The sequence below is a fragment of the Notamacropus eugenii genome, chromosome 2 (assembly GCF_028372415.1).
Source record: "Notamacropus eugenii isolate mMacEug1 chromosome 2, mMacEug1.pri_v2, whole genome shotgun sequence".
NCBI classification, from domain to species: domain Eukaryota; kingdom Metazoa; phylum Chordata; class Mammalia; order Diprotodontia; family Macropodidae; genus Notamacropus; species Notamacropus eugenii.
This window is the reverse complement of record NC_092873.1, coordinates 169410148-169482236: the sequence shown is the minus strand read 5'-3', so window position 1 is coordinate 169482236 and position 72089 is coordinate 169410148. Positions and strand designations below refer to the sequence as shown.

At 35.2% G+C, this 72089-nt stretch overlaps 1 long non-coding RNA gene across 6 annotated transcripts; it reads left to right on the top strand.

Annotated features, from left to right (window-relative positions):
- The first annotated feature begins 17049 nt into the window (after nucleotides 1-17049).
- Nucleotides 17050-69617, top strand: LOC140526550 (uncharacterized). Of its 6 annotated transcripts, none has more exons than XR_011974421.1 (9): nucleotides 17050-17125; nucleotides 19167-19203; nucleotides 41685-41824; nucleotides 42407-42511; nucleotides 50839-50997; nucleotides 64132-64181; nucleotides 65967-66043; nucleotides 68675-68886; nucleotides 69521-69617. It is a non-coding gene; the product is annotated as an uncharacterized lncRNA (long non-coding RNA). The 6 variants fall into 6 exon arrangements; XR_011974418.1 differs by having other exon boundaries at nucleotides 17088-17213; XR_011974422.1 differs by lacking the exon at nucleotides 41685-41824.
- Nucleotides 69618-72089: the final 2472 nt, after the last annotated feature.

The window sequence follows — 72089 nt, the reverse complement described above, 5'->3', positions numbered from 1 at the left end:
TAGTGAATGAGGAGAGAGGACAGGGTGATATGATCTGACCTGCTCACTTGATGACTGGCTGGACATTGAATTGGAATGAAGAGAAATGAGACAGGGAGATAAACTAGTGGGCTAATGCAAGAGTCCAGGAGAGAGTTGATCAGGACCTGTGACAGGGTAGTTTCCATGTAGCATGAGAGAATAGTGTGTGTACAGAGTTATGATGATGACAAAGTAGAAAATTCCTAACAACAAATTTCTGATAAGGGAGTGAGACTGTTTTGTAAAACACGTTACAAAAACAAAGGAAGCATTTAATGATTGAAGAACCATTCATTGTGGTTGCATTGTGCCAATATAACAAAAGGGATAACTTTAGAGTACCTTAATTAATTTACAGATTTGGTAGGATACCAATCAAATTAACCAGATTTTGCAGATCTACAAAATATATATACATATATATATATATATATGTATATATATATATATATATATATATATATACAAGGAGGAACAAAAAGTCAATAATCTTAAGAGAAAAAAATGACAAAAAGTGGAAATGAAGAGGGAATGAATGACAGCATCTGATTTCAAGTAGTATGATAAAGAAGCAATCATTAAAACAGGTTGCTACTAATTAAAAATAGAAATGTTGGGCAATGGAAAAAATTGGGGAAATAAGACCCAACTGTAATATAATAACCTTAACATAAAAGGATCTTATCATTTTAAAAAAAATTGCAGCCCAAGAAAGCAGATATGTCACAACTAGGGAAAGCAGGAGAATGCTTACCTGAACAAGTGATAGTAATCATAGTAAGGGATTTAAAAAGTATATATTGACCAGATAATATTAAAAAGCTTCTGAAAAAGTGAAAAGCAGTGAGAATCAGAGGTGACATTATTTTACAGTTGAAGAAACTGAGACAAACAATGGCCAGGGTCACACAACTAGTAAATATGTGAGCCTAGAGTTCAACTCAATTCTTCCTGATTTTAAAAAAGAAAAAAATAATAAATGCCAAGAATGAGTAAAGTGGGGTTTATTTACATCTATATGTTTCAAGAGCAGGAATATATTTATGGTGGGGGGACAGTGGTACCTATAGCCAGTATATTCTCAAAAAGACAATGGCTAAACATTAGTAAACAAACCTGTGTATGCATATATATATGTATATATATATATATATATATATATATATATATATATATATATATATACACACACACATGCATATATACATATATATGTGTATGCCTCTATGTGTGTATATATATCATATGTACACATATATAAATATAAACATGCATACATACATGTGTGTGTGCTTTGTATGTGTACATACATACATGTGTATATGATATTCTTTTTTAAATAAAGAAGTTATAAAATGCAGCAAAAAAAATTATAGTTAATTTTATTCCTTTTCTCTTGTCAAAGACATGGGAGAAAATCATATACTTATAACATCTGCTTTTCAAGAGTTTGCATTTCTATTCATTTTAAAAGTAAAACTAGCTCATTATGATCATTGGTGTATTCCTACTTGACAACTTGAAAAGAAGGACGGTGTCTCAACTTTGCACTGCATCCAGCAGGTAGCCAACGTTCATCTCATAGAAGCTGCTGATTTCACAGGCTAGTTCAAATACCTGCAAAGTTGTTCACGCTAGGTTGTTAATGATTATTTCCTTTGTGTTGTAACAAATACATAAATAATCATACTAGATCAGGCTGCATATGAGAAAATTTCTATTGCTCACTCTATTTCTTTTTCTTCATTTGCTTTTTGGAAAGATTCCTTATATTTACTAACGGTTGATAGCCAATATCTCAATGCCCAGTTTTCATTCCAAATCATGCCTCTCCCCGCCACGCTGACAATATTTCTCATAAAGTCTGAATAACCTCATGTCTACAAGTAAAACGTACGAGACTTAATTTGCCTCCATCATGCAAAAAGTGATTATTGTCCCTGAATTCTCTGTTGCCTGTCTCCTGGATATGGGTTAATCCCAACCTTGTATCTCATTGATCAGTGTTCACCTGTCTTCATAGTTCCATGAGGTCTGATAGCTCAGTGCTTACTCCATGGAGAATTTCACTTGAATCTGATTGAGCAGAGCAAAACTTGACTTGGAGATTCTGAAGGTTGTGCTCTTGGAAGCATAGAATTTTATATATGATCTTAAAGTTATCTCTCCTGACTTCATATCATTTGTCACCTACCAATAAATTTAATACTGAGATAGTAATCTTTCCATTATCAAAGGTATTACCCTAGGCCTACTTGGCACCTCCAGATTAAACACTTTACAAAACACTCAACTCATTTGTCTCTCATGTTCTACATATTTATAGGTACTTTTTGAGAGTTAGCTTTAGAAATGACATGAACAAGATGTGTTGGACAGTTGTTGCTTTGTAGATCACATGAATACTAACTTTCTAAGTGAATCAGCAAGACTTAAAGAAAAAGAATATCAAATGTCCCTTTTTGTTCCATAGACAAGACATTCCATCTCCCCTCTACATACCTTTGCACAAGCTGTCGCTCATGCCTGAAATGTAGTCCCTTCCTCACTTCCACATTGTACACTTCCCAGATTCATTTAGGTCTCAACTCAAATGGGTGAGACTCTTCTGATCTCTTAATTGCTGGTGCTGTCAGCCAGCATTTATATGTTGCTCAAGTCTACTCTAAGAAGTCATCAACTCCTTGATATCAGAGACTGTTATTTTCTTTGTTATTTGTATAGCGTTAGGTCTGGCACATAGTAGGAACTTAAAGAATTTCTACTGATTAATTATTGATTAAAATTCCATGCTAGTAGGATTATTCCAGGCATTTCAAAACAAGAAATTTTGCCTTGGATTTTGTTTTCAAACAATTTATAGAGTTTCTCACAAAACCCAGTTTTTAATTGTGACATTTTATAGGTACATTTTCTACAAATAAGTGGATTATGTTTTATCCGTTCCTCCATATGATTTATAGTGATGCTAAATGAAGTTCTCATAGTATCAAAAGAAAAAAGATATAGGATTTAGCACACTAGTAACAAAAATGTCACCTAGGGGGCAGGGTATTGCCAGAAATTTGAAGGAGGTGGGCAGTGTTTGGTAGAAATGGTAAAGGAAAACAGATAGATGGATCAGATCACAAACCTAAGGTAGCAATTGCAACATGCAATCAGAAAATAAAATGTTAAAATGCAAAGCTTTCCCTAAAACTCAAGCACAGATAATGGCAAATGAAATGCAGCAAGTTGGTTATATTGTATATCTAGGTATTAATTCATTTAAATCTTCTGCATTTCAAAGGAATTTATAAGTATTTAGAAATTCTTTAACAACATCTCTTGCCTCCTTGGGGCTCATAAAGAACCATGTAGTTGCAATAAAAAGCTCTTTACCACAGGGATTCCTACAATTAAGAAAAGCAGAGATTGTACAAGTTTGCTAGATTTGAAATATTAGCTTGCCTCCTACTTGAAGCTAAACAAAAGCACACTATGGCTCTTGGGTCAGCCCAATACAGACCAAACCTGAGCTCTGATTTGCCCCATGCAAGGAAATATAATGGAGTGGAAGCAGCAGCTACTTAATATAGTAGTTAAAATTACCCGTGACTGAAGCAAGCACATCAATCAAAAGTTTTGGCATGTAATGAGTGAGACAAACCAGCGTGGTGAGCTCTGGGGCTGGAAAAGCCTGCCTTTTGCATTCAACAGTTTTCAAATTGCCATGACATCCCTTTGCACAAAGCCACCCGACTTCCAGCAGGTGGATTTTCAGGCTCATTGTGCTTGTAGCACAAAGATGGATCAACTGAGAAAGTTTGAGATTGTTTCTTATTTTTCTTTTCTGAAAATCAGGGCTGCAGAAAGCCTGCTTCAAATTCCTCACATTTTTAGCTGATAGAACGTAGACTGAAGGGAAAATGCAAAGTAAACCACAACTTTAAGATTTACAGGAAATCATTGGAGTTTCTATTTCTGCCCTGGAGGAGAGGCAAATTTTTATTTTGTATAACAACAACTAAGGATTAGCGTTACTAAGTAAGTCATCCCCTAATCCTTTCATATTTTGCTCTCCTTAATTTATGGTGCTACCCCTCCAAATGCAGTCCACTTACTTAATTTCATTTTTTTTTCTGTTTCTAGGAAAGCCTGTCCTACTCTCCAAAGTAGCTGTCAGAATATAATGTTGTACAAATATGCCTGGGGAAGAGTATGCAGTGAATCCAAAATTCATCTCGTCTTGCTCATACAGTTAGTTATTCAGTTACTACTCAGAAAATATTCATCCCTCTAAATCAGTGAGAAGCAACTGTGGAAAACCAAAAAGTAACATTTGGTTCAATGGAAATGCAAATATGATAAAAAAAAAATGGTGATATTTGGAGATTCCTGACTTTTGCAGATGTGCAAAGCGATCATCTTTTAAATATACCAATCATTTATGTTACACATTAATTAATTTTTATATTACCATCATATAAGTTAATATTTGACATATCTGGAAGATACTAAAAGAGATAAAATGTTATATTCCCAGAGACATTCAACAGATTAGGTTGTACTGCATACATGACCTCAAAACATTGTTCAGTTTTATCAAGTCACTCCAACAGCTATCTGGTAAAAACAAAGTATGAGCTTTAGGGTGGGGAAGAGAAAGAAAGAAAATCACATAGTGTGTATGCTGAAGCACAGATTCAGTGAAAGAAAAGAATCAGAATTAAAAGCAAGGAGAGAGAGAGAGAGAGAGAGAGAGAGAGAGAGAGAGAGAGAGAGAGAGAGAGAGAGAGAGAGAGAGAATATATAGATAAAGATATAGATGGTACTGAATTGCCTGGGAGTACTGAGAGGTTGAAAGACTTGCCCAAGGCCACATAGGCAAAATGTACCAGAGGCAATACTTGAACTCAAGTGTTTCTAAATGCCAGGCTGTTTCTCATCCACTATAACATGGACATCTCTTTTGATATGTTATTGACAATGATTGGAGCCTGAAAAATACCTAGAAGCTAAGGGATACTGATGCAGGTCAAATTGATCTACGCATGTATACATGCAAGCGAGCACCACCACCCCCCCACCAGTTATTTTAACAATATAAAATTATATGATTTATTTGTACACTTAGGTTTATAAAACATTTTCCTTGAAACAATTCTGTGCTTTAAATTTTTCAAATATTGCTATTATTCCCATCTTACCTCTAAGGAAACTGAAGCTAATAAAGTTAACTTTAAGATCATGCATGGGGGCAATAGTGTTAGAGTCTGGACATGAACTCAGTTCATTTGACTCAAACCCACTGCTATTTCCACAAGGGCAAACTCTGCTTCTTCCTGACTAAATGTTCCAGTATCTCGCTAAGAATGCATGGGAACTCTCACATCCCTAATTGTCTTTTTGTTATTTTACTTATAATGTTGCAATATACATATACATATGTACACATACACATATACACATATGCACATACATATACATATGAAATCAAGTAGATTCATAGGTTCTTTTGGGAAGAGAATATAATCACCCAAGACTGGATCTTCCACATAACTGTTAAATTGTTTCAGTTTTGCCACCCAGAGTATGGTGGAACCAGTTAACCAACCACTACAAACACGCAAGTGATACTAGAGGTAGCTTAATACTGTGTACAATGTATTATCATAGCAGAAAGTATTTCACGAAGATGTTTCCATAATCCTTAAATATTAGGAAACGCTAGCCTTCAAAGGTCCTCACAGTTGCCCTTCCAACTGTATGGTTTGATGGCCTGGCTTTAGTATTTGCTGAGTTATAAAATAAAACACATAAAGGTAAGGACTGATTTAAAGACTGCTAAAGACTTGTTCCTAGTAGTAGTACAGATAAGTTAATTTTCTGAAGGGGAAAAAAATAAAATGCACTGTGAGAGGCCCCAAATGGGTCCTTTAATATCCAGAATTCAAATTCCAAAGTGTTGCATAAGAGAAGCAGCTTGCTAAGGCTGAAATAACTCAGAGGGGAAAAATTGAAAAGCTGAGTCAAATTTCAGTTCTGTTGTTAGTTTTATTTTATGGCCTTAGAAAAGTCAATCAGCATTCTTATGCCTCAATTTCTTCATCTTCGTATTTATCTTTACTTAGAGTAGCAGGTGTTTCATTTTCTATTCATGACCTTTAATTTGCTTAATCATTTCCCTATCAATGGGCATTTACTTTTTTAAATTGTCAGTCAATAAGCATTCATTGAGCACCTAATATGTGCCAGACTCAGCGTTAGTCACTGAGGATAAAAAGGAAAGGCAAAAAACCATCTCTGCCCTCAAGGAGTTCACTATCTACAAGGGAAACAAGCAAACAAATTTGCACAAAAAAGGTATAAGGAAATAGTTTACTAAAGGAAAGCACCAGATAAAGAGGCGTTGAGGAAGGCTTCCTTCAGAATCTGGAATTTGAAGCAGGACATGAAGAAAACCAGAGAAGCCAACAGGTGTCAATGAGGAAGGAGAACTTTCTAGGCTTTGGGGTCAGCCACAGAAAATGCCTGGAGCCAAGAAAGAAAGGTTTTTTGTCCTGGTAAGAGTAAGGTAGCCAGGGTCAACTGAATCGATGAGTATGTGTTTTCCATTATGAATACAGATATAGGTATCTATCTATCCTCTCTCTCTCTCTCTCTCTCTCTCTCTCTCTCTCTCTCTCTCTGTATATATATATATATTATATATATATAATTATAATACCTTTTTGCTGTTTTTCTCCTTCGGTTATATCAGTAGCAATGAATTCTGGGGGGGGGAAGATATGGACAATTTGGCTATTTTTATGATAATTTCAAGTTGCTTACCAGAATGTGTAAACCAGTAACTGTATATTTTTGTACCTATTTGTCTGTAGCATCTTCACCCACCAGAGCATTGACCCCACCCATCATTTGTCTTACCCAGGTTGTTGAGTGTAAGGAAAAATCTCATAATTGTATTCAATTGTACTAAATGCACTTCCATTTCCATACTGATTTGCTCATTTTTAGTGCTTTATTTGAGATTGCATTTTACAGTTACTAGGTCTATCGAAAATGTTCTGTCCCAGTGCAAGCTTTTTCCTGTTTTCATACCAATTGGGTGGAGGTAGACTTGGTCAGTCTCTCGCTTTCTGTCTGGATGTGTGTTTAAAAACCATTTTTTTTAAACCTGTAAACAAGCCATTTTGGTTTGAGTATATTTTTCTTTTGTGAGATTAGTGGTTTGTTGTTTTTCTGAACAACTGGGCAATCTTAATTGTCCCAGCAGATGCATGAGAATTGTTTTCCTGAGTCATTGTGATTTACTGGTTGGTGGAGGCTAAGTTTCTGGTACACACATCAGAAGAGTCTATATACACTCCTGAAAAATGTTATTAACTCCCTTCCATCCTCTTTCTGTGTGTATACTGCATATATGAATAGTTGTTAGGAGTATGTGTGGAGTTAATATCTCTTATGGGAAAAAAAAATCATATTTTGTTTTGTTTTTAGCATAAGATATTTGATTTCACCAACAGAGGATCTTCTAGGCAAGCAATTTACTCCAGTTTTGCAGTGGCATCTTCTCGGAAGTGTGTAGTCATGGCGTGTGTTTTTTCAGGGTATTGACAAATTAATAGACTTCCCTAATGTTGTGTAGACAGTACTTGAAGCCCAGATCTCTGACTCCCAGGCTAGCTCTTTATTTACTTGATGCTTGCCTCTTTTTTTGAGTTAAACCTCCCTCTCCCCAAGTTTACATACAAATTTTAGTTTTATCTGTTAACAATATACTACTTTTTTCAAGGATAAGTTTCTTTGTACAAGTGAGGTACTATGTTATAATGGAAAGATTACTACAATTTGACTTAGAAGGTTGAGGCTGAAATCACATCTCATTTATTTATTAACTACGTGACCTTGGGCAAGTCACTTCATCTCCATGGGTTTCATTTTCTTCATCTGTAAAATAAGGTCTAGAGAATGTCTAAGGTCCTTTGCAAATCCAACATGTTAATGTTTTAGAATTTACTGGATATAATATGACAAGATAAAATGTATCCAGGAGACAAAGATGCTGAGATTAGTTCTGCTGGATTATGTAGAGGATCCTAGATACTCCCAAGATAATGTGAACTGCCTTGATAACACAGAATTTTTATTTGTTAATTTTTATTAAAGAAAAGATAACAATAACAAAACAACAAAATTAGTTAATCATCATATTTCATATTGAGAAATATCAACATGGACTAGCCTGCTTTTTAGTACTGCAAATAAGCTTGGTAAGCCAGTTTGTAATTATATTACCATTTATTCAAATATAATCAAATCTTCTGTAATGCTTGAATAAAAATCACTACAGTTTTTGGAATCAATTCTCCTCCAATTTCTTGGAATTTGATTTTTGGTGACTATATTTACCAGTGAATTTTATAAGAAAATTAACATTTATAATGTTCTGGGACTTTTTCTTAATTAGAAAATTATTTTTCTTGCTTTCACTTTTGTTCAATTGCCATGTAAGATATCCATACATATAGCATCATCCTTGATTTCTATTACAAAAAATAATTCTTAAAGTACACACTGGATTCAAAGGGAAGTTGAGAGGTACATAGCTGTAAAAATGGATAAAGACTTATAGTTAGAATTGACCAAGTCATCTGGTTTTCTTCTTTCTTTTTCCCTTGATGACTATGTTGTTGACAGCTGGGCTGAGCAAATTAGAGTCTTTGACAGTTGATGTCAGGCACTTTTCAGGGCTAATATCCTCCATTTTTTCAATCCCCTGATACAAGACTTAGATTTACACAATCCTGTTCACACCTGCGCAACGTCGCACCCTCCCCATACCCGGCATTTAGAGTTTTGGCAAGAAGATAAATCCTCAAATCTGTGAATTTCACTGAAATTTCACTTCTGATGTTTTTCTCTGAGACAGTCCTCACTAGGAGGCCAGATTTAAGTGATTGTGGAGTTCAGTAATTAAAGTTAGAGATTTTCTTTTTCCCTCCCTTTCTGGATTTTTTTTTCCCCGACAAACCCTCACATTTGCTATATCTGTTGACATGGAATATTTAGAATATTGTTCTATGTTCAATGATTGTTCTGGGCATAGGAAGGCTTGGCATTGTAGTAGCTTCTGCTTAGTTCTACTGAGTCAGGGCCTATCAATGACTTGTCTAGTTGTACCAGCAAGAAACCTGACATACATCAAGGAGGGCTTGATGGCACAGGTTCTTAGATCTGCTTTTCTAAAAGGAAAGCAACTTTTGAGTGGTCAACAATCTACTTTAATTACATTCACCAAGAGAGAAAAATACAAGCAGAGAAATAAAGACTGACAGGACTTCTAATGGTCTGATCATAAGCAATATATAAACATCACAAAGCAACAGAAAGATCAAGTGATCTGACCATCACATACATACATAGTTCCTGGAGAGAGAAGCACAACATCTGTGTTTTCAAAGGGGTTGGGGGTTGTCACAGTTACCCAGAGTCTCACCTGGCACAGAAACCTTCTTCCATAAAAGCCCCCAAAGCAAAACATCACCTCAGAGTATATATACACTTTTCAGAGCCAGAGGGCGTGACCCTGGTGACCCAATGCTTCATTAATTAACAAAAGGTATGAGCATTCCTACTAAACAAGCCTCCTCCAATCAAGCCTCCCTTAATGGGCTCCAGGTGAAGCCTATTAATGAATGGGTGGTGGGTGGAGGGAAGATCTTTCATTGACAAAATATCATTAACATTACCCTACTTTGGTAGCATAAGCAGTCAGAGAAACTTAATGGTGGCAGTTTCAGGTCCGAGCACTTGGGGATCTGGGCTGATCTCCTAAAATATTCCTCATAGGTGAACATGAGAAGTTTGCTAGGATAGAAAAGAAACACAACCGGAGATGAGAATAACCAGATGAATAACAGGGAGAAAGGAAACTGGAGGAGAAATGGGAAGAAAGTATAAGCTCAGAGCAGTCCTGGAATTTAATTAAGGAAACAAGTCAAGACATTTCTTCCATCTTTTGCTTATTGAGGTTTTTAAAATGAAGATGCCATGGGAATGTTATAATAATAATGAGGAGGAGGAAGACAGCAATTAGCATTTATATGGTGCTTAAAGATTTGCAAATTACTTTACATGGATAATCTCATTTGATTTCTTTGACTGATATATTTGAAAGGCAAATCAGCCTAATTTAGGATAGAAGGAGCACTATATTTGGAATCTAAGGACCTGGGTTCAAATTTTACCTCAAATGATGCTTTTTTTTAATTTCATTTTTGGCATAAAATAAACATTTCCATAATGTACAATAAAAAATATGATTGTACATGAAACTGTAAGTCTACTATACACAACTTGCTAATATATATTACATATATAACATATTAATATATATAAAATGTGTATGTATGCATATATATGTAAGTATATAACATATATATACAAAAATATGTAAAATTGTTCTATACATACCTCTATCAGTTCTTTCTTTGTAGGCAGATAGTGTCTGTCTTTATATGTCCTTTGTTGTTCATTTAAAAAAAACATTTGCTCAAAGTCTTTCTTAAAACAATATTGGTATTACTGTATACAGTGTTCTCTTCATTTTTTCATGTAAGTCTTTCCATGTTTTTCTAAGATCACTGAGCAGTATTCCATCACAATCATATACCACAATTTATTCAGCCATTCTCCGCTAGTGTTTTCTATTCATATGAGCTTTTAGGAGGTCAACTTGGGCTTAACCTGTTTCATTTTCAATTTCATCTTTAAAACAAGGAAATTAAGTTAGTTGGCCTAGTTCTAAATTTATGATCCTATGAACATTCTTAACTTTATTCTGTGTGAAGTATTTTAGTTCCCAAGTAACATATTTATATTAGTCTACCTCCTTCATTCTATAAGGCAGCTGATTTTGCAGTGGATATAGGACTGGGTCTAGAGTAGAGAAGACCTAAATGAAAATCCGGGTTCAGACACTTACTATCTGTGTGACTCAAGTCGGTTAACTTAAGTTCTGTTTGCTTCAGTTTTCCAAACTGTAAAATGGAGATCATAATAACACTTGCCTCTCATGGTGTTTGTTGGGATCAAATAAAATAATATTTAGCATAGTACCTGTCACATAGTAAGTCCTATATAAATGCTTATCCCTTCTTTTTTTCCTTAATACTTATGGCTCATACAGGTAAAATGACATGCTTACTGTCACCCAGTAGAATTAGTAGTTATGCTGGGACAAAATATCCTCTGATTGGGCTCCTGTTCCAGGTCTCTTGCCCTTCAACCATCCTACTATCACAATCACATAGAATCATGCTGCTGTCAATCATTTAAAATGACATTAAAGTTTCCTTAGCTTCATCCTAAGTTCCTTACTTAGCCCTTACTAGCTGTTTAATTAGCTAATGTTCATGAATTCTTCTATTCTCTTTCTCTTCAGTTATAGTGATTCTGAAAAACATGTTAAATTTCATTCAATAACTTTATTTTCTCAGATTTAAAGAGAGAAGGGTCCTCAATACAGCTGCTGGGGTTACATCAAGATGATAAGGAATAGTGGTGTCTTGAATGAAGTCACTGTCTCCAAGGTAAAGAAAGATATTGATTAGGACAACACACCCAGTGGGCCTGTTCCTCATGGGAGGCAAAGCACCAAGGTCCTGCTCTCCATGAGAGGTAGAACAGAGCCAGTTTATGTGTCATTTATATATAGTTTAATGAGGGAGGTAGAGGAGCACTACTACAGTTTAAGAAATTGGGAGTGGAACAAGAGAGAGAGAAGGGGGAGTGCTGCTCCAGAATGTCTGAAATGTCAGGTGGTTAGAGGTGCTTTGTGAATGCATATAGATAAGCCCACTGGGGGGGACTTCAATGCATAATCTTCTTAAGGTCAGATTGTGATCTATGATCACTTTCTCTCTGGTCACATCCTGCATCCTGTCTCATATATCACATCTTACATCCTGCTGTCCCATTTGCCTCAAACACTCAAACTATCTCATCACAGTGGTGGCCATGCCACAAAGATTAATGCTTATTTACAATGTATATAGAATTTTTCAGAGGACTTTTAGTCAATACTGGGCTAGCTCTTATGACCAAGATACAATTTATTTTTGAACTCCTTTCCTCTCCATTTTTAGGGTCCTCCTCTTTTGCTCTGGTATCAGATGTACTTATTTTGTTTGAGGTGATTGGACCAATTCCAATGAAATCAAGTAAACATTTATTAAACAGTTACTGTGTTTCAGGCACTGTGTTAAGCATAGGGACAATTAATAAAAAGAAAAACAGCCCCTACCTTCAAGGAGCTTACAATATGATAAGGGGAAATGCCATACAAAAGACCATGAGAGAGGGGGAAAAGGGAGAGACAGAAAGGGAGGGAGAGACATATACAGAGAGAGAACATCTAGGTACCTCAGACACTTGACACTCACTAGTTGTGTGACCTTGGGCAAGTCACAACCCCAATTGCCTAATCCTGGGCCATCTCCAGTCATCCTGATGAATATATGCTCACTGGATTCAGATGGCTCTGGAGCAGAAGTGAGGCTGGTAACTTGCCCTGCCCTCCCTCACTCAAAACAAAGTCAAGTACAAGTCAAGTCATTATTTCTCTGATGGCAGGGTCTTCTTTGGCAAAGAAGGACAAACACACAAAGGTAGCTAGTGTCACAGCGGATCTAATAGCACAGTGAATATAGAACTAGTTAGAGAGCCAGAAAGACTTGAGTTAAAATCAGACCTTAGACATTTACTAGCTATGTGACCCTGAGCGAGTCCCTTAACCTTAGTTTTCCTCAGTTTCCTCAAAAGTAAAAATCACAATGAAACTAGCACCTATCTCCTAGATTTGTTGTGAGGATCAAATCAAGTAGTACTTGTTTAAAAAAAAAATGCTTTGCACAGTCCTAGTACATAGTAAGCACTCTATAAATGCTTACCTCCCCACTCCACTCCTGAAGACAGTAGCCAGTAATTAAATATCCAAATAGCTAGGTTGAGAACTGAAGAACAGTCACAAAACACAAAGAAAAATGTCTAAATAAATAGCAAATATTTACTTTTATAGTGAAATACCAGCGTAAATTGTCCTCCTTTATGCTGCTTCAAAATTTGTGTGATTCCAAGTACAACAATTAACTGAAGTTCTTTGCCCCATGACACTTCATTGATTTATATTAGGAATGTCTGACTTAAAACATCATTTCTGAATCCTTCCTTCTCCGAGGCCCCAATTCAGCGTCATCTCTTTAACATTTATCTATGACTCTGATACTCTGGCTTCATTCACCAAATCAATAGTGAAGTTTGTGATCACCTAATAACGAAATGCATTAACCACACAAATACATAGAAGAAATAATGAATTAGAAGGGGGTGGGAGGGTAGTGGTATGGGGAAACTGTTAGAAAAGTTGCATGATCTTAATTGGTTCTGTTTGTTTCTGGAAAAATTGCCTTGGGGTTAGAAAGAAATGGATTTCAATACCACCTCCTAAACTATATATTTGGGTGATGCTGGCTAGGTTCTTTAATCTCTGTGGCCCATAGGAAACAGTCCAAGAGTCATACTAGTTACAGTCAGCATTGGCAGAAGGAGTTCTCAGATGGACATACTCAGAGGTTTTGGTATTAATAAGGAAGTACTCCTTCTGACCATGTTATTTTCTACGGAGGATGTTATATGAAGATGGTATTACTGACACACCACAGGTACTCACTAGTTTTAAATATCCAGCTGCAATTTTAATCTATCTCCAGTGAAACCAATGAATAAGTGAGTTGTGACCAGAATCAGTTATGAATTCATTCACTTGGTACAAAGATATCTGGCTGGGAGTAGTAGTGCAACAGAAAATAGTTCAATAGGGACATAGAGGGATGTTTGGGAGGAGGTATTCATACTAGCAACCCAGAGAAAAGTTAGACTAAGAAGTAAAATTATGGCCTCCAATGTCATTAATTAAAAGCAAATGTTGGTTTCTCTGTCTTAGTCCACTGGGTTATAGTCCCAGGTTCCTCTTTTCTTGCTCTACAATGAAACCCCAGTCAGCCTTGAGAGGAAACAGGGTTGTCCCACTTACTTTACTAGTCTAGTAGCTATGGGCAGGTTCCTTAATAGAAAAACAAAGCTAATAACTTGCTTGTGCTCTCTGCTTCACAAAGTTACTTTGAGGAGAGTTAATTGTAAACCAAGATATTAATGTGGGCTATTCTTATTATTACATATTGATGAAACAGCTGGCCAGAGTGGGACAGTACACTGTTGAACATTCATAGCAAAAAGGGATGTACAGTCTTCTCTTATCATTGTGGCATCTTTCACACAGCCCATCTGTGACTTTCCTCTATGCCACTGGGGTGGAGCAGCCACTGACTGTCTATTTCTGGACACATTCAATTGCAGCCAAGCTTCCATTAGTCTAACCCAGCAGTAATCATTTGTCAGAGGAAACTCTCACAAGCTCCAATTACTCTATCATCCAAATTACTCAGTGGGGTGATGGGGGAAAGGGCAAACAAATCACAACATGGAGTTAAATTTGTGCAGATCTTGCCTCAGTGATTGTTTTATCCACGAAGAAAAACATCTTGGGAAATCTTTGTTTGCTGTGCCCTTCCTTCCAAGCTGATCTGACACAGAAGCTGCCCAGACAACTTGTGCAAACTGCTCATCTTGAGAAATAGACTCAGGAATTTGGAGCATCCCTATAATATTTCTCAATAAATTTTATTTAATATGTATATGTGTTGTACGTAAATACATGTGCATATCTATCCATCCATCCATCTAACATCTATCATCTCTCTCTCTCTCTCTCTGTCTGTCCATCCGTCCATCCACCCACCTGTCTGTCTGTCTATCTATCCAAATCCAGAAATGGAGATATATGAGTTCAAATCTGGCCTGAGGCAATTACCAGTTGTGTGACCTTGGGCAAGTCAATTAACCTCTGTTTATCTCCTCAATAGTGAAATGGAGATTAAACAATAGCACCAACAGACTTGTTGTGTTAAAGGAACTAATAAAATTTTTGTAAATCATTTAACAACATCTATCACATAGTATGAGCAATATAAATGCTTTATACACACGTACATACAAATACACATACCCATATCCATATACATATGTGGGTACGTATATACTATAGCTCTGTGTTATACATGCATGCACATATATACATAAATGTGTGTATATATATATTATATATATATATATGGTACATTTTGGAATAATTGCTAAAAATGGAAGGAAATGATATGATCTAAACTAAGCATGCTGAGTGACTGATTCTGAAATTAACTTTACAATAGAAAACGTTTCAGACAAAATTCTTTCTCTTTATAAACCTATTCGTTTGCTACTATGATGAATGCATGAAAATTATATCAATATTCTTTAATATATTGGGCCTTGTTTCTAGACTTTCAACTTGAAAATAAAGTTAATATAATACATGATTCATTATTTATGCAAGAGCATATATGTACTTACATACATTCATATATATGTATGTATATACAAACAAGGTTGTGAACAGTATATTCTATTATATGAATGATTCTGTTTTAATTTGTTGGAGATAAGGACCTGTAGAACATTTCTAATATTTGGATTCAGTATGAGTTATACTGCTTGAACCTATTTTAATTATCAGAATTAGGTCAAAAATTAGAAATCATATTTAGGCTTCATACTTTAAAGGATGAAACAAAATGTGGTTCTTTGAAAAACAAAATAACGATAAAAATAGTACTATTATAATTTATATCCTCTGAAACTTTTCATAAAAATTTAGAGGAGTCTGAAATAAAATATCTTTTCTATCAGTTAAAATAATACATATCTCAGTGGGTTTATCAGTATATACACATACAAATATACATACATATATCTTACATATCATTATTATTAAAATCATTGCATTTAAAAGGTCACAGGATTAAAAAAAAGGATCAGTACTTGCTTTTCTTTTTTGAGCCTGATTTTAATTATTCACTCCAAAATATCCACAAGGGATCAAAAATAAATCTTTATTTAAAAGTCATTAAGCTTTTTTATGTATAGTAAATAAAATGAAGTTGTACTTAGTGGTATGCATCTGAATAATCGAAAGAATTCAACTGGAGGTTTTTTTTTTCTTCCCTGAAACAATATTTTAGTAAGAGAAAATAGCTTTTAGTGTGTTATATTTTGCATATAACTCATATACAGTGAGCAGTTCTCAAATGACTATATTTTTTAGTCAGGCAAGTTAAAGAAAAGATGTTTAAGCTGAACAACTAAGCAAAACTACTTTAAAGTTAAGGAAAAGCAAATGGCCTCTATGAATCATCCCTGGCATTAAAATCTCATAGACTCGAGTATGAAAAATTCTTCACCTAGGTCTTCTAGTGCCCTCTACAAATAGTTTGTACAGAGGTCAAAACTTGAGACAGATATGGCTGAGCTTGGGAGAGAGAGAGAGAGAGAGAGAGAGAGAGAGAGAGAGAGAGAGAGAGAGAGACATAAGCAGAGGCAGAGACAAAGATACAGACACAGACATAAAGAGTCAGAGAGAGAGAGTGTGTGTCTAGCCTTCTTTGCCATAGTGTATGTCACTGGGTGTAAACTTTAAGTGTTAAATAAAGAGAAATCTTCCCACTGAGAGATTCGAATTTAAGAAATATATAGGCTGGAACAAAAAATGATGTTCAGAGTTAGTCAAGAAGTGAGTTAAGGAGGATAGAAGAGAGCAGTGCTAGCAAAAAGAAAGGAAAGGCAGAAAGCTAAGATTGAAGTAAAAACAAAACACAATTAAAATCAACAGACAAAAAACCCTAAGAAACAAGTAAAACCTACCAAAAGCTAACCCCCCCACCCCCCCACCCCCTTTTCCCCAAGGGAAGGCAGAAATTATACAGATTTTGGTTACTTGTGGCCAAGGAGGTTGTCCCTTTAAGCTAAGGGAATGCATTGTCTCCTTTTATCCTCATTTTCCCCATGATACATAATCACTGTCTGTCACACTTTGATGTCATAATCAGCCATGGGAGCTCCACTGTTAAAGAGTAAATCTGCTTAACTCACAGAAGAAGAAAAAAAAAAGAGGGGAGACGGAGAAATTGTAAGGAGCCCTCGCCTTCCTTCCTTCCCTCAATGAAGCTCTTTGAATGGCAGAAGTTCAGGATGGTGTCACTATGGCATTTCAAAAGGCAAAATCCCATTTTAAAACTATATCTTAATCCGTTCAAATGGTTACAGTGACTGCTATTAAATGAGCCAAGAGACACAGAGAGAGACAGAGAGAGAGAAGAGAGAGAGAGAGAGAGAGAGAGAGAGAGAGAGAGAGAGAGAGAGAGAGAGAGAGTATGTGTGTGTGTGTGTGTGTGTGTGTGTGTGTGTGTGCATGCACGCGCGTGAGCTGAATGAAGTGGACACCAAGCAGGCAGAGCATCATAGTCTATCCTTATACTGCCACTTTCTAATGGGGAAAAGCTCTTAAACTTTGCATCTGTTTCTTTCTCTGAAGAATTATTCCCCTTGATATGTGATTCACACTTAAAGGGAATTTTCCAACAGACTCTGTTTGTCCTAGTTCAAAGAAAGGCTGGGATTCGGTTAATTTCTTGAGCTAAAATGGAAAATTGCCATTGATTTTGATCCAAATAGCAATGTTAATGCCAAGTCAAAGTGGTTTTTTTCCCCCTCATTTAAAGTCTTCTCTTATTTTAGGGTTGTAGATATTTTTTTTAGTTCTTAGTTAGGGCATATCTGAAAAAAGGGGCACTAAATTTCCCCCACCTTAATGGATGCACTGCATGTTCCTGATGAGATCAATTACGTAATCGATGAAAGGACAATTTCCATTCATTTCTTATAACCCTTTCTCATTTGGCAGCTTGAAAGCAGAATATAGGAGTTCTCTATTTTGAGAGGGGGTAGGTATAGAGTGGGGGGAACAATAAAGTCCCCACTACAAATGACCCATTCTCTCCCATGCAAACATTATCCCGCTTAAGAACATTTCCTTTATTTTTTTCATAACCCTCCCCCTCAAAAAAATTCCAACAAGTACTAGGGTGACAAAAATAATCACAACAGCAACACAGCCCTTAACCTTGATTATGTTCATCTCAGTATTACTTTGCTACATCCTTAATACAACATTACATAGGATGAAGTAACACCACAGGAAGCCTTATCAGTCTTCTCTGTGTATAAATGTGGAAAGGCTTATATGGTTTGGAGCAGGGGACTGAGCCTCTATTTAAGTGGTCCCCTGCTGTTCCACTTTATTTTCCCCCTTTCTGTAATACTAAAGGGTTACTCTTTAAAAAAAGGGAGTGGGGGTGGGAATAATATCCTTTCAAATGTTAGGTTGAAGCAGCCTCTACACTGAATCATTTTAAATCAATGTTTGTTTTATGTAGTGAGATTTCAGACAATCTGAAAATCAGGGTCTGCTCCATAGGATGCTTGAGGTACTCCTTATTATGCTAAGAAGTGGATAATTTCAGTTTAATTCTCTTTCCTTCTGGTAGGCAGTGTAATCCTTACAATGTAAACTTTCTCCCTTTATACATGGCTCCTCTGTGCTTTCCAGGCCACTTGCTTTCCATTGGCCATTCCCTTGTAAGATATGTGGGAAGGAATTTTGACACTGCCGGTCTTTAAATTATCTCAACTAGTGGATTTCAAATTAGTTGGGTCACCCAACAGATGAAATCAAAAGGCTAGTTGCCTTTCATTACCAGAAAAAGTAGTGACTTTGATTGAATTGGGGATTTAATTGCCTCATTAACAAAAGAAAGAATTGCAGGAAAGAAGCTGTTTAAAATATGAATCTTTAAGAATGCTTGTCTTTGTAAACAATTTTTTTTTTAAAAGAGGATACCAGCAAGCTCATCTAATGCACTTGAACCTATGAGTTCCTCTCATCCAGGAAGATGTGAATTTTGTCCTAATTATGATCTTGAAATTATGAAATAGAGAACCATATACATACAGTCTTGAAAGCTTGTAATCATAGAAACTGTACTGTGTATTGTCATAAAATAAGGACAGACTACATTTGTAATCTAGCTTCCTATGGATCAGTGGGAGCAGTTTCATTTTACTCAACATCAAGGTGGTGATTATCACTGTTTTCTTTCATGTGTTTCTAGAAGAACTATTTTATAAACATCGCTGCCGCTATAACGGGTAAGTCCCTAAAAGGGAAGCTTTAAATTATATTTTAAAAGAGATCCAGCTACCATTGTCAGAGTGTACATTCTTTCATTACTCCAAGTCAGGTCCCTATTCACCAAGAGCAGAAAGAGTTGGACACAACAACACACAGTTCTCTCTCCCCTGTGTGACTCACAGTTCATCAGGAGGTCTGCACAGCTGTACAGTCACAGAAGCTCCATAAATCAGGACTTTGGTCTGTTGTTGTTGGGAGTTTTTTCCTCCTTATTTCCTAGGAATTGCACAGTTAGAACTCCATAATGGCATAAGAGTTAGAAAGGCTGGTGCTAATAAAGTTATCTATCCCTCCCCCAACACAGACACGCTATTGCTTCCAAGGGCAAGGACCTTAAAATCTTGGCTAATGTGAACTTTGACTTGTGGAATAGGCACACTGGGATTAAGATTTCATCAGCTGCTTAGATATCTGGGATCAGAGGCATTCTTTCTCAAATTGTGTCTGTCTAAATGGTGAGCCTTTCCTCACATGGAGGTATCAACTGTTCAAATGACATGTGGTTTAGATGAGAGAGATTATGCCAAGAACAGGAGGCAAAATTATTCTTGGTTGAGCTCTATTCTCTTAGAATTTCTAACATTTAAAAAAAATGTAAATCTGTAAATATGAGAAAAATCATTTTCCAAAGTACTAACATACTAAATTAGAGTATTACTGTTGTATTCTAAAAAGAATTATGAATGTGCATTTAGAGAATGTATGTTCAAATTCTACCAATGTCATTTTCTGATTTGGAACAATTACAACTTCTCTCAACCTTAATTTCCTCATCTATAAAATGAAGAGGTTTGACTTCACAAACACTAAGTTTCTTTTTATCTCTCAATCTGTGATCCTAATATTTGATTTATTCTTTCAACATTTCCAAAATACTTATAGGTACTTAATTCATTTCTTTCCCTCTAAAGCTCACACCCTCAAATTTCTTAGGTGTTAATAAGTAGCTGAGTGTTATAAAATACTCCAAATCTGTACACTTAACAGGATGATTTTGGAATTAAGAATTGTGTTCAAATCCTGCCTTTACTCATACTGCCTATGTGAGCATAGGCAAGTCACTTAATCTCTCAAGCATCCAATGTAATCTTAAAGATTTTGCATTCATTTTACATTTGTTATATGTTTATCTGTCTATCCATTTATTCATTTATTGCTTCATTCATTTGTTCATTTATTTGTTTTATTTATTTATTGGAGACTCTATCGTCTTCACTAACAGGATCTATGTACCTTGACCATGTAGAGTTGCTTTTTGTTTGTTTGTTTGTTTGTATCCTTTGATCTTTGTATGATGTCTGGCAGCCAACAGGCACTTAGAAAGTACTTTTAAAAATGAGTTGCTAATTTTGCATGAGTGGAAGGAATTTCCATGCCCATGGAGATAACTTCTACAATAACAAACAGTTAACATTTTGATATAGTACTTTTGTTCTGTAAAAACTACCTGACTTAAAAGATAAATTTTCAAAATGGGTTATGTAGTATATTTGGACTAAAGGTTATATTGAATACTCTATTTCAATGGGTCAGCATTGCTTCCTAAGTTACACTCAAAGTTGCCCTTCTTTTCTACATATTGTAAGTAATATCCATAAATTACTGGCCCATGTAGTATCTAGTCACCCATTGATTCATATATATCCTTAAAGACTTGTTCTGTATAACACTTCCATGTCAACTGTTTCATCAGGAGGTCGAGGACTAAGTGGTCAATAACTAAAACAAAGTATACATAGAACCTGGGTGCATGTGCTAGCACTACTTTGATGAACTGCCATTTTTTACCTGAAAGAAATAACCTTGTCTATGGTAATCTTTAGCCAGGATGTGTTTGACATATCAGTCCAAGGCTCTATTCATGCCTGTGGAAGTCAGAGAATAAAGAGACAAAATAGTATTCACTTTAAAATATTCTCTTCTATATTGGTGCATTCCATGTAAGTTGGTCCTGAACAGTGTTATATGGAAATAGCCTGGAAGTTGTCCTCTTTTCTTGCTAAAGGTGGCAAAATAACGTTTCTAAAATGATTATACCTCATCACTCTACTGCTCCAGAAACATCAGTGTGTCCCAGGTGACCCTAGGATTAAATATAAAGTATTCAGTGTGATTTTAAAAATCCTTAACAATTCAGTTTATTGTATAATAGAGAAGATAGAAGATCTGGAATTAGAGAACTTGGGTTTCAGTGCCTTCTCTCTCAATTGTTACCTTTGTGACTTGGGTTTCCCTTTCTGGGTCATGGTTTCTAAATTTGTAGAATAATTGAATTGGACTAGATGGTCTCTAAAGTCTCTTCCACCTCTACATTCTATGAATATTACTTTCTTTCACACACTCAACAGTCTAAGCAGACTGAGCTCAATGTTTATCATTAGGAACTCAATCTCCATAGCTATTTTAAATAGCAATAAATTAGCATTTAATATAGCTTTAAGGTTTGGAAGAATTTTATTCAATCCTCAAAACAACCCTATGAGGTAGGAGTTATTATTGTCACCATTTTACAGATGAAACACTAACTCAAGCACAGATTAGGTGACTTCCCCAGAGCAACAAAGCTAGTAAATGTCTGAGGCATGATTTGAATTTGTCTTCCTGATGGCAAGTCCAGCACTATCTGTAGTGCCCTTTCTTCCTCTTTACCTTCAAATTTTTATATGAAAACTATTCTGTATCCTTGAGACTCTGCTCTAAAACTGCCTGCCTGGTTGGTTGGTTTTGGTTCCCTATTGTTAGATTATTTAACAAACTTTTATAAGTGCTTACTATGTGCTATGTTCTGCAAAATTCATAGACTTTTCAACAATTGCCAGCACTGGATGATATTCAGAATTCAAAGGTTCTGGACCTTTTTCTATTGTTTATTTTCCTTGAAACATCTCATCATTTGTGATAGAATTAAATACTATACAGATGATTTCAATATTCAGGCTTCTATGTATATGGCTGCATTCCCTTGATATCACTTCATAACTCAACCTGTTATTCACACACATCCTTCCGTGGAAATCTTTTCTTCCCCTACTACAAAACAAACTCATTTCAATTTCCTTCTTTTCCATCTAGTTTCCACTAGTTTTTCTATGACTAATATATCAATACCACCTTTCTTTGTCTCTTGGGCATGTAGCTCAGGACTGTAGGACTTCCTGCTCTATATCCCAAGTATTCCAGATCCTGTTTCTTCCTTTATATCTCTAAAATACCATCCAAAACAAAGAGCTCTTTCTTCTGATTTTGTGTTCACCCTCTTATCCCTGGGGATAAATATACTTTTTTCTCATATGGTAGGTCACAAATGTTTCGAAAGGAGATGGGAGAATTTAAATAGATTTCCAGGAAACCAAACTGTGTGTATTGGGGGTAGAGTTGTGGAGGAAGTGCTGCATTTACTAGTCATGGACACCTCTAGCTAAAGTCAATTTTCTAATCTGAGGGTGACCCTTGGTGTTGTCTGCTCAAAGCCCTAAGTTGAAATGAGCTATTTGAGAAGTGATACTCAATATAATGTTCCATTAAGAAGCAAGAACCAAGGGTTGGCTTTTTTTTTAATGATTATTTTCATATTTTAATCACATTCTAACACTTATTTAAAAAGCAAAGATATCTAATAGCACACTAGCTGCTAAGCAGAAGAGTTTACATGTTATATGACATCTGAAACTCACTACTTAAGTCATCAGAGAATATGGTCATCAAATTGTTGAGGTCAGAGTTGGGAGAGCTAGTTCAGATTTGAAAGAATTCATTTAGAACTTCTCTGTAGCCATTGGGAGCTTTATTGACACAGAAGCAATGAACCTGAGATTTAGCAAGGAGCTAAACAAAGGCACTGATATAGGAAAAGAACCAGACTTATATAGACAGAAACCTATACAGACTATACGAAGATGATGTAAGTTTTAGGGTTTCTAATGTGGGTTGGAGATTCAGGGACTGGATGAGAAAGATGGATTACACAAGACAAGAGAGACGGGAAATTTTATGACCTATGATAGAAGGAGACAACAAATTTTATGGTCCAGGATAAGGGGGAAGTTTTATGGTATTTCAAGATAAGAGGGAAAGACTTTAGAACTTTAGGACCCCTTTAGAATAAACTAGCGGCTTCATGAAGTACTGGAAAAGCAACTCTTAATATTATTTTTAATCCTTAGGGAACTTTTGTATCCACATCAAAATTAGGTAATCCTATATATATATATATATATATATATACGTATATGTGTATATAGTGCACAGGAGTGATGTCACTCCATGATCATTTACCTCTGGACAGAGGAAAGACCCTTTTTAGCAGACCACCCCCAGTCATAGAAGACCACTCCCAGCCTTGAGCTATTTAGACAGAAGACTCTGTCTCCACCCAAGCCTTAGCAGAACACAATGGAGCTTCTCTACCTTGAATTAAATTACTTGGAAACTTGGATGAGGGCTGACTAGGATAAGGAGAGTCAATGCATTCTCATTATCAGTAATGTCCTTCTGAGGAAAAACTGAACTTAAAGTCCAGACTTTGAAAGAAGACAGCTGGATTCCTCCAAGATAATGATTATTAAAAATCATTTTTCACAAGGAGTAGCTGCAGCCTCAAGACCTTGCTCAAGATTTTCTAAATATCCAAATCCCTGGCTTATTGTTTTTATAAATATCTTTTCTCTTAACCCTCACTCCACACCAAAATGCCTCTAGAAAATATTAATATCTCACCCTTTTCCACTTTGGGCAACTGAGAACTTTCTTCTTGCTCCCTCTCTGCTCTTTTGCAAGCTCTTTATCTCTGTCATGATTAAAAAAGTTCAAGAGACATAGTTTCTGGGTAATTTGATCATTTTGTTAAGAAGGTCAGTACATTATTAATAAAAGGGTGATCATTTAGCCATCTCTCTTAGACCAAAGACAATCATGATGGTGGGCTCACCATTTATATGCCTTTCAAAGATCAGGTGTTTCTGAGGGTTGACAGTAAACTCTAATTGGATATCATAGTGGAAGATGATCTATATTAAAATGGGAATCTTTGGGTATGTGACTTAGGTTACCCAAATCTTAATCAGAGACATTAATTTCTGTATCACCTTCTAGGAAAGAAAGGAAGAATCAACATTTTCCCAAACCTGTCTGAATGGACAAAGGGAACAGGAATACATACATCCATTAGCCCAAACTTAGAATTGTTTTTATTGTCTGATTAGATCTTGACCTGGGTAAATCTTCAGGACAGATTTCCCACAGTGGTTGGTTTCTGGATGAGGAAGTAGAAAAGAGGAAAAACCTTGGTTCTAATACAATAATTAGTTATTAAATAGAAGAAAGAAATATTCATGTCTCACATTTAAGATAATAATTACTGTTGTAATCTTTGATTGAACTCTTTTATTTAAGATCGCTCTTTTGGGACCTAGGGCATTCCTTTAACATTACCTATATTATCTGAGGATAAAGCCACATCACTAAGATCATAGATCCATCTAATAATGAAAGTTTCAAAGTATTATTAGAATTATTATTAATATTCTCAATCCTCATTATAACCTTCAGTCCTTGTATCATTTCCTACTTTGCCAAGTTATCATTTGGTTTCTGACTTCACTTTCCTCCCTTCAAAAGCTGACTCCATGGCTAACCCATTCAACTTTGCACTGGCTTCTAATCTTGAATGCTTTGCCTCTTTATCCTTTATTGCTTGTCCTTTTCCAGACCAACCCTGAATAACTCCCACCATCTCCCTTCTTCTCTCAAAGCTTCTATTTAAAGAAGGCTCAGAAGCCTAGCCAACTCTTCAGCTCCCACCAGCTGCACTCCTTGGATTCAACACCACCATCATCATTCTCCCATAGGAAAAGCTTATTATCAGGAAACTCATCATCACAGAGATTGGTACCAGCTTTGGTACTCACACCTCATCAGTACATTCAATTATGTCCACCCCACAGATTGGAGGGCAGATGAAAAACCTCCACCCAAAACCATTTAAAGAAGGATGAGAAGGCAGACAATTTTTTATTTCCCCTCAGCTGCACTTCTTGAATTTTACTCGATCATCAACGCACTCCCAGTACCTTTCCCTCTCCCTCCTCACCACATTTTATAAGCTTCTTTGAGTGTTTTTGTTGTTCTTTATTATCTCCCCCACTAGACTGTAAGCTCCTTGAGGGGAAGGACTATCTTTTTTTAAATTGTATAATTATAGCTTAGCACTATACCTAACACAAAGGTGCTTATTAAATGTTTGCTGTATTGTATTGTGTGATAATCACACAAGGCTGCTGACTAAATTCGCTATGAAGTCAAGCTACTTAATCTTAACTGAGCCCCCACAACTACACACCAATGATTTTATTCTTCCTTCTTTCATTCTATCCCATGACTCCTCATCTCCCCAATCTTCCTCTGAATCCCCCCATCCCATCCCTCAGAAGAGGTTTTCATCATATACCACTTGAAAACATTAGGGTCCCCAGTTTCTTAACTTGTCAACTTTACATTTCAAATCAGTTCAGCCTCTTCACCCATCTTATTTTACTGTTCCAGTCTCAGAGGATGAGGTGGTTCTTCTTTTCTTGCCAATGCAGCCCATTCTACTTATGCTCTTTCTCATTCGTCTCCTCCAGATCCTGTACTTTTGATCACTTTCTTCCTCTACATAATTTTCCAGCACTCCTTAACCACTGAATCCTCTGTTGTGCAGAAACATGCCCAGATCTCAACCATCCGTAAAATAAAAAAAAAGCAAACCTGTCACAACTGAACCCTGTTTTTATACTATGCTTCTTCTCCCTTTTACAGGCATAAATAACTAGGGAAAAACAGAAACAAACAATTGTGTACACCCCATGTCTTCCCTTACTTCAAACTTCTTACAATCTGGTTTTAATCCCCACCAATTTAACTGAAATTGCTCACTCCATGGTAACCAATAACCTCTGCATACCTAAGTTCAGTCCCTCCCCCCCTCCCCCCCAATGTCCCAAGACCTCATCCTTTGAGGACTCTCTGCAGCTTCTGACTCTGTTGACCACAGACTCTACACTTCTTCCCTTCACCCATACTCTTTCTTTCTTGTGTTATTCTATTATTACTCTTCTGATTCTCTCCCTTCATGTTAGGAAACCGCACCGTCCCCCACCACTCATATCATCCACAAGATCTCGTCCTATGTTTCTTCCGTATTTGGGTAAAATTCAAGACTATTCCGGTCCATCAAATATTTTCTTTGTCTGATTTCCCTCAGTGATCTGACAGTTTTTATTTCCTTGCAGTCATCTCCCAGCAGAAGATTTCCAGGTCTACATATGTCCATTAAGTGGTGAGCTCCCTGAGAGACAGGACTTTCTTCTGTATTTCTTTCTACCCACAGTGCTTAGCACAGTGACTAGTACGTAGGTAGATATTTAGTAAATGCTTATCGACTGTGCAGCCCTCATTTCTTTACTGAGTTCCCTTCCTGTACCCCTAAAGGCCAGTCTGACATCACCTAGATGTCCGTTAAGCACCTCACAATTAAAATATCCAAAATGGAGCTTATCTTCCCCCAAAAACAAAAACAAAAAGATAAAATATATATATATACATATATAGCCTAAACTTTTTCTATTTCTATTAAGGCCACAACTATTTTTCAAACCACTTAAGTTTGCCACATCATAGTTATTCTTAACCTCTCATTCTCATTCTCTCCTTCAATATCACTTACCAATTTTTTATCTCTTTTTCCTCCTTAAAATCTCTTATTCATGTATCCTTCTCCCCGCACACATTATTGTCACCATACTTCAGGTCTTTCTCTTCTTTCACATGGTCTATTGCAAACCCTTCTAATTGACTTCACTATACCCACTGTCTTCCCTGGCAAATACAGCCCACGTAAAACTTCAAAACTGATATTTCTAAAGAGATTCTAACATGTTGCTTCCCTCTAAATACCACACAATATAACACAATAAAACAAAGAAATAAACAAACACCAACTTCCTGTTGACTCTCGAATATAATATAAATTCCTCTGCCATATAAACACTTTCATAATCTGGTTCTAGTTTACCTTTCCAAATTAATTATACATTACTCTCCTATATACATTCTGCACTGTAGTCAAATTAGCTTACTGGTTCTTTGTCTACAACATAACATTGTTCAGGCAGTTTTCCATTTCTAGAATGCTTTCCTAGTCCACTGCTACTTGGAATCTCTAGTGTACTTCAAGTCTCAAATCACAACACCTGCTGATGGGGCCTTTTCCAGATTTTCATAGATTTAAGTTCTTCTCTCAAATTATTTTATATTTCTTATGAATATATTTTATTGAGGTCTTTGACAGTAGGAATTGTCTGACGTCTGTCTGTAGGAACAATTTGTCTAATTGTTTTCTTTGCAATTGATGAACGTTTATGGACTTGATTTGAATTTACTAATTAATATACATTTAATCTTTCCTATATACTCTAAAATAATGGGTATGGGAGGGAGTGAGGTACAAGAATTTAGTAAGACCTACTACATGCAGCCTTCAGTGACTTATCAGTTATGTGGAAGATATTTATTGAATTTTGTTGAATTGAACAGATAAAATTTCTCTGAAGAATTTTTCCTCTGTCTAAAATTATAGTTTAGCATGAATAATTTATCATACTGTGTATTTAAATTACCTGTGTTAGGCCCAGACTCTCTGTATAATCCAAGATATCACTTAAGAAATCTGAGACATTAATCCATGCTAATTGGAAAGTGTTAGTGGGCCTTCCTTTGCTAAAGCAGGTAGGTAGCACAGTGGATAGAGCACTGGGTTTGGAGTCAGGAAGACTTGAGTTCAAATGAAGCCTTAGACACTTAATAACTATGGGACTCTGAGCTAGTCATTTAGCCCCTGTTTGTTCCAATTTCTGAAGATGTAAAATGGGAGTAAATAATAATATATTCCTCTCAGGGTTATTGTAAAAATCAGATGAGATAATATTTGTAAAGTATACAGCATCTGGTATATAGTAGGTACTTAATTAATGCTTGCTTCTTTCCTTAGAGATAATGTATACCCATTTTAATAGCTGTTCTCTGGATATCTCCAGCTTTGTTATCCAATATGATGAATGATAACTATAATTACTTTATGATTCATAAATCCTTTTCCAAATATTAACTTGTTTTATCCTTACAACAGCTCTGTGAAGCAGGTGCTATTATTATTCTCATTCTACAGATGGGGAAATTGAGGCTGAAAGAGGTTAAGTGACTTGCCCAGAGTCATGCAGCTGTTATGTGTCTGAGGCTAGATTTGAACTCATGTGTTCCAGATTCTAGGTCTACCAACTATGGTTTTAACTTTTCATGGTAACTGGAGGGCAGGTAATGGAGTAAGGTTTGGGGGCTTTGTTTTTGTTTTCTATGTCAGTTTGTTTGGAGAAGGATTATTTGGAGCAGGTTCAATCATGCTCGTACTTCAAATAATATTCCACTTATGCAGAGAAATAGTCAGCAAACACTGGCCTTGGTGGAAAAAATGATGTTTTTAACTCACAGTTTTTTCCCTTCTGATCCCCTTCCAGTCTTATTCTCTCTTAAATTCTGGCAACTTTTTTCTATGAATGTATTGTTTTCTCATAGTTGTTCAGTTCTTCTCCCTTTCCACCCTGTCTACGTGTGTGTGTGTGTGTGTGTGTGTGTGTGTGTGTGTGTGTGAGAGAGAGAGAGAGAGAGAGAGAGAGAGAGAGAGAGAGACTGAGAGACTTCAGGTAGCTATTACATGGGAACATAGAGGGACAAACTAACTCGTTTTTGTTACTGTTCAGTCATAACTGACTCTTTGTGATCCCATTTGGAATTTTCTGGATACTGGAGTTCTTTGACATTTCTTTCTCCAGCTCATTTTACAGATGAGGAAACTTAGGCAAACAGCGTTAAGTGACTTCACTGGGGTTGTATATCTAGTAAGTATCTGAGGCTAGATTTGAACTCATAAAGATGAGTCTTCCTAATTCCAAACCCAATGCTCCATCCACCATGCCACCTAGCTGCCTTATGGTAATGATTAATGAATGATAATGACAATCTATTCCCCTTCTAATAAGTAGTCACATTTTAACATTAGAAAAAATCTTATGCTAAAGAATTAAATCACTAATGTTAGAAATGAATAATTTGTTGCAATGGATACTTATGCAAGGAGAGTTTTAATACATTTCAAATTTTCCCAGCTAGGTAGCACCTACTCTGATTACATATAAGTCTGAATCCCATAGCTGATTTGAAAGAAAATCTATGGCATTTTTGTTTCAAAGAAACCTTAACAGAAAAGATCTTTAATGATTTATTTAAGTAAGATCCTGCATTTAGGGTATCCTAACTTGCAACAAATGGATATATAATTTATCTAATTCTGATAGATTTTTGTCCTCTGTTCTCATTCATGTATTTGATAGTCCCAAATATTAATTTATCCATAGTATATTTATTCAATGTTAATAATATATATAATATTCTATAAAATACTATGTAATAAATTATGATTTATAGGATAACCTTCATTTCTTAATGCTTTATCTACTAAATGTTTTTCTAAAGTTTTCACAAGAGCAAAGAGTGGAGTTCAGATTTTAATTTTTTAGAAATCCATTTTATCTTCTTTCTGCATTTACTTAGAATTTGAACCATTCAGCACATATGCTGGGAATATTTCATGTGTTTTCCTAAGCCTATAATGTATTTGCCTTACTTTCAAAAGATTTAAAAAGGGAATATTTAGTGGGCACACATATGTGTTGTTTATGACTAATCTTCACTGGCATTGGTTCTACCAAGCAAGCTGGCAGAATATGGGGTTGAGGAAGGAGGAGGTGGATGATGTACAAAGAAGAAAACCCCTAAAGTTTGGTTTGAAAAAGTATAGAAATTCTTTATTGGAAAAACAAAAAAAAATGTATTAGAATTGTTCAGGAAATCAGTAAAGCATACAGGGATCTGAATTCTGGTAACTGATCAGTATTGCTACTACATTGTGCATAGTGATAATAATGAGAGCTGGCATTTAAACAGTGCAATATGACTTGTAGAAAAATAATAATAGTTAAATTTATATAAAATTTAACATTTTGCAGAATGTTTGCAAATATCTCATTTCATCACTGTAATAGTAATCATTGCAATCCTCATTTTATAGAGAAGGAAACTGAGAGAGATAAAATTACTTTTTCAGGGTTACAAAGTTAGTAGTCAATTCTGAGGCAGAATTTGAACTTGGTTCTTACTAACTCCAAATACTGAAATATCATAGGTAGCCACCTAACTCCCTGCATGTACTATACTACTCTCTATATCTATGTCTACCCACATATATATACACACGTATACATACATGTGTACGTGTGTATATATATATATATATATATATACATATGCATGTGTGTATGAATATAGAGTCTCATTTTATTTTTGCAACCAACCTTGCTAGCCCCACTTTACAGATTAGAGAACTGAATTTCACAAAGTTGCAATGACTCAGAGAGTTAGTTCCTGTGGAGGTATCTGAACCTGGATCGCCTGATTCTGAGTATGATACACTTTCCATTACAGCACTTTGAAATATGCACTTCAATGAATAATTTTAGTTTGTTGATTAATTTAACTGTAGAGTTAGTTCAATAATCTGGAAAAAAAAATTATAAGATAGATATTGACGGAGCCAAAGAAGAGATCTATGCTTCCTCCATAATTTTTTTAAAGCTTAGCAATTCAGATGGTTTTAAAATGCTCCATTGCATCATTTCATATATATATACATATATATACATATATATATGTATATATATATATATTTCCTGTGTATATATTGGCATATTGCATTTAACATCCACCACAGAAGAATGTAAGGACCTTGAGGGAATTGGCTATTTATTTTTATCTTTATATGCCCATTTCCTAGCATACTGTCTTGCACATAGAAGATTTATAAATATGTTTGTAGACTAGATTAGAATAGACTATAGTAGAACAGAATAAAATAAAGTATAAGTAAAAAAAAAATAGCTTTAGTTACCTACTAGTTTTTCTTGTAGTAGAAAACCTTCAATTAGTAGTAGAGCTTCAATTAAAATTCCTTTGGAGCCCCATGATTCCAGTGTAGACAGAATCCTAAAGAATCTTTATTTGGAGTAGAAGCTTTCCTTCTTCAGGTGAAGCAGAAAGTGAAGTGATTTTTTTTTTAAAGAGGAAAATCATTATTTTTCTCTTTGAGAAGAGACTAGGGGGAAAAAAGCCCGTTAAATTTAGCCTGTGGCTGAACCTTTATGAGGAATGGTCTTGTGCTTTTGGTGTGAAAGGTGAAAAAATTAAAAGTTATGAGTTCTTTGATAAATTGCTTCCAACAATGCCTCATCAGCAACTGAAAACATGTTAACAGAACTCTGACTCAGAACTCTGATATTCCAACCAGAAGGATAGTTATAAGTAGGTAAAATTTTCTTTATTTCATACCTGAAATGTCAGATGCAAATCATATTTTTAAAATGGAATCAAATCTAGTTTTCTGTACATGTAAGGGAGCTTGATATTCAAAGAAGTCTATTTAGAATGCAAAATTCTTTTCTCTCTAATTCATCTTTTTAAAAATAAATATAGGATTCAACATGAAATAATCCACTGTGCAAACACAATAATTCATATCAATTCATCAGTTTCCCTGAATGTGGGAGAAGAAAAAAAATAACCTGAGTATAATTACATCATCACTTTTTTTCTTTCAAAGAAAAGTCATGCTTACTTTTATGTTTGCCTATTTAAAGAAACTTTAAAAGCAGTCTCTGTGGAATGATAGAGCAATGTCCAGAAGCACTCCAAAATCCCAAGGGTCTAAAATACTATACTATCACCATATGGTAAGTGACTCCATCCAAAGTTTAAAAACTCAAACTAGGAAATGTATTCCTCAGAAAAACAAGCAGAATTAAGTTTCTCCTCTCACCTCACCCTGACACACACACACACACACACACACACACACACACACACACACACACACAAAACCCCATCAACTTCATAGCTCTTTGAACATGCTTCCTAAGATGTTTCCCTTCTTGTGACCTTCTTTAAAGAGTCCCTCCCAGGTCTCAGATGAGGGTTATATAACAATAGAATGCTAGCTCCTTTATAATTCCTTAATAAAGTTCTTTATGATTTAATCACCTCTAACCAGTGGATGTCTTATCCACCCAATGTAGTTAATGGAAATCTAGATGATTGATCAGATGGTTAAAGCCATCCATCCTACAACCCTTCTACCAGGAGAAAAATAAGAACAAACAAAAAAAAAATAACTCTAGCAATGTACTATCAGAGTTTCAAAGTTCATATGAGTCTTGGGAGCACTAAGGAATAGTCATATGAACAGGTACATTTTGATCAACATAATATGACAAATCAGAAGCTATGATTCTTTAGCTTCCAAGCACAATTACTACCAATGAAAAATGTGCTTTTTCTGAGAAAAAATGAAAAAGTCCTCATCAGGAGCATAGAAATAATGGAATCATAGATCTAGTTCTGTAAGGAGCTCTTCTAGATCTGTAAGGAGCTCTTCTTTTTCTGATGAAATTGAGACTGGAAGAGGTGAGGAGATTTACCCTACATGACTGGCGGTAATATTAGATCAAGGATTTGAACCCAGGTCCTCTGCCTCACACCCAGCATTCCTTCCACAATACCTCCACTTTAATAGGGTATATAACACTGTGAGGTTTGTAAAACACTTGATTTTTCACTATCTAATTTGAAGAAAAGTCCTGTAGTGAAACTGAAGCTTAAAATGTTTACATGATTTTGCTCACTTCCCCAAATTTAATTGAAGAAATATCAAGATTTTATGTGTGTGTGTGTGTGTGTATGTGTATGTGTGTGTATATACACACAGATATATATATATTTTTTCTTGTTTTGGAGCGGGGTAGATAGCTATATCGTTTTTTTTTTTTTTAACTAGGGCAAAAAATCTTTAAACACTCACTGGGATTTCATATTCAATTATTAGTAGATAATAACTATTTTTAAAAGTTTTTTTTTTTAATTCCATGTCATTTTGTTGAGTTCAAAACTCAAATTATCTCTCTGTCTTGTTTTCTCCCAGGAAGATGACCAGGGGGATGATCATTCTTTCAATATAAATTATATTTAGGGGGGTTGTGGAAGATGTGACTGGAGATCAGAACCTTTCATCTGGTAAAACATAAAAACTTGCCTAATATTCCTCCACAAAGGTGCTAGGGGTGGGGACTGTCTAGTCATAAACCCCAGAGTCACTAAAGATATTTGTTCTCTGACCATATGATCATTCAGAAGCTACTCTGATGGTCCTCAGTCATTTGTCTGTGTTGGCTGGGAGGTTACTATAAGATGTAGTTAATGGAATTTCTCTTTCTATCAAATAGACAGGGAAATGGTCCATTTTCCGAAACAGAGGTAGGTGAAAGCCACCACATCAACCTGAACTTTCATTTGCAGCGAGTCAGCCCAGCATCCTAGCAAACAAGAAACAGCTCTCTATGTATGGGAACACTTTTATAAAGAACTTTATTCAAGCTTATTTCATTACTTTCTTCTCTGGTAGTATGGAGGGTGAATTAAGTTGAGCACAAAAGACTTTCACTACCCTGAATTACCTGTTTCACCTTGAAAAGCCACACAAAATGAAGCTCTTAGAGCCTTTTGAAAATGACCTTTTTCCTCAGCAATGATTTATCTTTCCCCTCGAAAATCCCTTTTACAAAAGGGAGTATGATTAAAGGAAGCCAAGCAGCACAAACATTCGCTGAAGATCCCGCTTATCTAGAACTCCCTTGACAATGTATGTTTTGGGGTTGGGAATGCTGCAGGTTCAAGGGATAATTCTGCCTTTCAAGCACTTCAATTTATTTCATGCCTGAGCACTGGCATTGTGTGCAGACAAGATGAAACGCATCATTGTGTAAAGAAATTGAAATGAAATCCTACTTGACCCAGCAGGATGGGGCATTATGTTTGACTCAGTAGTGATTCCTGGGATAATATCTAATTCCAGGAGGAAAATTTCTTGATATGGCCACCTGCTGGGGCTGGCTTTGTCCGGGGATCACAAGTTGTTCTGGGTGACTAGGCTCAGGACATGCCTGGAAGAATGCAGCCAGTCTCCTGCTGGTATTTAGATCTCTTCATTTTCTCCATGCCTCCTATTCACAGGGAAGCACTGAATGGAGCAGGGGGGTAGGGAGACACAGAAGCACTTCCACACTCCTGTAGCAATGAGAGCAGTGAGTCAAGGCCCGCTTGACCCAGGTTTCTTATTTATTTAATTTTTAGAGAGACATCATTATTTCTTCACAGGGTACTTTTTAATTTTTACACTTACTTGGTGCAGCCCCTTGCATGTCTTTCTCTGTTCAATGTGTGTGAAGTGTTTACTTTGAAAAGACCGCACACCAATAGATTAAATAAAATGGGAGCACTCCGTATCTCACAAGAGGGAATCGTGCAGACAGCTTTATTACTTCTATCAGAGAACAAAGATTTTTCCCCAGCATGCAGAGGATTATTAGGCCAGAAGCAAATAAATGGAATGTGCAACGTCAAATCTTCAAATGTGACCAAGGAAAATTGTCTAAGTGATTTCCACATAATTATGTCTTTTGAAATAAGTACAATTGCTGAGGTCTGTTCCTAAGACCATCCTTATCTTTTAGGCTTTCTAAAATGTTTTTGGACATACGTTCCATGATAAACAGCGAGCATATGCACAAAGAGTAGGGTAGATTTCAGTTTTCTCTCCATCCTCATTCCACCCCCAGACTTGCTTACAAACACAACCAATCCAGAAATGCAATATATTGACTACTATATTAATCATAAACAAATAATGATCTGCTCGCTATTTGTGTACAAAATGATGTCACAAAATGATGCAATATTTTCCTTTCATTTGAAATCATACTTTATACAAAGCTATCAATATTTCGTACCTTCAAGTTTAGCCGTTTAAAAATGGGACAACCAACCAATAACTATTTTTCAAGCACCTACTATGTACCAGGCACTGTACTAAGCACTGGTATAAATTGGAAAATTACAAGCTATCCATTCAATTCTGTTCTCAGGCTTCTGTTCTATTTTCATCATATTAATGATATTCTGAATAGAGAGATGACTACAATCTATTAAAAGTACGTGTTTTCTATGATAGATGCTGAAGAGCATGGAGCAATGAACATATTGAGTCTAAAGAGAAAAGAATTAGCCTTCTGCAAGACTGCTAGACTCCATTTTCAATAAACATTAAAGAGATAAGTGAACTTCGGCAAAATAAAAACTTCTTATTTCAGATCTGTTTGTTAAATATACATGTTATGTACCTGTGTCTCACAAATACTTAATATGGAACTACATATGTCTATCTACATATGATAAGTTCATCTATGCTTTACATGCATACATCTATGTATGTGTATCTTTTTTTACTTCCTAATTTTCCTTCCATATTTTGCTATCAAAAGAGTAGATATGTACAGAATTCCACTTAAATTTGCATAATTTCCAAGTCTTTTGATATGTGTAAAATCTATTTCCAAAATGTTCATTTTTATGTATAATCCAGCACAGTATCTGGACCATCAACCACTATACAAAATAAGATTCTAAAATATATATTGGAAAAATCTGAATTTGGAATTCTTTGAATCATTCAGGTTTGCAATACCATATTTAGTTAAACAATATAAATCCAAGTGTTGGTGTTACCTTAATTCCATAAGATAAAAGATGTATTCAAGAAATATTTTCATTAATCAGCAAAAGTGAAAAATCAGAAAAGGACTACAATTTTTTTTTTTTATCAAAGACTGGTTAATAAATTACTTAGCCAGAAACTTTATCAATATTTCCTTCTTTCTAAAATTATTTGATGATTAGGAATTCAATTGTCATTACTGATTTTCAAAATGAAATCGATTTAGGATTAAAAAAATACAGTCATGTATTGTGAAAAGTATTCTCTAACAACACTCAGGCAAAATGAAAGTGATTCCCAGAAATTTCTGCATGCATTTCCGCAGCAACCAGTAAATAAGTAAATTTGTCTACATAATTTCAGAAATATATTCTTTCTTTGGACAAATATTGATGAGGAGTATAAAGAAATATAAGCCTCAGACTCTGCCTTCAAGGAAATTACTACCTTATTGAGAAGAAAAAAACTGACAAATCTAAACACGTAAATAAAATTGTCATGCAATGTATAATATGGTCGTATGTTAAATTATGAAAGTAAATGATAAATGTGACAGGATTTCAGACAAAACTGAGGTACCTTTTTATGGTTCCGTTTTGGAATAAACTTGCTGGAAGGAATGAGACATTAACTGGACTTTAAAAGATCAATACTATTTGTATATTATTTGGAGGGAGGATCACTTCCCAGCCAGTAGCAAAAAGAAGAGGATGGAGATGACGCTAAAAAACATTGGGTTTGATTATTAAAGTGTTAGCTGTAACTTGGGGAAGTACAATTTCAGCAGAATAGTGAAAATAGAATCCAGATTGCAAGGAGATGGGGAACAAATGGTAGTGTGTTTGTGGACTAACTGGAGTTAAGGTACTTTTTCAGAGGTTTGACTGTTAAAGGAATGAAAGCAATGGATTTTTTCACAGAGAATTCCCTTTTAGTCCCTCAGGTCCCTTCAGCTATAACTTTGTTATTATTTTATGATTCTAAGCTGAAGTTAGAAGGGAAGGATGCAATAATGCAAGTGGTGGTAAGAGAGATACTTGATGTGAGATCATTTTTAAAAAATATCATTTAAACATCCTGCTATTTAATAACATGAATCTGGATCATTTACTGACAGTTTTCATCTTCTTATAGATCCCTGACATTGGTTTAAGTAATCGATAAATCAAGAAGCATTTATTACAAGCTTACTTTATGAAAAATACATCGCTAAATATTAGGAGTAAAAAAAAAAAGTCCAAAAACAGTCCTTACCCTCAAGGAACTTACATTCTAATGTGGGATTTGTTCTAACTTCAGATTACTCTTACAGAATGGACCAGGAAAGCAGCTGACTCACTTCTAAAGATTAGGGTTCCAAGTACAGATGTTTGGATACTAAGAAAAGTTAAAGGAAGAGAAATAACCCAAGTGACTTGATGATGAGCTAAATAAGTATTGAGTTAAATATCTACCAGCAGCCAAAATTGGTCTCAACAGCTAAATTGGGAATACTGGGGGTTAAATCACTGGGGTAAGTCAGTGACTTCAGCTAGCAACATATAAGAGGCACAGTGGATAGAGCACTGGACTTAGAGTTAGTGAAACCTGAATTCAAATCCAGCGCCATATGTATATCAGCTTTGCTACTCTAGGTAACTTTTTTAATCTCTCTGCCTCAGCTTCTTCCTCTGTAAAATGGAAATAAGTCACCTTCCTCCCAGAGTTTGTGAGAATAAAATGAGATAACATAGGCGATGTACTTTGCAAACTTCAAATTGTGGTATAAATACCAGCTACTGTTTTTAAATGATTCAGGATTTGATTCTGTGAAACCTGTGAGCCAGGAATACTCTATTATTCCTGGCGTTTCTCAGATCTGTTCCTTTCTTTCTATTGCTCCCCACATCCACCAATCATCCTTGTACAGGTTCTAATCATACTTTCCCTGGATGAATGCAATTCCTTTATAAATAGTCTTTGCTCTATTTTTTTTTCTCTTCCCCATTTCACCCCAACCCACATGAACACATGAAACACAATGCTACTAAATTAATACTCCTAAAACACCATTATGTTGTGTTATTTTTTACAGCCCTCTATAATTTCAATCTTTGTTGACTACTAAATAACATTCTCTAACTTGAAATTCAAGTTCTTCAATACATTCCTTATTTAACTTCCCAATATTATATTCTGTCTATTGTACAATCACATTCTTTTACTCATTGACTCTAGAACACATCTTGTGCTTTTCTGCCTTTGTGCATGTGTATCTCCTGTCTGGAAAGCCTTGTTTCGAATAAATGGTAATTCATTCTTTAGTGCCTCCACCTATTTATTTGTTACTATATTCAAAGTACTTCCTTTTGAAATCTACTGAAATTTTTAAAGGTACACATCAAATTGCCCCTAATACCTCTTCTTCTTGTCTAACATTCATAGTCCATGCCACTCATTCTTTGATACTTCCATGCGTTAGTGAACCAAAAATTGTAGCAGTGCCGGGACATCCTCCATAGAAATTCTACCCAAATATAGGAAACCAGTCTTTAGATAATTTAACATTACATGGATAGGAAAGCAACATCGTTTGTTCACAATAAATGGGCAAAGCAGTGACAGAAATAGTATATCACCTATTTGACATTTACATGCTGCTTCATACTATAAGTATCTTTAACTGGTAATATAATTGATATATTATTTACGTAACATATATAGTGCTTCATATTGTACTTATTTTTGAACATGCCGTCTTCACACACACACAACCCAAAACAAAACAAAAACACTGTCACCTTATTGGGGACAAAGTATGGCTCTTTCGTATTCCTCACAGCTCCTAGAATGGTGTTGGACATATTTGACACTCAGATATTTCCTGAATGAGAATCAGTAAGAGAATTAGTTAATTTCTGATTTGTCATATTCTTCCATGTCAACCATATTCCTCAGAATGTCACACTCCCACTCTTTTCTTGTCACCGTTTGGACACTTTTTCTAATACATACATACACACACACACACATATATATATATATATAAAACTTCTCTACTTGTTCTTCTTGTTGTTTTTTGTTATTCTCCTCCTCTTTGTCCTTCTTTTCCTTGTCTTCCTCCTCCTCCTCCTTTTTCTTTTCTTTTCTTTTCTTTTCTTCTCTTCATTCTCCTTGCTTTCATCACAGGTGTCATTAAATTTAAATGAAGGAAGTGAGATTGTTCTTAGTCTACAGTTAATTGGTCTTCAGTCTGATGATGACTTCATTCCTTGAGCCTTCTATTGCATTCGTGCTAAGTTCAAGCAATGTCTGTAAACCAAGAGGAGCATGCTGGTAAAACAACCAGACTTGCAAAACATGTTTCAAATCTAACACTCACTTTTACATTTAATCTGCATTATTAACACACTTTTAACCTTGGAGAATAAACAAAACAATAAAACTATTACCAAAAATATTTCAAATAAAAACACACTTTTACATTTAATCTGCATTATTAACACTTTCTAAAATTGGGACAACAAATAAAACAATAAAGCAATGCCAAATTTGTAGCAATTGCCAATTTCTGAGGTGTAATTTTTCACACTGAAAATTTTAAAATCTGTTTGCAAGATGAACCTACTACTCTTTGAAGTTTGGAAAGTGCTTTATGCATGTCAACTTATTTGATCCCAAACCATCTCCCCAGAAAATATTTTGTATGTATGTGTACATGTTGCTCCTTTAGTAGACTGTATGTTCCTTAAGTGGAGACATTGCTTCCTGTGTCTTTCTGTCTTTAGCAAAATGCCTACCAGAATAGTCAGTAATTATTAAATGTTATTAAGTGCCTAGTACATGCTAGGAATTGTGCTTAACACTGAAGAAACAAATTCAAAAAAAGGAAGATAGTCTCTGCCTTCAAAGAAGTTACAATTTAATGTAAGGGGAAGGAAGGTAATACCCAAAAGGAAGCCAGAAATTGGGGGAGTTTGAGGAGGAAGGTGATTGTCTGAGTACTGAGAGTACTGATGAGGTATCAGTACCAAAGCTTATTCAGTGTTACAGGATGTTTCCCAACGAAGAGATGTCCTGGGAACATGATCAGAATTGAGTTTAGTTCGAGGAGTACAGTTGGAGGAAAATGAAGAGTTGATTCTCTTTAGACTCTGTTTTAAATGGGAACTTTGGAAAGATTTCTTTGCTTTGTCCTCCAGTCACCCTGTCAGAAAGGTCTTAGACCATTAAAAAGTGTTTCTTGAATCAAAGCAAACTAATTTTTAAAGAGGTTTTCTTTTGTTTGTTTCTTTAAAATTTCACAGGTAATTAAGCACTGACATGGGTTATCAGTGGAAAGAAACGAGATTTTACTTCATAAAAGCATCTTAGAATATTTTTGAAAACCATTTGTTTTCATGTCCCCTGGAGGCATAGTGGTCTTCAGGTAGTAAAGTGAAGTAGATACTGTCTCACAGCATCATTCTCTTCCTTTTTGCTTGTATATAAAGCTTTTCCTCATCTGACAACTGTAAGGGAAATGTCACAAGCAACTTGCATGAAACTTCTGTCTCCATTTCTGTCTGTTTCTTTATAAAGAGAGAGGTAGATGAATAATAGCTAGACATCAATATTTACCAAGAAAGATGCACACAATATGTTTTCATATATATAAGTATACATGCATATATTTGTTAACTTTATATTCATGTTGTTGATAGTTTGATATGCACTTGTCTCTTCTATTAGAATATAGGCTCATTATGGAGTAGGTATTACTTCATTCCTTATACTTGTATCCCCAGTGCTTAGCACAGAACCTTGTACAAAATAGATATTTAATAATCTATATTGTTGTTCTTTGACTGCTACTTTGCAGCCACTTCCAGAAAACATGCATATAGCCTCACATACCACATTTGTGATTAAAAACTACTTATACATGAAAGAGGTTCAATTTTCATTATTGCCAGTTCAGAGAAAGACTACAAAAAGAAATGGCCAATACTTAGTAAGGTTGTTTCTGATTCTTCACATTAAGGTATGAATTGATCTGCTTATGAATTATCACTGCCGTTTGTTATTTTCAGTCATGATCTGATTAGTTTGGAGAATCAAAAACCAGTTACAGTTACAGTTTGTTGCTCCTGTAATTTTTAAGCAGGTAACTAAATTTTTTTTAACCTGCTAAAATGTGAACTTCAATCTTGCTATCTAATTAGCCAGCTATCATGGCATCTCTAATTAGGGCATTTTCTGATATTTAAACACACTGGCCATTGAATTTAAAACTATTAATAACTAATACTACTACTAATAATAATCCCACATCTCATTAAGTGGAAATGTCAAGATGTTGTTGGGGCATTTAATTTTCCTAGATTCTCAAAGTTAAAAGCTCATGGCAGAGGACCAGAATTATTCCCAGGAAAACTCTGACAAATGAGGACAGGTTCAAGTTAGAGTATTGCAAGATGAAGAGCATTGCATGCTTTGAAAGAATGAAGTAATCTTCCTGCCTATAACCAAAAGAATTTATTCTGAAGCAATCTCTCTTTTGGACTGACCTAGCTTCGGGAAATAGATCATCAGCAAATCTTACTCATTAGATTCAGTGAGTCTGAATTGCCTTCATTTTTTTTAAAGGAAGACATGAACTTAGATTTCTCAAGGACAAGGTGGCAAGTCAGCCAAATCAAATCTCCTTTCCTCCCAATTCTTTCCTCCACTCAGGTTTTTACAGTAAAAAACTGATGACAGCAAAGCAGGTACCTTTTCATTGGTGGAGTGATGGACAGAAACTTGTGAAGAAGCATCTGAGAAAGGAAAAGAGAGTCTTTACCTCTTTCTGAAAGTGCCTTGCAAAATTCCTAGTAAGGATCAATAAGAATGCAAATCATTTTCATGATATTTCCTGAGAAATTACTGATGTAGATCCATCCATATTTTCACCATAAATTTATTAAGTATATACCTTATGGAAGGTCTTATGATAGATATTGCAGGGTGAGAGGGGGAAAGGTGAAGGAGGTATACAGAACTTCTTGTACCTCTCTTAGTCACATATATTATTTTATGTCATGGTTCTTTGTGTATATATCCTATCTTCCTTCCTACCAGACGTAAACTGCATGATTACATACGAATAAAATTTTAATAAGCTAGTGTTTATAATTTGAATTGAATTGAACTGAATAAAATGACTAGTAAGATTGAGGCCCTGACCACAGGATTTTGCAGCTGAGTGAGGTCAAATGAAAACTTATACATTACACAGACTAGGTGCATAATAGTAAAATATGTTATGAGATCAGAAAAGGAAAAGGTATATTAACTATATTACTATTTGACTAATCTTATTTTCTTCTTTTCTTATATTTTACTGAAACTAGGGAGAATGTGCCTTTCACCTTTAGTGAATTCCACTCATTAATTATGTCTCTTTCAAATTCCAGATCTTCAACTCCAATTGCCTACTTGCTATCCACCTGCAATTCATACTTAATGTGCCCAAACTGAGGTTATACTACTTCTAAACATTTTATTACTACACTATTCCTGTAAGTAATACAATCATTCACCTGTGTACATTCTTTTTTTTAACATTATGCTTCTCCATTCACTGTATATTTCAGCTAAATTGAAAAGTTTTCTTTCTCCTGCAGATACATTCTATCCTTGCTTCTATCTAGGCCTTCCCTCATGCTGTTAATTTTGCTTGGAATAACTTTCTTCTTTCACCAGTTGAATTATCTTTCCTATAGAAACCAACTCAGATGCATTAGAATGTGGGTCCTTATTGGTGGGGACTGTGTTTGCTTTTGCTTGCATGCTAAGAACTTATCACAGGGCCTGGAACGTAGAAAGTGCTTCACAAATGTTTGTTGACTTGGAGTGAAATGGATCTTAATCCACAAGATGATTTCTCCTAATCCCTCATGGACCCTCCCCTTTTGGTCATTAGCTTGCTTCTTGGACCTCACATAGCACTTTGTTTTATCTTTCTATATTATACTTTATTATAATTTTTTGTGCCAACAGCTTTTTGCTGCTACAATTTCATAAGGGCAAGGATAGAATCTTAGAAATACCTTTTCCCCTCCTTATTCCCAGCACCTTCTCCTTCCTCTCTGGGGTTCACTCTGTGCTTTCTGTACCTCTCCCTGCCTTTTGGGGGTTTAGCTTCCTTTTATGTGTTGCTTTTCTCCAGTGACATGCAAGCTTCATGCTGGCAGAGACTGTCTTCCTTTTTATTTGTATTAGCATTCTCCAGGCCTGTTTAATGAATGGGCATTACCTCACCCTAAATGAATGCTTAAATAGACCTTTGCCTAAAGGGACCAAGGTCTCCCAGTGCACCCTGAGTCATCTCCAGTCATCCTGATAAAGATCTGGTCACTGAATTCAGATGGCTCTGGAAGAGAAGTGAGACTGGTGACCTTGCACAACCCTCCCTCATTCAAAACAAAGTCAAGTGCAAGTCATGTCATTTTTCTGATGGCATGGTCTTCTTCTGCAACAAAGGCTGAATACAATAACCTTAGAATAGCACCTGGCTAGAAGCTAATGATTCTATGAGACATCAAGAATCAGTCAAATCAAAAGAATGAAAAAAATGAAGAAAATGTAAAATACCTCATTGGAAAAATAACTGACCTGAAAACAGGTTGAGGAGATAATTTAAGAATTATTCATCTACCTGAAAGCCATGCCCAAGAAAAAAAGAGTCTGGACAACAGCATTCAAGAAATTATCAAGGAAAATTGCCCTGACATCCTAGAGGCAGAGGCTAAAATACTCATTGAATGAATCTATCAGACACATCCTAGAAAGACTCCAAAATGAAAATTCCAGGGAATATCATAGCCAAATTCCAGAATTATCAGATAGAGGGGAAAAGACTTCAAGCAGCCAGAATGAAACAATTTAAACATCAAGGAACCACAGTCAGAATGATGCAGGACTTAGTAGCTTCTACATTAAAGGATTGCAAAGTCTGGAATATGATATTCTGGAAGGCAAAGGAGCTTGGGTTACAACGAGCAAAACTGAGTATAATCTTTCAGATGGACATTCAATAATATAGGGGATTTTTGATCATTACTGATTAAAAAGAAAAATGGAATTGAAAGGAAAATTTGATCTTCTAAATGTAAGACTGGAGGGAAGCATAAAAAAATAAATAGGAAAGAAAAAAGTATTCAATAAGGTGAAATTATTTACATCCCTACTAGGTGTAGTAGCAATCACACTAGAATATAGGGTGGATTGCTAGCATCTGTTTTTCTAAAGGATAGACATCTTCAAAGGGGTCAGCAATCTTTAATTAAACAATGCAGACAGATAAGTAGAAAGGAGTATCCAGGAAAGAATTCAATAGACTGGACTCCAACTGCCTAAACAGAATAATAGATACTTAATCACCAGACCAGAGAGCACCTACATCTGGGATCTTGAAGTAGGGGGAGCTAGGAGGAGGGGTTCCTTGACAACAACTACCCAAAGTCTCATCTGGACAAATCATAAAGAAATATTTTTTCCCATGAGTGAGTCCCAAAGTAAAATACCAACCTTCCAATATATATATAGTTTTCAACTAATAGGCTCAGAACCACAAGGTATCACAACCCATATGATTCAGTGCCTAATTGGTTCAGTTCTAAAAGATGTGAAAGCTTTCCTGCAAGCAAGCCTCCCAGTGAGCAAGCTTCCCTTTAGGCAAGTTCCTCCCCCAGGATGTATCACAGATGTGAACTTAGCCTCAGTTCAAAGCAACAAGATATCAATGATTAAAATACCTGTGCTTAGACCAGTGAACATGGCTCATGTTCCAAGGGGAAAAGGGACAGATGTGGTCACATAGTCCTATTAATGGACAGGGAGGATCTTATATTCCATTAACCCTACACATCGGAAGATGATATTTGTAACTGTGGAGAACTGTAACTTTATTGTGGCATTTAGGAGGGGTAGACACAGAGAGAGGGTGTGGGAATAAATAGAATTTGATGTGATGATTAGAATAATTAAGGGCTGAACAAAAGAATTATACTGAGAGAAGAGGAAAAGAGGAGACAGAAAAAGGTAAATTACATTACAGAGAGAGGAGCAAAACCCTATTACAGTAGAGGGAAAGAATGAAAGGAGATAAACATTCTTTGAACCTTGTTCTCATCAGAGTTGGTTCAAAGAATGAATAACATACACATTCAGTAGGCTATAAAAACCTACCATGCTCTATAGGGAAGTAGGAGGGGACAGGAGAAAGAAAGAGTGGGGCAGATAGAAAGCAGGGAGAAAGAAAGGAAGAAGTAGTAGGGGAAAGGGGAAAGAAAACAGAAGGAAGTTAGGGGAAATTAAGGGAGGTAACAGTCAGAAGCAAAACACTGGTGATGAGGGAAAGGTTGAAAAGAAAAAGAAAAGTATAAATGGGAATAGAATGGAGAGAAAGATACAGTTGGTAATCATAAATGTGAATAGGATGCACTCTTCCATAAAATAGAAGTGGATAGCACAGTGGATTAAAAATGAGAATGCTACAATATGTTGTTTACAAGAAACACATTTGAAGCAGAGAGATACATACAGAGTCAAGGTAAAAGACTGGAACAGAAAATATTATGCATCAGCCGAAGTAAAAAAAAACACCAAAAAAACGGGATAGCAATCATCATCTCAGACAAAGCAAAAGCTAAAATAGATCTAATCAAAAGAGATAAGGAAAGAAACTGTATCCTGCTAAATGGCATCATAGTCAATGAAGTAATATCATTACTGAGCATATATGTACCATGTGGTATAGCATCCAAATTCTTAGAGGAGAAGTAAATGAGTTATGGGAAGAAATAGACAGCAAAACTGTACTAGTAGGGGACCCCAACCACCCCCTCTCAGAACTAAATAAATCTTATCACAAAATAAACAAATAAGAAGTTAAGGAGATGAATAGAAGTTTAGAAAAGTTAGATATGGTAGACTTCTCAAGAAAACTGAATGGAGAAAGAAAAGAATATAGTTTTTTGTCAGTTGTATATGGCACCTACAAAAAATTGATGATGTAATAGAACATAAAGCCTCCCAAATCAGTACAGAAAGGCAGAAATATTAAACACATCCTTCTCAAATCACGATGCAATACAAATTACATGGAATAAAGGACCATGAAAAGACAGGTTAAAATTTTGGAAAATAAATAATCTTACAGAATGAGGTCAAACAAAAATTCATAGAAACAATCAATAACTTCACCCAAGAGAATAACAATAATGAGACAACATTCTAAAATGTATGGGATAGAGTCAAAAGAGTTCTTAGGGGAAATTATATATCTCTAAATGCTTACATAATAAAATAGAGAAAGAGGAGGTCTATGAATTGTACATGCAACTAAAAAAAACTAGAAAAAGAACAAATTAAAAATCTCTAAATAGCAAATTAGAAATTCTGAAAATCAAAGGATCAATTAATAAAACTGAAATCAAGAAAACTATTGAACTCACAAATAAAACTAAGAACTGGTTTTATGAAAAAAACACAATAAAATAAACATTTTGTTAATTTGATTTTAAAAAAGGAAGAAGAAAACCAAATTACCAGTATCAAAAATGAAGAGGTTGAATTCACCATCAAAGAGGAGGAAATTAAAATAATAATTAGAAGTTATTTTGCCCAATTATATGTCAATATGTCAGATAATCTAAGTGAAAGATGAATATTTACAAAAATATAAGATGCCCAGATTAGCAAAAGAGGAAATAATATACTTAAATAGCCCCATTTCAGAAAAAGAAATTGAACAAACCATCAATGAACTTCCTAAGAAAAACCTCCAAGGCCAGATGGATTTACAAGTGAATCCTACCAAACACTTCAGAACAATTAATTCCAAAACTATATAACATATTTGGAAAAATAAGTGAAAAATGTATCATGAAATTCTTTTTATGATACAAATATGGTGCTAATACCTAAAAAAGGAAGAGCCAAAATGAAAAAAATTAAAGATCAATTTCCCTAGTGAATATAGATGCAAAAATTTTAAGTAAAATATTAGCTAAGCGATGATAGCAAGTTATTACTAGGAAAAGTTGAGATTTATACCAGGAATTCAGGACTAGTTCAATATTAAGAAAACTATCAACATAATTGGCCATATCAATAACAAAATTAACAGAAATCATTTGATTATCTCAATAGATTCAGAAAAAGCTTTTGACAAAATATCATACTCATTCCTATTTAAAAAACTGGAGTGTATGGGAATAAATGTAATCTTCCTTAAAATGATAGCTAGCATCTATCTAAAATGGTCAGCAAGTGTTATATGTAATGGGGATAAGCTAGAAGCATTTCCAGTAAGATTAGGGGTAAAACAAGGATGTCTGTTATCACTATTGTTACTCTATATTGTTTAGCTTTAGTAATATGAGAAGAAAAAGAAAAGGAAGGAATTACAATAGGCAATGATGAAACAAAACTGTCACAATTTGGAGATGTCATTGAGGGATACCTAGAGAATAAACTAAAAAAATCACTTGAAATAATTAACAACTCTAGTAATATTGCAGGATATAAAATAAACACACATAAATTATTTGGTGTTTCTATATGTTTCCCACAAAACCAAGCAATAAGAGACAGAAAAATTCCATTTAAAGCAACTGTAGATAATATAAACTATTTGAGAGTCTTCCTGCCAAGACAAACCCAGGGACCGTCTGAACATAATTATAAAACACTATTTCACACAAATAAGGTCAGATCTAAATAACTGGAAAAATATCAGTTCATGGGTAGGCTAAGCAAATATAATAAAAATTACAATTCTGCCTAAATTAATTTACTTCTTCAGTGCCACACCAATTTAAATACCAAAAAAAAAAAAAAAATAGACCTAGAAAAAAATAATAAAATTCATCTGGAAGAACAAAAGGTCCAAGATATCAAGGGAATTAATGAATAAAAATTCTAGACAATGCCTAGCTACACCAGATCTTAAATTGCATAATAAAGCAGCAATCATCAAAATAACTTGATACTGACTGAAAAATAGAGTGATGGATCAGTGGTATAGGCTAGGTAAACAGACATGGTAATCAATGACTATAGTAACCTACAGTTTGACAAATTCAAAGATTCTAGCTTCTGAGATAATAACTGTTTGTCAAAAACTGCTGAGAAAAGTACAAAGCAGTATGACAGAAACTCAGCATAGACCAACATCTTACACCTAATATCAAGATAAGGTCAACATGGGTACATGATTTAGGCATAAAGAGTGAAATTGTAAGCCAATTAGGAAAGCAAGGAATAGTTCTCTGTCAGATCTATGGAGAAGGGAAGAATTTATGGTCAAACAAGAGATGAGAACAACATGAAATGCAAAATTGATTATTTTGATTACATTAAAGTGAATAGTTTTTTTTGTTTGTTTTTTGGTTTTTTTTTTTTTCCCACAAAGCCAATACAACCAAGATTAGAAGGGAAACAGGCACCTGGGAAACAATTTTTGCAGTAGCGTTTCTCATAAAGGCCTCATTTCTAAAATATATAGAGAACTGAGTCAAATCTATAAGAATACAAGTCATTCCCCAATTGATGCATTGTTACATGATATCAGCAGGCAGTTTTCAGAGGAAGAAATTAAAGCTATACAGTCACGTGAAAAAATGCTCTAAATCATTATTAGAGAAATGTAAATTAAAACAACTCAAACCACATCATACCTCTCAGATAGGCTAATATGACAAAAGTGGAAAAGGATAAAGGTTGGAGAAGATATGGGAATATTGCATTAATAATGCATTGTTGGTGGAGTTGTGAATCGATCTAACCATGCTGGAGAGCAATTTGGAACTATGCCTAAAGGGCAATAAAATTGTGCATACCCTTTGATCCAGCAATAACACTACTAGATCAGTATCTAAAAGAGATCATAAAAACAGAAAAAGGACCCACATGTACAAAATTATTTCTGGCAGCTCTTTTTGTACAATTCAAGAAATGGAAATTGAGAGGATGCCCATCAATTGTGGAATGGCTGAACAAGTTGTTGTATATGAATAAAATGGAATATTATTGTTATCTAAGAAATGGTGAGTAGGCGGACTTCAGAAAAACCTGAAAAGTCTTGAGTGAACTGATGCTGAATGAAGTGAGAAGCAGGAGAACATTGTTCACAGCAACAGCAACACTGTGCAATGACCACCTTTGTAAGACTTAGTTCTTCTGAGAAATGCAATGATTTAAGACAGTTTCAAAGGACTCATGATGGAAAATGCTATCCACCCCCCAGAGAAAGAGCTATGGAGTCTGAATGCAAATTGAAGCATATTATTTTCTCTTTCTTTTTTTTTTTTTGTTTTTTTTCTTTTCCATGGTTTTTCCCTTTTGTTCAGATTCTTCTTTGACAATATGACCAATGTGGAACTATGTTTAATATGACCATACATGTTTAGCCTATATCAGATTGCATGCTGTGTTGGCCAGGGAGTTGGAGGACAGTGGCAGAAGGCAGGGGGAAATTTAGAAATCAAAATATTATAAAAATGAATGTTGAAAACTAAAAAATAATTAATTTTTAAAAAAGAATAGCACTTTGGTCATAGTAAATTCATTGATATGTACTGATTGACTGACCTAGAACAATGCCCTGTAACTCACAATAGTTTCAACAAATATTTGTTCATTTAAATTGCGTATTACTAATTAAAGTCATCAAAACCTGTCTTCAATTTGATTTGTAGGATATTTACCATTAATTAGCCTTATCCCATGCTAAGACTATAATGCCTTCTTCCTTTACCAAGGAAGTATTCCTTTTTTCAATGATATAAATTTACTTGTATCTGTATATATCTTAGTATCACCAGTATTTCTCTTATTCCTTCAACCCCGTATTTAAGTGTCTAGTTTGGCAGAAATTTGTATAGTTTCTGCTTAATGATATAGGGTGCAATAAATTTGAATAGTAGGTTAAACAGAAGACTGTGCAGAAATAGTAAATTAGAAGAACATCACTGTAGAGAAAGAGTCTATTGTCCTCAAAGAGATTTTTAACCATCTTTATAAAATTTCTTTTTGATCATGGAGCAGTCTTTTCTCACATATATTAAGAAAGAGATGTAGGTTCATTGTCTGCACTTTTGAGGACATGAATCAAGAGTTGTTAGATCACAATGTTGGACCATCATTATTTCCAGGAATTAAATTAGCATCTTGGCCTCCAATGGGTATTGAAATGCACATTTAAAAATGAAATGATGTTTAAAAAGAGAAAAAAAGTTAAGAGTATCCCAAGTCTTAGTGCAATTTTTAGCTGTTAAAGCTTAAAGAACACTAAGACTTTAGGGATCCATGTATTTCAGTCTGACTCACATGGTAACTATCTCTGGGCAAATTATGGATTTGAAAGTCGTAACTAGGAATGAGTGAATAGGATTCTGAATAGGGGTCATAATAGTACTTAAACAGAGTAGTGGGGTAAGAAGAAATTTTAGCACATAGCTTTCCATCAGATGGTAGGCTTTGATAGTGCTGCTTCATATCCTTTTCTTCTCTACTCTGAAATGAGGAAACAGTCCTAGGAATGTAAAGTTCTATTTTCCCAGCTGGAAACATTCCTAGTTATGCTTCCATTGAGTTGTATCTGAATTTAACAACTTTTTTGTTGAATCTATGATCTTTCCACAATCTGCTAAAAGATTGTAATGGTGGTTAGTTTATGATTTCTTTTGGTTATTCTGTTAAGTTATGTCATGTTAATTAAATTTGGTGGCATTTATTGACTATTAAATATAATCTTATAGTTAGCTATTATCATTACTGTTATTGTAATTATTTTTATTGTTTATAACTATTATTGTTATTTTTATTCTCTTCTCAAAAGATGGCACCCTGACTTCTCTGTCAAGTCCTAGAAATTCCTTCATCCTGGAAGATCATCCTGGTGTTGAAATTCAGACTTAGAAAGTTCCCTCCTCCATTGCAGCCCCTCCCTCAGATTGAATAGCTCTCCCTAAAACCTCCAATTAAGGATATCTTCCAGGTCAGCCATGTCTTTATTTCTCAACAGATCCCAGTCTAGACTTCTCTACTGTGCCTTTCCCCACCTACCTTCAGCATACTCTAGGCTCTCTTATAGCTTCAGTTTATGTTTTGCCCCAAAAGAATATAAGTTTTTTAAAAGATGTTTTGTTGTTTAGTTGTTTCAGTCATAGGCTACTCTTTGTGATCACATTTTAGATTTTCTTGGCTAAGATACTGGAATGGTTTGCCGTTTCCTTCTCCAGCACATTTCACAGATGAGAAACTGAGGCAACCAGTTAAGTGACTTGCCCAGGATGGCAAAACTGGTGTTTGAGGCATAATTTGACTCATTAAGATGAGTTTTTCTGATTCTAAGTCCAGTGTTTACTCCACTACACCACCCATCTGCCACCTTTTTAAATGTAGGGATTGTGTTTCTTTTCACATTTGTGTATTCCCAACACTGAGCACAGTGCCTAACAAAGATTAGTGCTTTTAATAAATGATTGTTGACTGACTGGTTGGTGCTTTTTCTATTATTATGATTAAGACTACTACTACCTCTGTGACTACTACCTCTGTGACCTCTTTTACCCCCACTGCTGGCCTCACTGTTCCTCTAGTTGTCCCTTTCCAAGAGATTATTTTTTTCCATTCTCATGAACTCATTACTTGATGATGTTATATCTCTGTTCCCTCCTCACTATTGTTCTGGTACCATGATAGTCTTTCTGATAATATTGGAGAATTTCGAAGTAGCCCTTATTAAATGTCACTTAGCTACTCTTCCCAACTGAATGAATTTCTCTTTGATATTCCACTGTGCACTAAGCAACAGCAAAGCAGGGTGGAAATATTATAGACTTATATAGTTCAGTTGCTCCACATTAGAAAGTTTTGAGAAGAAGCAATAATCCATTTTATGGCAATAATTTCTGTAACAAAAGTACTTGGAATAAATTACGAGAAAAGAAAACAGAGAAAGATGTACAAAATCTATGCATGTATAGATTTAATATTTAAATTTTTCCAAGCCTTCTGTAATGTGGGGTGTGTAATGTGAAATACTGGCAGGTTCTAAATCTGAGGCTTTATGAGTTTTTGTGATTTTTTTGAGGTTAAGACACTAGCTACATTTGTGATTTAAAAATATATTCATTAGGCCTATGGTTTTGTGTCAATGCTATTCCAGATGATGAAAACATTTCAAAGGTACGTTTAACTTCGTTTGAATCCATGTGACTCTTTGAGACACCATGCACATATCCACTCTGCCAAATGTCATTTTCAGTCTGATGAGAGAGTCAACTTTGTTTTCCTTTCTTTTAAAACAGGTAGGTGGCACAGTGAATAGGGCTTCCTGTCTGGAGTCAGGAAGATGAGAGTTCAAATCTGACCTCAGATACCTACTATCTGTTTGACCCTGGACAAGGCACTTAGTTGTGTTTGCCTCAATTTCTTCATCTGCAAAATGAACTGAAGAAGGAAATGAAAAACCATTTCAGTATATTTGCAAAGAAAACCCTAGTTACAATGAGTCAGAGATTACTGAAATGAATGAGCAGAATTACAACTGTGATCCTTTTAAAAAAAATTATATTGAATTCCTTAGCAATTTTAGAATGCATTATTGAAGTGATGACATGTGAGGTGATTTCCAATAGCTAGTACAGCTTGATTAATAAGTCATAGCAGACTAATCAAGATTTCTTTTTGAGAAAAGGATTAATCAGAGAAATGGCACAGATATAAAAGAGCTTCATTTCAGTCTCATTATCTCATAATATCTGAATGGACAAGCTATAGATAGGTGAGTTTGATAATTAAACCTGATATTTATGTATTACTGTAATGCTTTAAAAGCACTTAATTTATGGGTTATGTGATTTGGCCATGACAAGTCAACTAGTACATGTGAGAACTGGGATATGAACCAGCATCTAGCACTATTTAAATTACACCAGGAGATCATAGATAGAGAACTGGAATGTACTTCAGAGGTCATCTAGAAAAGAGAAATCAAACATGGAGTACATCAACCACACTCCCAAGTGTAGCCTGAATCAGATCAATGTCTAATTGGGAAATATTTTACAAAATAAAGTAAATATAATAAAACATATATAATATTACATTTAAGACTTAATATGCAGCCAGAAGGGATCATTACTTATGATTTAATAATTCCAGTTTCTGTTTGAGTTTGAAACCGCTAGCCTCCTACAACTCCACTCATTTTGGAAAGGTAGAAAATGAGGCTCAAGGAGGTTAAATGAATTTCTCAAAGTATCAGATATCAGAGACAGAATTTGAAGGCAGGTTGTCTGACTCTAGACTAAGTGTTCTTTCCACTGTACAACACTGCTCTGTCACACCAATGTTTTCAAAGTTCAGGGTTGGAGAAACCCTCCTTCAGAGACCTCACCCTCATTTAAGGTGGACACTTCATATTTATCCAATTTAAGAAATTGTTTTTCTTTTTTTATTTTGAACTTAAACATTAAATAAAACAACCATTTCCATATAAATAACAGAACAAAGAATAAAACTGAAATTTTCTATTATATATAACTTCCTTTTCTTTTAAAATATATAATACATTCAACATGTTGAGTTTCAAAGTAATTCTTTTCCCACAAAATTTATTAATTTATTTGTTTTCAGTTTTCAACATTTGCTTCCATAACTTTAAAATTTTCCCCCTCCCCCATCCATCCCCAAGACAGCATGCAATCTTATATGGACTGTGTGTATAAACTGCTAATGCACACATTTTCATATTAGTCATGTCACATAGAAGAATTAAAAGAATGGGAGAAAGCATGAGAAAAACTAAACAAACCAAATATAACACGAGAAAATAGTCTGCTTCATTTTGTGTTCCGATTCCATAGTTCTGTCTCTGAATATGGATGCATTTTGGATCATGAGACCTTTGGAAATGTTTTAGGTCCTTGCATTGCTGGGAAGCACTAAGTCTACCAAAAATAGTCTTCACACACTGTGGCTGTTACTGTGTATAATGTTCTCCTGGTTCTGCTCACTTCACTAAGCATTGGATCACATATGTCTTTCTGATTATTTCTGAAGTCCTCCCCTTTGTCATTTCTTATAGCACAATTGTATTCCACTATATTCATATACCACAACTTGTTCAGCCATTCCACATTTGAGGGGCATTTCTTCCTTCTTGTAAATTTGACACAGTTCTTTATATATTTTAGAAATGAGACCTTTATCACAGATACTAGTTGTAAAATGTTTTTCCCAGTTTTCTGTTTCCTGCCTAATCTTGGTTGCATTGACTTTGTTTGTGCAAAAACTTTTCAATTAAATGTAATCAAAATTATCCATTGTGCATTTCATAATGTTCTCTATGTCTTATTTGATCATAAATTCCTCCCCTCTCCATAAATCTGACAAATAAACTATTCTTTTCTTCCCTAATTTGTTTACAGTTATGTCTGTATAGCTAGATTGCAAACCCATTTGTACTTTATTCTTGTGTACAATGTCAAGCATTGGTCTATGCCCTGTTTCTGCCACACTATTTTTCAATTTTCCTAGCAGTTTTAGTCAATCATTGAGTTATTATCCCAGAAGCTAGGGTCCTCAGATTTATCAAACAGTAGACTTCTATAATCACTGACTACTCTGCCTTGTGTACCTAACCAATTCCACTCTCCTATCCCCCTATTTCTTAGCCACTCCCAAGTGGTTTTGTTGATTACTGCTTTAAAATGCAATTCAAGATCTGGTATGGTGAGGCCACCTTCCCTAGCATTTCTTTTCATTAATTCGCTTGATATAGTGGACCTTTTGTTTTTCTAGATGTATTTTGATATTATTTTTTTCTAGCTCTATAAAACATTTTTTGGTAGTTTGATTTGTATGACACTAAATAAGTGAATTAATTTGATAGAATTGTCATTTTTATTATATTATCTTGGTCTACCCATGTGTGATGGCAAGCAAAATAAGATTTTTTATTTTAGTATAATCAAGTGCTAATTGAATCTTGTCTTTATCAATCAAGAGTCTTTATTAGCAGTGAAGTACAGAAATAAGAGTTTCTTTAACTAGAAACAGTATATGAATTTGTATTGTTATTTATTATAATGGGATTAAAGGACTTCCCTACCCATTGATGGGTCTGCCTAAAAGGGGATTTTGGTTAGGGAAGATTTGTGGGAAGGCCTAAGTCTTTTGCTAATGAAGCACTGGTTCTCAAGGGTTGTAATGACCTCTGGTTCTACAAAAGGTATAAATACTCTGAGTTGAGGTTTTAGTTTGGGGTTTACTGACTGGAAGTGTTTGTTTGTCCAGATGAGGACTCTGTGAAGCTGCTTTAAGGAGTCCTCCACCTTTGAAAACCCAAATGTCAGTGCTCCCCTCTCTGGTAACTATCACCAGACAGTTGGGGTCAAACTGTCTGTTGAATTCAAGCAGAGGAAGCATGTGTGTTGATCTTTGATTTCTCTGTATTTTCTTTGAAGTTCAGGGTGCTGACTCCCCTGAACTAGGTAAATGATATGTGCTTGGTTAAAGGAATGATATATGTGCTTAATTAAAGTGATTGTTAATGCTTCAGAAGTTGCCTTTCTTTTTATGAATATAGATCTAAGAAACTGTGGTAGCAGGTCCTTCTGTGTATGTTGGGATGCTTACTGATACACCATGAGAAACTGATGATTTTCCTGTTATTAAAATCTGACTTTATTCATACAAAAAGAGTTGTAAGTGCTTTCATATAGTGCTTGGGTTTGTTTGGACAAGTGCATTTCAAAATATTTGATAATGTCTACAGTAACTTTAAATGGGATTATTCTTTCTATTTCTTGCTGTTGGGGTTTGTTAGTAGTATAAAGAAATGCAGATGATTTGTGTGGGTTTATTTTATATCCTTCAACTTTGCTAAAGTTGTTTATTATTTCAAGTAGTTTATTTACTTGATTCCCTAGGATTTTCTAGGCATATCATCATATCATCTACAAAGATTAATAATTTAGTTTCTTCTTTGCCTTTTCTAATTCCTTCTATTTCTTTTCCTTATCTTATTGCTAAAACTAATGCTTCTATTAGCATATTGAATAACAGTGGTGATAATTGACATTCTTGTTTCACCCCTTGGAAATGCATCTAGCTTAAATCCATGACATGTAATGCTTGCCAATGATTTTTGGTAGATATTACTTATTATTTTAAGGAAGACTCCATTCATTCCTCTGTTCTCCGGGGTTTTCGATAGGAATGGGTGTTGTATTTTGTCAAAAGCTTTTCTGGCAGCTATTGAGAAAATCATATGGTTTCTGTTAGTTTTGTTGTTGATATGATCAATTATGCTGATAGTTTTCCTAAAATTAAACCAGCCCTGTGTTCCTGGTATAATTGCTACCTGATCAAAGTGTATTATTTTAATGATAAGTTATCATAATCTTTTTGCTAATATCTTATTTAAAAGTTTTGCATCTATATGTATTAGGAAAATTGATCTATATTTTTCTTTCTCTGTTTTTGCTCTTTCTGGTTTAGGTATCAGCACCATATTGGTATCATAAAAAGTATTTGGTAGGATTTTTTCTTTGACAATTTTCCCAAATGCTCTATGTAATATTGGAATCAACTGCTTTTTTTAAATGGTTGATAAAATTCACTTGTAAATCCATCTGGCCCTGGAGATTTTTTTCCATGGGAGTTGATTTATGGCTTTTTTATTTTCTTTTTCTGAGATGGGGTTACTTAAATATTTTACTTTCTCTTCTACTAATTAGGGAAATTTATATTTTTGTGAATATTCATCCATTTCACTAAGGTTATCAAATCTATGGGCATACAGCTGGGCAAAATAATTTCTAATTATTATTTTAATTTCCTCTTCATTGGAGGTGAGTTCACCCTTTTCCTTTTTGATACAGTCAATTTGGTTTTCTTCTTTCTTTTTTTTTTAATTAGATTGACCAAAGTTTAATCAATTTTATTGTTTTTTTTTCACAAAACCAGCTCTTATTTTTTTTTATTATTTCAGTAGCTTTCCAAATTTCAATTTTTTAACCTCTCCTTTGGTTTTCAGTATTTATAATTTGGTATTTAATTGGGGATTTTCAACTTGTTCTTTTTCTAGCTTTTTCAGTTGTACCCCCAATTCACTGATCTTCTCTTTCTCTATTTTATTCATGCATTCAGAGGTATAAACCTCCTTTAAAAACTGCTTTTGCTGTATCCTTTAAGTTTTTGTAGGTTGTGTCATTACTGTCATCATCTTGAGTGAAATTATCAATTGTTTCTATGATTTATTGTTTGACCCACTCATTCTTTAGGATTAGATTATTTCGTTTCCAATCAATTTTTGGCCTATCTCTCCATGGCCCTTTATTATATGTAACTTTTATTACATCATTATCTGAAAAGGATATATTGACTATTTCTGCCTTTCTGCACTGTATTGTGGGGTTTTTATGTACTAGTAAATGGTTATTTTTTGTGTATAAGTCATGTACCCCTGAGAATAAGTTATATCCCTTCCTATCCCCATTCAGTTTTCTCCAAAGGTGTATCACACCAACCTTTTCCAGAATTCTATTCACCTCCTTAACTTCTTTCTGGTTTACTTTGAAGTTAGGTTTATCAAGTTCAGAGAGGGAGAGGTGAAAGTCCCCCACTAGTACAGTTTTGCTGTTTATTTCTTCCTTTAACTCCCTTAACTTCTCCTCTAATAATCTGGATTATATACTACTTGGTGCATATATGTTTAGTAATGATGTTACTTCATCATCTAAGGTGCTTTTTAGCAAGCTTTAGTGTCCTTCCTTATTGATTAGATCCATTTTTGCTTTTACTTTGTCTGACGTTAGAATTGTTACCCCACCTTTTCTTTTTTATTTCAGGTGAAGCATAATATATTCTACTCTAGCCTTTTACCTTTACTCTGTGTGTATCTCTCTGTTTCAGATGTGTTTCTTGTAAACACCATATTGTAGGATTATGATTTTTAATCCATTCTGTTATCTGCCTCCATTTTACAGAAGAGTTCATCCCATTTACATTCAGAGTTATGATTAATATCTTTGTCTTTCTCTCCCTCCTATTTCCTCCTCATTTATGCTTTTATTTCTCCTTTTCTCTCTTCAGGAGTTTTACTTTTGACCGTCACTTCCCTCAATCTTCCCTCTCTTCTATCAATCCCTCTCCCTTTTCTTTCCCTTTCCCATACTGCTGTCTGTAGGGCAAATTGAATTTCTATACTTAACCATGTATGTTATTTCCTCCTTGGTCCAAATCCAATGAGAGTATAGTTCAAACAATTCTCACCTCCCTTCTTATTTTACTCTACTATAATATGTTTTGGGGCCTTTTTAGATGATGTAATTTATTTCTTCCTCCTCCTTTTGTCTTCTCCCATTACAATCACTTCCCACCCCTTAGCTTGATTTTTTTTATCATCGTGTCAGTTAATTTATGCCCACAGCCTCTATCTATATCTATATTTATATCTATATCTATATCTATATCTATATCTATATCTATCTATCTATCTAGCTAGCTAGCTAGCTATCTATCCATCTATCTATTTATCTATTTATCTCCCTTTAAAATGGCATAATAAATATACAGTTCTCAACATTAACAAGTATAATCATCCTCTCTAAGGCTGTAAACTGTTTGGCCCTATTGAACAACAAGGTTTTTTTTTTTTCTTTTGCTTTTCCCTGTTTACCTTTCTTTGCCTCTCTTGAGGCAAATTTGTATTTCTATTTAGAGGGCAAATTTGTATTTAAAGAGCAAATTTTCCATTGAGCTCTGGCCTTTTTATCAGAAAGGTGTAATGGAAATTTAAATGGGCAGATCTTTCCCATTCATTAATAGACCCATGTGACTTGCCTGGGTCACATGGAAACCTGAGTCACATAGAGCATTGTGGGAGAACCTTTTGGAACAGATAGAACAGGAAGGGGTAGAGTAGAGCTGAGAGGAAGTTAGTCAGAAATCAATCAGAGATAGGAAAAGCAGATGGCTAGCTTGTATGAGAGCTTGTTTTTGATTTGTTTAAGGGAGATGGTTTGTGGGAAGCCCAACAATGGGAAGGTTTGGGGATGGTATTGCCCTCTACATTGTTATTGTGTATAGATTTCTTTGTTACTAAGATGGATTTGACTTTCTGGTGTTGGGACTTGGCTTTCTGATGTCTGAATAAATGTTTTGGTTCCATCTTTCTCGTGGAGAGTCTGCTGTATTTCACAATTCAGAATTGTGCTGGGATGTTTATGGCTGCCATAGGCACTGTGAATATTGCATTGGCACTACAACAGGTCTGGAAATCCTTTATTTCATCGAGTGTCCATCTCCTTGCCTGAAAGATTATGCTCAATTTTGCTGGGTAGTTGATGCTTGCTTGTAATCCATGCACCTTTGCCTTATGGAATATCATTCCAATCCCTCCAGTCTTTTAATGTAGAAGCTGCAATGTCCTGCATGATCCTGACTATAGTTCCTCAATATCTGAGTTGTTTATTTCTTGTCACTTGCAGTATTTTCTTCTTGAGGTGGTAATTCTGGAATTTGGCAAAAATATTCCTTGGCATATTCAATTTAGGATCTCTTTCAGGAAGTGATAGGTAGATTCTTTTGATGACAATATTGCCCTCTGGATCTAGGACCTCAAGACAGTTTTCCTTGATTTCTTGGAAATTACTGTCCAGGCTCTTTTTTTCATCATGCCTTTCCAATACACCAATAATTCTTGGATTTTCTCTCCTGGATCTATTTTCCAGGTCAGTTGTTTTTCCAATGAAATATTTTACATTTTCTTCTATTTACTTTATTCTTTAGATTTTTTTTGACCAATTTTTCATGCCTCATAGAGCCATTAGTTTCTACTATACCAATTCTAATTTTTAATGAGTTCTTTTCTTCAGTTAACTTTTGTACCTCCTTTTCCATTTGTCCATTTTTTTTCCTTTAAAGGAATTTTTTCCCAGTTAGGTTTTGTACCTCCTCATCTTTTTGGCCAATTCTCCTTTTTGGAGAACTGTCCTCTTCAATTATTTCTTTTCTTTTTCTCAATTGTATTTTTTAAAATCATTGGTCATTTTTTCTCCTACCTCTCTAAATGAACTTTTAAAATCCTAGTTAAACTCTTCCAAGAATGCTTTTTGGGCTTGACAACAGTTCATATTTCCTTTTGAGGTTTCAGATGTGGATATAGTGTCAATACTGTCCTTTTCTGAATTGGGATTTTGATCTTCCCTGTCCCCATAATTAGATTCTATGCTATTTGCTTTTCTAATTTGCTTCTTGGTCATGGTAATTAATTGCCTTTTTTTCCTTGCTTTTAAAGTAGATCTATGCTCCTGGGGCATAGAGGGCACTGTCTCACATTTCTTGTGCTGGGAGCTAGGGGCTTGATTACTGGCTTTGTGTGCTGTGTCCTCTGGTTCTGTCAGCTATAGGTTATATAATACTGCATCTTACCTGGTGCTCAGCTGGCTGGTGTGTGCAAAGGTTAAGGCAGATGAAGTGTTTCTGAGTTTCTCTAGATTAACAGTAAAATTCATGGTGTGAAGTGTGAGGTAGGGGTGGTCTGACTTCTGAAGGTCTCCTCCTCCCCCACAGATGTGCTAGATATTGGGCAGGCTCAGCAGTTGATGGGCCCTCATCTGCACTGATGTCTGCCCAATTCCCTTGGCTGTGCTAAGGCAGGCCTGGGGTCCTGGAGTTGGCACATGCATGCTCCACCTCCCTAGGGCACGGGTCCACTGAGGTGTAGCTTGCTGGGATGCCTCAAGTCCTGCACTTGTCCTCTTCAGCCACAGCAAGAAGGACACTTCCCTTTGATCTCCCTAGTCTCCAGAGCTTAAAGACTACTGTACCCCTTCTGTTGACCCCACTATTCAGGATTTATCCTGGTGAAATATTCTCTGAGTTTTTCAAGGTCAACAAGGGGAGGGTGAGAGAACCTACAGTTTACTCCACCATCTTGGCTCCCTTGCATATAAATTTTATCTATAAATAAAGGATTATTTGCTAATAACGTACTAAATAGTTCTAGGATATAACATCCTATAGTTTTCCAACATGAAATGAAGGAGGAGATCAAATTTGAAAAACTCAAATTATATTATAAAACCAATAGTCATCAAAACCTATATCAGGTTTCATAAAATAGAAACATTTATTAGTGAAATATGAGATAAGACAGAAGCAAAATAAATAAATGTAATGTTTGATAAATCAAATAAAATAATTTACTAGTGAAAGATCTCCCTTTGTGACAAGAACTTCTAGAAAAGAAATGAACCTTTTCTATACAGAAATTGGATTTAGATCCTAACATCCCATACACATCAAATAATCTCACAATAGATATATAGTCACACACAAATTATAAGAGATTTGTGGGAAGTGCATTTTACAAGTATGGCTAAGGGGAGAATTTTCCATCAGAAAAAACTGGAAAAGAATAAAGAAAGTCATAAATCATTTCAGTTACATAAAATTTAAAATGTTTTAATAAAATCAATTGAGATAGAAAAAGAAGAGAGATATTCAAGAGGGGAATAATGGCATCTAATATCACTGATACTATTCTGATATTCAAGACAACTTAGATTTAGTTCAAGAATGGCCCCTGGAGGCTAGTTAATCCATCTCTTCAATGTTTCCATCTCACTTTTACAAATTAGCAAACCAAACAACCAAGAAGTTGATATACTGAAGGTCAGAAAGCTAGTAAATATCTGGAGTTGGATTTGAAAAAAGATCTTTCTGACTCCAATTGTTCCATCTTAACTGTTACTTCATGAGGCTTTTCTTAAAAGATATGTGCTTGTATAGGGAGCTGAATATTGAATCCTCCTGTTTAAAGCATGATGATTCACCAATTGAGCTGATATTTGCATGTGATGTGTTTACGCACACACATATACACATACAGATATGTACATGTACGTTTTGCTTATATACAATATGTATATATGCATGTACATGTAGGAAAAATATTGATAGTTTTCAAAATAAGAAATATATGAATCCTTTGATCACATGATCCAAACAACTAAGTAGTAAGAAAAACACAAAATAAAATAATTCTGAGATTAATCTGTTATGTAGTAACTAACAATACTATGCAGTTTCATCTCCATGGAACAGCAATGCCATACGTACATCTTGGTGCTCTCCCCTTTCAGCTTTCTTTAGCATATTGCTTTCTTCCATTAGATTGTAAGGTCTTTGGGAACAGAGGCTATCATTCTTTTTCTTATTTGTGTTCCCAGTGCTTAGCAAAGAGTAGTCATTTTATGTATTTTATTGAATTATTTTGAAAGTGAAAAAACTAGAATTTGACAATTCCTATAAAAGGTGAGAGTGAAGAATTAAGGATGACATTGAGACTTAAGCCTAAGTGACTCTGAAGATGGTGGTAACCTCAATAGTAACTTGGCAATTCAGAAGAAGGGTTGTTTGTTTTGTTTGAGATATTCTTAGTATGACCAATGGCGATAAATAACAAGCAGTTGGTAATGAAGGACTAGAAATTAGATGAGCTACTCTAGTGAAACATGTATGTAGATAGATAGATAGATAGATAGATAGATAGATAGATAGATAGATATAGATATAGATAGATAGATATAGATCTGGTTATTGTCTTTAGGAAGATGATAATTGAATACATGGACACTGATGAAATTGCCAAATAAATTAGTTTGTAGAGAAAAGAGAAAGCCCAAGACAAATCTTTGAGGTATATCCTTCTGAGAAAGATGTAAAAGTATGTATGTACTGATACTGAATAAAATATACAGAAATAAAAAAGTAATATTCATAATTACAGCAACTACATAAATAAAAGTATTTCTAAAAAAAAAAAAACTCATACCCACAACTCTTGGAAAATCAGTGATGTTCCTAGAGAATACATAATGAGACATAACTCCTCCTCACAAGAGAAATACAAGGAATTGCTAGGGCAAAATGTTGTACACAGTGTAGAACAGAAGTTTGAAACGTACCCTCGGCCACAAGGACACAACTCCTGGTTGTGGCAAGAACCGTATAAAAATGTAATTGAAAAATATTTTTTTTTTTAAAAATCAAAATACATTATGACATAGATAACTTATGACCACAGGCATGTTTATATTTGGACTTGATACTAATGGCATAGATACTCTCTCAGGTGTTTTGTTTTTCTTGGTTATAAGGAATGGCTTATTCTAGAGATTTTATTGTTGTTTTTCTTCTGCCAGAAATAAGTGATATAAAGAGCAAATACATCAATACAATAGAGACAGACATGGAAAGAGATAGAAAATGATGGGAACGGAGAGACAGAGAGACAGAGGCAGAGAGAGAAAAACAGAAAGACAGAGAGACACAGAAAGAGAGATACGGGGTGGGGGGGGGGGGGTACTTTAAAAAGAAACCTGATCTGGAACTACAATCTTGTTGATTTGCTTGGGAGCATTGAGAGGTTGAGAGACTTGCCCAAAGTCTCAAAGAGGGAGGGAGGAGGGATAGAAGGAAGCACAAATAGAAGAAAATAAGAATGTAAGGAAAGGAGGAAAGAAGAAGAGAGGGAAGGAGAAAACAACTTTCATATCATATAAGCATAGTCAAGCCAAAAAAAAAAAAGAAATCTCACATTGGGTATGGTTAAAAATATATTTTTCATTTCACATATTAGTCAGTGTTTTCTCTCTCAGGAGATGGGTAGGTTTCTTTGTTTCTCTGTTATGGAATCATGGTTGATATTTCATTGATGGGAACTTTAAGTGTCTCAGAAATATTTATTTTTATGGTATCAATTCCAGAGTATAAATTATTCACCTGTTTTCATTTAGAAATTTGAAAATTTCTCCTGCTTTTTAAGAAAGGCCCTCTAAATTTTTAAGTGGGTACCTCTTTTCTTTAAACATTCTTAGTAGTCAGAATGTTTGGTTGTGAAACATTTAGGTGCCAAATAAAACTTTGCTTTCTCCCACTGACATTTTGAGACATAAATTTAAAAAAAATAAGATCTTGCCTATACCTACGTTATAAAAAAAGTGAATTTCACTTGGTTAATTTTTCTCACATATTTAGAATTTGATACAGAACTAAAAAAAAAATGTTCCACATAGCTCTTTCCTCCCACAAAACATCTATCTCTGTTCAGTTCTTTAGCTTTTCATGGGACTGCAAAGCAACAAGGAAAAAGGAACAAAGGTGAGATTATAATAAGGAAAGAATGGTGGGAGGGGAAGGGGAGAAAAATACTCTAAGCTATTCCAAGCTGTTTATTTTCACTCCAAAGTGGCAGAACATAACAAAAGCCACTAAAAGAAAACAAAACTCTAATCTTAATATTATGTAGAACCCAATCTGCTCTCAGAGACCACCTTTGGAAACTGAAAATTCACTTTTAGAGGGAACAAAACTTATTCAATGTTTGCTTCATTTACAAGAATATAAAATTGGTTGGCCTGAGGTAGACCATATCCTCAGGGATAACCCTGAATTAATAGATTTATATAGTGGTTTGGCACTGGGGCACTTAAGTCCTCCCCTTAGGATATTTTTTGAGTACGAATTTGATAGGCAAAGAACTTGTTTCTCTTATTATTTTCTCCCCTACTAATCTGTCTCACAGATTTTATATGAAAAATATATTTTTGCCTTTGATGCCTTCAGATAGTTGCTGAGAATATGTGAGATTATATGTGTAGCATAAGTACACTTGTGTCCTCATATTTTTGCAATGTTGGTAAGATTCATTTCAGTGAAACAATGGAATATGGGTCCTGGGTTAATAAAGCAATTTATATTGCATAGCATTTGGAAGAAATATCTTTCAGTTAAACTAGTCCATCTGTAACTGATATGTGTAGGAGTTTTACTGCAACCTTCAATTATGCTTTCTTGAAAGAGGAGAGAGTGAGAATAGAGGCTTTATAAAGTAAACATACTGCAGAGACTTAATCACTACAAACAAGAAAAATTTCTGTTCTATTCAGTTCTGAAAGAAACAGTGGCTCTGTAACTGAACCATAAGCAGCACGTTGACTACACAGCCCTTAATACTTTGCTGGAAGGTTTGTTATTCAGGTACTTCAGTGTTGCCCAACTCTTCATGACCCCATTTGGGATTTTCTTGGCAAAAGATAATGATTTGCCAATTCCTTCTCCAGTTCATTTTACAGCTGAGAAAACTGAGGCAAAGAGGTTTAAGTAACTTGTACAGCATCAAACATCTAGTATGTCTCTGAGTGCAGATTTAAACTCAAAAAGTGGAGTCTTTATGACTTCAGATTAGTACTCTATCCACTATACCACCTAGCTGCTCCAACCACAGGAAAGGATGTACTTGTTAAGTTGATAGCCATTAAAGACCTGCTGTGTCTTGTAAAGCACTTGATAGGTCCCTTATCTGGTAATTAGAAGGAAAAAATGCAGGGAAAATGCTGGAAGTCAATCAATTCATCAATAAATTTTTAAAGTCCATACTGTGTACTTGACATTGTACTTGGCAATGAGATTACAAAGACGGAAACTCCTGCCCTCATAAAGCTATTCTATTAGAAGAGATACTATTCACATGTGAGTTTATACCAATGTAAGATCTTGGCGAGGGGTCAGGGGGATTTCGGTAGCTGGGGAATAAGACAGATTTGGGTATCTGGGGAATAAGACAGATTTGGGTATCTGGGGAATAAGGAAAGTATTCATGTAGGAGTTGACATTTGAGCAGAGATCTGAAGAAACAATACTATTTCAATATCACTATTTTTGAAACAACAGATTTTTAACATGGTACAAAGGATCTTAGATTATAAGATGAAAGAGAACTTGAAGGGTCTCTGTAAAACTTACTTATTTTATGGATGAGAGAAATGAGGTCCAGGAAAGTATAATGACGTGCAAAGTTACACAGTAGCAAATAGCTGAGGTAGCATTCAAACACGCATCTTCTGATGACACACTCATTTGTCTTTTTGCTGTACTATGACACAGAGTTTATATAATTGAAATGAGTCATTTCCTGTCCTAAGACCTTTGGAGAACATTGACAAGCAGGAATGCAGTAAAAGGTAAGAGTTCTGGGTTATGTGTCTATTCTTTCCTTGCTTTCTTCATGTTTGACTCAAAGAAATCAAGGGAAGTGTCATACTTTTGGGAAGATAATTAAATGAAAAGTTCCAGACCTACCTAACTTTTTCCATGCCTCCCACAAAAGTAGCAAGAAATGAGCAAAATAAAAAAGAAATATCCATAGGAAATAAATTTCAAATAGGTACTAGAGAATATTTAAGGAAAATAAAGATTTTAAAGTCTACTTTGCCTTATCTATATTAGTTTTTTTTGTTATTATGAATTAATTTTTAGTTTTCGACATTCACTTGCACAAGATTATGGGTTCCAGATTTTCTCCCTATTTCTTCCTTTTCCCCACCCCAAGACAATGTGCATTCTATTTATCCCTTCCCCCAATCTGTCATGCCCTCTGATAGAGGTATCACCCCACACATTTCTCTTATCCCTTTCTCTTCTATTTTTCTGTGGAGTAAGATAGATTTCTATATTGCTTGAATATCTTATTTCCCAGCTGCATGTAAAAACAACTTTTTAACATTCAGTTTTAAAACTTTGAGCCTCACATTCTCTCCATTCCTCCCTCTCCAGCCACCCTCATTAAGCAGACAAGCAATTTGATATGTTATACATGTGTAATTTTTCATGATTTTCCTGCATCAGTCTCATTTCACTTCTCATTTTTTTCCCCTACTTCTGTTACTTGATTTTCAAAATCCATTCCAAATTCTTCTATGGACTGAGGCCAATTCATATTTTTCTTGGAGGCTTTGGATGTAGGAGCTTTGACTTTGTTGTCTTGTTCTGGTTGAGTGTTTTGATCTGCCCTGTCACCAAAGTAAGAATCTATAGTCTGACATTTTTTCCCCTCTGTTTGTTAATTTTCCCAGCCAATTATTTGACTTTTGAGTTCTTTGTTAAGGTAGAACACTGCTTCCAGAGTGGAGAGTGCACTGTCCCAAGCTTCAGGGGTTTTGTGCAGCTGTTTTCAGAGATATTTCTAAGTACCTATAAATTATTAGTTCTTCCAAGCTTGTATGATCAAGGGAGAAGTGTTTATTCATCTCCTGGCCTGTGCTCTGGGCTGTGAGTGACCACAAGCACTCTTTTCTGTCTTGGAACTATGAAGAGGATTCCTTCTCCACCACCACCACAAGATCCACTATGCCAGGGCTCCTCCTCACCCTAGGACCACCATCCAAGACTGCAATTCAGTTCCAGGCATGGCAAAGCAGGAGAATCCTGCCTTACCTCCAGCAAAGAGATGCCTGCAATCTCTTTCTGATCAGCCACTTGATCCCCCCCTACACATACTGTCTGTGGAGTTCCAGAAGGAGCTGCTGCCCCTGTTGCTTCCCTGTGTCTGATTCCTGACCAAGCTCCTCTGTTTACCCTGGAACTAGAGCTTGGTCATGCTCTTCCCTTCCTCAAGTAGGACAGAGCCCTCCCACTGATCTTCAAAGGTGGCTTTGGCATTTATGCATTGATAAGTCTGCAAGCCACTGCAACTGCCAGTGATTCAGTCCCCTGAGGCCTGCTCCAGCCATCTGTGCAGGTGTGGCTCACCCTGGAGTGTGCCCCCCTCCCAGCCTGGTGTGATAGACCCTTTCTGTTAACATTCAGGCTGTCTGGAGCTGGAGATTTGTTTCATGCCATCATTTTGTGGGTTATGCAGTTCTAGTATTTGTTTAGAATCATTTTTAGATGTATTTGGAGGATTTGGGGGTAGAGCTCAAGCAAGTCCCTGCTTTCACTCTGTCATCTTGGCTCTACCCCCCTCTACACTAATTCTTTACCATACTTTCTTTACCTCCCCTCCTACCACTTAGTTTTCTTTCCCACATAGTGGGAACAACAGATGGGAAAATTCTCAGCCAGTCATCTCCCTTTTCAGATTATATCATAGGATATAGGCTCAATATTCTACATGCTTCCCATCCAAACCTAATGTAATCAAGGGACTGGTCCATGAGGGCACTCCCTGGTAGCATGTGTACTAGGCTCAGTCTTCTGCCAGAATATGTTGGACTTGCTATTGGACATTTCTGATGAAAGTGCCCACTTGGCTGATTCAGAGCATACAAAGACGTTCTCTATTTCCTGTCTTCTTAATGAGACGTGAATGATACTCTTTGATTAGCTGCTGAGTAAGAATTTAGTATGCTCACAAAAGGCTCTAAACAACCAAATAGATTACCTGGTGATAGTAAAAGGCAGATATACTAGAAGCTTATTGGTTTAGTCTTGGACTCTTACCTCACTGGAGGGCTACTATTGAGACAACTAGGTAGCTCAGGAGATAGAACTCTGGGCTTGGAGTCAGGAGTATCTGAGCTCAAATTAGGTCTCCCTCTGTGACTTCAACTGTGTGACCCTGGTCAATTGACTAAACTTTTGTCTGCCTCAGTTTCCTTCTCTGTAAAATTGGGATCATAATAATATCTACCCATATCACAGGATTGTTGAAAATATTAAATGAAATAATATTTGTAAAGCACTTAACGTTGTGCCTGGCACATAGTAGATACTTCATAATTGTTTGTGCTCCTCCCTTCCTGTTCCTGCTTCTGTGACCTATGAAAGCATGCTAATTGTTTCTTGCCTCCTTTGTTTGCTTCTTCTGCCTTCAGGAAAATGAGTATTGGAAATGGAACATACTAGACTAAAATATTGTGAGATCTGAAAGATCAGAAGAGCCACCAGAGCTCCACATCAGAATTTAGCAATAGCCAAGCCAATTGATTACCACAGCTTTAAAGAGATATGGATAAGAACAATCCCACCTATACGCTGACCCAGCAGTGAGATGACATGTCCTTCAAGTGGGAGAGGAAACTTTTCTGTAGGTGATTCTTTACCTTAAGAGATCTCAATGAGTTAAACGTTTAGCTACTAATTGAAGTTTGAGCCCACTTTTCCTAAGAACGACGATGTAGAGGGAAAAATGTCCCCTAGTTGGAAGGGTGGGCTATTTTATGCTCTGATTTTCATGGTTTCATTCCTGTGAATACCCTTTTATAAAAGCTATTTGATGTTAATTAATTATGTGATATCAAGGAGATATCAATGGATTAAATGAGACTGGAGTACTAATTACCAGCAATGAAATTGTTGGCTAAATATCATTTAGTCCCACTGGATGTAAAGGGATACCTTTAGAAGCCTGAGAGAATTGATGTAGCCAGATGAGCTCTGGGGATCTCCCTTGCTATTTTGTTCATGATTTTTGATATTAAGTCCGAAGTCTCATTACACTACTAGTCTAGTGCTGTAGGTTAGGAGCTATACCAGCTTTTGAGCTGGTTTTAAGACAGCTGAAATTAGGGCAGGACACCATTCCCAAACATCTTCATCCAAACACTAAAGTCTAGCAGATATTAGGTCAGCCCTCTTGCTTCACCTCAGAGTCTATCTCAGTTAAAATCATCATATTCTATTTGTTCTTCATTCCAAATCTACACTCCATGATGGGATAGTAGCTAGAGGAGTTTCGGGACAAGGAACATTTGAAATTGACTGAATGGAGGACCATCAAGAACCTTCCCAAGAACGGCAGAGGGAAAGATTATATATTGGAAGAATGATTTATTATTTTTTAAATAAACTTCTTTTAATTTTCTCTACTTGAGTTTGCTTCATTATTGAGGGCAAAGGCCTAAACAAAGATTTTCCCTGAACAGGCCTCTAATAAAGAGTAAAACATCAAAATATAGTTATTGCAGATTTTTCTTGTGTCCTTTGTATTGCCAAGGTAATATTCATAACACTGGTGGTGACTATGAATATGCCAGCACAGTTCTCAATAACCAAGTATAAAAGACTCCCCATATAGAAGGCAGAAGAAAAACATTTATTTAAAAACCAGAAAGCCAAATCCCAGAGGCAGAAAGCAAAATCCATCATGGTGACCAAGAAGTTAATAACCATGATCACAGCAAGGAGCAAAACCATTCTCAAACCTCCATTCCTTCAGCCAGGGCCTTCTCACTATCAACTGTCACCATGTGTCAGTTGGCCTGTGTCAAATGGCCTGCATATCCCCTCTGACCTGACCCTACTCACTCACTTACTCTGGGTTCTGTTTTACCCTTCTTGTTCTGCCTCTTCAGCAATCTCCTCCTACCACATGTGACTTAGGCTTCCAGTCGATTTAAGCAGATCATATGGGTCCATTAATTAATGAGAAAGATCTTTCTATTTAAATTACTATTACCCACTTTTAAATAAGAATGTCAGACTTCAAATTTATAGTCTCACAATTGTTTGTGCCACGTAACACAAGCATCCTCAAATCAGTTCATGAAGCAAAAGAAAAAAATCCTTTATATACAGGAAGGAATAATTTCTGACATGTGCCAGTTTTGTTTCATGAATTTCCCTTGCCTTCTAGGAGCTTTAGGAGAATCAGTGGAGGGAAGACAAGAAGTTATCTGTCTCCTCCATTTTCAAGTTGATTCTCTGGGATCTTTAGAAATGACAATTGGTTAAGAATAAAAAAAGGATAGACATTCTATTCTAAGTCATGTCATAGCTAACTTTGCAAATTCGTTTTTCTTTTCATCAAGATGCATGGTCTTAGCTAGGATCTATAAAACTTTTTTTTTTTTTTTTTTTTTATGTAGAATCCTCAGAATCTAGCAGGCCATTCAGTGCAAGGTAGACATTATATTGCAGTGCTCACTGGGAGTTTGGAAAAGATGTCTTGTGGTTCAGAGAATGTAAGATTAGTAAATGCCATGTTCCCCCTGCACATACTAAATACTAGACAAAAAAGTTACTATCTATTAAATTTGTTTAGGACCTGAATTTCTTATTTCATTTAACTCTATGCCTATTTCCAAACTCTAAAGTACGATATCTATATGGCTACCACAATTCCTTTAGGGTATTTGTTTAGTATGTTTAAATATTAGAATTTCTTCCAACTATAAATGAGGTCAGCTGGCAACCACAGGGGTCTATGAAGTGCTAGTCCTTGCCTCATGGTGATCTATGCAGCAGTGGTAGGGGGAGAGGGCAAAGAGTGAATAATTAAATCATTGGAATATGGAAATACGTGAGAAAGACAGAAAGAACACAATTCCTATTGGCACTTTTTATAAAAATTAACTGTGTTTGAGGTCATAATATCCTCACAAAAAAATGCAGAAAAGCAGAGATATTAAACAATTGTCATTAATCACGATGTAATATAATTATGTATAATAAATGTAGCTTAAAGGACTACAATTAATTGCTGACTAAGTAATTTTAAAAAATTGGTGAAAAGAATAAATCATTGAAAATGAAAATGTCATAAAGACAATGACAAAAATGAGACAATATCACAAAGTGGTTTAGGCTACATTTAAAGCAGTCCTTGGGGGGGGGAAATTATATTTCTAAACACATTCATTAATAAAAGAGAGAAATAATGGTTCAAGAGTTCAATAATGCAACTTTAAGAAAAACAATTAGAGGTGCAAAAATCAACTCACTTGCCTCAAACACAGTAGAGCTACTGAAACATCAAAGAAGTGATAAACAAAATAGAAAGAAAAAGTTCTTTTAATTGATAAGTATGCTTAGAAGCAGTTAAACATAATAAATTTGATCATCAATTAATTAATTACTTTAAACAGAGAGGAAAATCTGTTTTTTTTTAAATGTAAAAAGAATTCATAAGAATTGAAGGTGGAATAAAATGTGTGTATAAATATCACCCACATATAAGAATACAGTTTGCCTAATTATATTTTTAAAAATTTAATAACTTAGATGAAATGGACAAATATTTACAGAATATTTTAAAAATCCAGATTAATGAAATTATAAATACATAATTTAATTTAGTCAATGGACTCCCAAGGGATAAATAAAGGAAAAGAAAGCTGGGACTACATAGATTTATAATTGAATTTGTCTAATACCCAAAGAAAAAATTAACTTCAATATTACATAAAGTGTTTGCTAACATAGGAAAAGAAGATATTCTTCCAAACTCTTTCTATGATACAAATTGAGTTCTTGATACTTGCTGTGCAATGAGAGGGAGCTGTTCCCAGA